Here is a 62,467-nt window from a genome sequence, read left to right as displayed (position 1 = left end):
GGGGACCAGGACAGAGCCATGGAGATCCTGCCAATCTCTTTGTCTGTCCTCTCCTTCTGGTGTCCCCTGCAGTGAGTGAGGGGTGGCTGGGTTGGGGTGCCCAAGCACTGGGGCCGTATCAGGCAACAGCAGCAGTGTGGGCTCCGTCTGGCTGCTGCTGTCAATGTTGCTGCCACTGAGGAAGAGGAAAACTGAGTCTGAGGCTGCCCCAGCCCCACGGTGTGTCCAGGGCTGGTGGGACTGGCCACATGTGGTATGGCTTGGACTGCCCCTGTCTGTCAGCCAGGCCAGGTGTCAGGACGGTCCATGGGCTGGAAAGGGTCATGTTGTGGGCCAGATCCAGCCCATAGGCTGCATTTCTCCCACCCCTGCTCCCGGTCTCATGCTGAGGAAGACTCTTTATTTCTTCTCTGTGAAGCCTATGCAAACCGTTCACACCCTGAACAGGAACTCAAGAGTGAAACTTAATGTTAATCCTTTTACATACAGCACGAAATAGCTGTGAGCTGTGCATTTACTCTAGCAGTTGTTGCTGCATTGTTAAGAGGATAGACCACCAATCTCTTGGTGGTTCCTTCCACAGGTCTGAATTTTGCAAACTATGAAGCTGCTACTTTTTTTTTTTCCTTTGGACGACACATGTAGGGTCACTATTTCCCCTCCACCACATTGAATCTTCCTTCTTGTATCCCTGGCAGGATTTCTGGTGGGGCTATGGAGAGCTGGTGGGATGTGGAGCCATAACTTTCCACAGGTTCCAACTCCCAAATGGCATGGATAGTTTTAGACCCTGACTCCATGCAGCGCCCAACGACTAGGGAGATGACGATCAAAGTGCTCATGGATCTTGCTACTCATTAGCCAGAGCAAGCAGGGGGCAAACACTAATATACATTGGTCACAAATGCTTTATTAAAAATGGAGACAGCTTTGGGCCAGGTCCCTCACAGACACGCAGCCTGTGAACCAGGGGACCTGCACTGAACATTAGTTTTTTTCAAATTTTATACACCTTGGCTCATGCTCATTAACATTTACTCCACCTTCGCCCCTCCTTTGGTTCCACCCATTTCTCCTTCTATCTCGAGCTCCACCTCTGCTTACTTCATTAGCATGGAATTACCTATGCGTTTCATTCATTTACTGTCTTTTTGCTATGAGCGCATGCCTAAGACTTTGACCTCCGCTTCCTCTGGTCATTAGCTGGTGCTTTTGGGTTTCTTGCTAACTCCTTCTTCATCTCCAAGGTCCTGCTTCTGCATTATCTCCTGATGATAGCTGGTGGGCTGCACCTTGTTCTTCTTACACAGTAGGCTCTATACTCAGCAACACTATGACCTTCTTAGAAAACTGCTCCCCTAAGTGTTTGCAATGTTATTTTAAATATATCATTCTGCCTTGTGGTCAGCAGCTTTGCTGAGACACAGAGAAAAGCCTTTATTCAGCTGCAAATCCAGGGCTCCCCAAAATCTTAATACAGTCACCCAACAAATTGTACAAAGGATTAGCAGCCTATCACTTCCCCACTCAGCTACCTTGTCCAGACCTAGCTACGCCCTTTACCTGTTTGTAAGGTTTATTGCACTTAGGATCTTTCCCCCCAGGACACTTCCCCTTTCTGAAAAGTGGGATACAATCTTAGTATACATTTAATGTGCAGTTCAACACAGCTCCCTACAAGAGGGACATTGCTACCTCCCTCTGACCAAACCCTCCCCTAGATCCACCCCCTGGAAGAGGGGAAAGCCAGCCCAGCCCTCCCTCGCTCTGCAGCCTCGGGAAGAAGCCTCCCCCATTCAGCTTCAGGCGCTCGGAAGTGCTGAGATGCTCCTGGGTTTAGCACAAGGCCTGTGGCACCTGCTCCCTTTGTGTATTTGTATCATTTTTGTGTCTACTCTTCAGGTATTTCACAGATTATTAAGAAGTTTTGCTTTACATTTTATAGTTCAACATAGTTGACCTCACAGTTAACAGACTTAGTAAAAAAACAATTACTCCACATAACACAGACAAGCTTGTGTGTGTCGGGGTGCAGCTTGTTCATGGGCTGCAGGCAGGAGACAAACCCTGTGCCCTGCTTTGCGGTGCAGTTTAGGCCATGGCAGTAACCCAGGGCCAAAGGGCTCCTTATGCAGAGCAACGTCTAAACCAAATGCAGCTGGTAACAGCTGACCCACAGCTTGTGTGACCTCCCTCCAGCTTCTCCAAAAGCCGCCTGCCAGCAGGTGCTCCATCCGCTTGTACGGCATGCTGGCCCACTGCACCCTGGAGAGGACACTGGCCTCACTCTTATGAGGACAGCTGGCATTCTTCCACAGCTGCCAGCAGGACCATAAAGTATGGGGCAAAGCAAGTTCCTTGCAAGAACCCAGCAAACTTTCTCTGCCTCCAGCAACCACTGACCTCCCTTGACATGGGTGGGGGAAGATGGAAGGTTTTAGACACTAGTATATATAACAATACATTTTGGTGTGTCCCGGATAGGTGTGAACAGTCCTAGTGGACAAAGCACTGGTTTGTGCTGTCAGAGTTTTGGAGTTTGAGCCCCGTCTAGGGTGAAATTGGTTCATGAGTGTAAAAAGGAAAAAAAATAGCCATAGTTTGTTGATTAAAATCTGAGGGTAGACTTGGAGCAAGATGTCTAACATGTCCAACATGTCTAACTGTATCAATGGGCCTGCCAAGAGAAAAGGTAATTACAAGCCTCCAAGTGCAAGGATTTCTCTTTCCAGCTGGGGAGAAGAGAGTTTGCTCACCAATGACATAGACGGCTGTGCTCTTCCTTGTCACAAAATTGTTGGGAGGAAGCTCACGATAGTGCAAGCTATTCTCTGCCTGCAGGTGTCTGGAGAAAAAGAGATCTCTGTTCAACAGAGCATCAAATGGCCTGATGAACAGTGCCCTTGAGAGACAGACACGTCTGATGACACCTAGGTAAATGCAGCGCTCCATGTGGGACTTAAACCCACAAGCTCTGGTTCAGGACTCTAACACCATCGCCATTGGGCCACCAGGGTGGAAAAGACTCAAGGAAGCAGGAAAGGTGTTTTCCCCTCTACATGCAACTGACTCTGCAAAGGCCGTTGACCCCTTCCTCCACACACCTTAGAGCAGGGACTGGCATCCATTTACAAGCCATAGGCCAGAACAACTTGGTTCCCATCCAATGTGAACCGTGTGGCTGCAGCCACATATCAGTGGCAGGGGACTTCTCCCTGCCCATGCCCAGGCCAGGCAACTGGCAGTAATGAATCATCTCTATGGAGTCAGCACCTCCTCAGAGTCATGGGGTTGGAAAGGACCATCATCTTCTACTCCTACATTCTACACAAGCACTGGGTGCACTGGATGCAACCCGCCCTTCTCCTGGCACTACCCCACCTCTGGAGACACCGCCAGTGAAACAGATCCCACAGGTTCCCCAGGCAGCTTGTTCCCTGGCCCTGCTGTTGTGACAGGGAAGGAGTCTTTCTGAGTTACCGTCTACATCTGCTGGGTGCAGCGGAAGCCAAGTGCTGATGGCAGCCTCTGCAGTGGGGGAGAGCACTTCTCCTTCCTCCTCTCTATGGCAAGCTTTCAATAATCAGTGACTGCCATCATGATTCCCCAGAACCTCCTTTCTCGAAGATGACCTTGGCTGGATCTCCCAGCCTTTCCTCAGATGGCTGTAGTCCACCCGCTTGATGCTCGACACTTATCTCTGACCCAGGTTTCACAGACAGGACACTCCCCACTGTGATGCTGGGACTGTGTGACTAGACTGGCAGAAGTCAGGGCAGGGTAATACTTTAGAGAGTAACTCCTGCAGGGAGGCATAGGCTTTTCTCCGTAGCAGCTGACCTCATCAGAAGCTATGACCATATTCCTGAAACCATCGTCTGAAGAAAGGCTGGGGAAGAAGAGCTATGAAGCATTTTGTGGTCTCTGCAAGTTGTTGACTGGAAATAGCAGCCTGCAGTGGCTTGCTTGAGTGAGGGCTCCTCAGTGACCAGATTGCAACCTTTGATGCTGAACCAAGCACATCATTTTATAAAACTATCAAATAATGCACTGACACTCCTGGAACCTTTTGTGATGACACACTCCTGTGAACGTGGAGCCAATGCTTGATCCTCCATCAAGTCACAGGAATGTCCCCACTGAATTTATGTCAGACACAATGGCAACAGCGGGAGCCTGCATGGACTCCTGCAAACACTGCCCCGGCTTTGAAGCATGGATTTGGGAATGCGTGTCTTGTGCAGGGGCCAGTGGGGACAGAACTGCCAATGACAGAGGAGACAGCGGGGACCTGCTGGGAGTGGGTGTGCAGCTGCCAGGTTGAACTGAATGTTTTTTTGGCTCCCTGAGGGTGGAAGACAGAAATGTGAACCTCAGGCCCTGGGTTCAAGTCTTCAATGTGGGCATTTTTGCTTAGTTGGTTCAAACACCTGCCTTGTAAACAGGCGATCCTAGGTTCAAATCCCAGAAATGCCTGCCTTTTTTTTCCACCTTTTACCACAATCCAGAGTTCTGGTTGGGCCGAAAGAAATCTTAGGCGGTTCAACAAGGAAAAGAGCAAAGTCCTGCACTTCAGACAGTCTTCTAATGGGTGAGTGAGACACCCTGAGTGACATTAGGGCATGGGCTGGGCAATGCCCATTGGGCAACATAGGGCAACAAGGCCTACACCACCCATTCAGGCAGTCTTCTAATGTCCAGCCTGAACCTACTGTCAAACAACTTATGGCCATTATTCCTTGTTAGCCCAGGAGATGCATGCGTGAACAGGGTCTCTCCTATTCCCTGCTGGTTCCCGCCCCCCCCAGTAAGTTTGTAGATGGCCACCAAGTTCTCTTGTGAAGAGTGAACAGGTTCAGGTCCCGTACCCTCTCCTCATAGGGTCTGCCCTGCTGCCCCCAGATTATGTGAGTGGCCTTGCTCTGGACCTTCTCAATGCTGGCCACATCTTTCCTAAAGTGCGGCACCCAGAACTGGATGCAGTACTCCAACTGTGGCCTGACCAGTGTAAGGACTGTGTACTCCAGGGGACACGGGGCCCAAGCAATGAACAGATATGGTTGGTGATGGCAATTACCCCAGGCTTGCGGGTGTGCTCCAGGAAGGGGATTGGCCAGTCGTAGGCATCCCAGGGGAGACACTCCAGTGGTCAGCTTGGTAGGTGGTCAGGCACAGTGAGGTGGGTGGCACAACAGAGAAGCAAACCCAGCTGTCCTGCCAAAGTCATGCCACAGTCACCATCTCCATATTGCTAACCAGAAGTCAACTTCCTTTCATTCCCCCACTGACTCTTATGCATCCTTTTTCTACTTGGCTAAAGAAATCCCCTGAGTATGGAGTATTTCCTCTCTGTGAAAGCAACTGCAGCCTCTCCTTCTTTGAACAGACTGGGCTGCCTGGGTCTCTCCCTGGAAGACGATCTCTGCAGTCCATGAATCATTTGGTGACTCTCTTCTGCCCCGTCCCATGTTCATCCTCCTTAACATTGTTAGCTGTTTTCCCATGTTCCAAGTCTCACTCTCTTCCAGAATGCTGAAGTGAGGACATTACCAAAAACTTAACTAGAAAGGTAACTTATAGGGCTGTGTGAAACGGCACCATTCTGTTTTGCCTTCAGTTTGGGGTTTCCATAGAACAGTGTTCCATTTCAAATTTCATTTAGATTTTAAAAAGCTGTTCCATTTTGCTTTGTTGAAACAGTGAGACTGTTTCAATGCTGTTTCGAGGTTTTGCTTGATTGGGCTTGGGGTGGGAAGTCAGCCCAGCTGGACTGACTTCCCCCACCTGCAGCACTGTGATTGAGCAGGGGTCAGAAAGTCAGCCCAGCTGAGCTGCCTCCCAACCCCCAGCACTATGATTGGGCGGGGGGGGGGGGGGGAGAGGAGTGTCGGTCCAGCTGGACTGGCTCCCCACCCCCGGCACAGTGATTGGGCAGAGAGTCAGCCCAGCTTGGCTGCCTTCCTACCAGTGGTGCTGAGATCAGGTTGGGGGCAGAGAGTCAGCCCAGCTGGGCTGCCTTCCCACCCCAGGCACTAAAATCAGGCGAGGGGGAAGAGAGTCAGCCCAGCTGGGTTGACTTCCCATGCTCAGTGCTGTGATCAGATAGAAAGTCAGCCCAGCTGGGCTGCCTTCCCACCAATGGTGCTTTGATCGGGGTAGGGGGGCAGAGAAGCAGCCGAACTGGGCTGACTTCCCAGCCCTGGCACTGTGATAGAGCAGGAAGGTGAGCAGAGAACCAGCTGCAGCACCAGGAGTGGGAAGTCAGCCCAGCTGGACTGACTCTTTGCTCCACCTCTCAATCGCAGCGCTGGGAGTGGGGAGTCTCCGTCCCATGCCTGATCACAGCACCCCTGCCCAATTGCAGCACCAGGGAGGAGAACTGAACCCGGGCTCAGTTCCCTTCCCCTGCAATGCTATTGGCTATCCACATTACGGCAGCTGGAGGTGGGTAGAGCCAGAGCCGTGCTCTTGGCTGCTGCTGGGAGTGCAACCCTGGTTCTCCCCTGTCTCTTACTACCTCACTGTTGGCTTTCAAAACTCAAAAACATTTTGAAAAATGTTTTGACTAGCCTTGTTTTGCTTCAAGGTTGTTATGAAGCCCTTCATTTCAATTCCATTTTACAGTTTCCAGCTTGAAATGAGTGAAAACTGTGTTGAATCGAAACAGCCGGGGAAATTTCTCACACCTCTAGTAGCTTACAGTAATTTAGAAGCATATTTAATGGCTATCAGGCTGGTTTTGTTTGCTCAGGGCATTCTTTTGATACTTCTCTCACTTGTACCCCTCCCCAAGCCTACACTCTCTACCCAGTAAATCTATGTATTGTAAGAAGCTTTGTGGTACATCTTTTAGATGGATTGGGCACGCCTTTTTATTTCCTTGGCTTGGCTGAGTAAGAGATGCTGCTTTATGTACTTCTGGTTAAAGGAAACACCCCAAGATCTCACTGGGGGTCAAGCTCCCTCAAGGCCTACACTAGGGGGAAGGGGGCATAGGGGCTGAGCAACAAGCAGACCCCGGATGGTGGTGGCAGTTATCCCAGGCTTATGGGTGAGTTCCAGGAAGCGGGTCAGCCAGTTGCAGGCGCCCCACGGGAGATGCTCAGAGCTTGGTGTTTGGTTGGGCAGAGTAAGACGGGTGGCTCATCACAGGAATGTCCCCTAGTGGTTCACCACAGAGGCATAAAGGGCCAGCTTCATGCTAATGGTTTCTCATGGGTTAGTTGTAGGCTGGTCTCTGCTCAGTTCCTGGGCACTCTGAATACCCGCAGAAGGCACTTTACCCCCCTCTTCCAGCCTGTCAAAGCAAGAAATGGTTTTGCTTGTGAGACTGATCTGAATCTGGCCTGTGCACCTGTCTGGGGAAGATAGATTTGCAGAGAGAGGGGATTTGGAGCCAGCAGAGAGACCCAGTGACTGGACAATGAAAGCTGGAGAATTAGAGTCACAGGATAACAAACAACAAGGGCTGGAAGGGATCTCAGAAAGTTCATAGATTACATAGACATTAGGGGCTGCAAGGGACCATGTGAGATCGAGCCCAGGCACCTGCCATAGGCAGGAAGTCTGCAGGGATTAAATGATCCCAGCAAGATAAACATCCAAACACCTTTTTCAACGAGTCCAGAGTAGGTGCCTGCACCAGCTCTGGGAGGAGTCTGTTCCAGATCTTGGACACTTGGACCGTGAAGTTTTTCCTTATGTTCAGTCTAAATCGGCCTTCTAGAAGTTTGTGGCCATTGGACCTTGTTATCTCTTGGAGAGCCCTGGTAAACAACTGTTCTCCCAGTCCATGGTCACATCTGGTCCAACCCCCTGCTCAAAGCAGGCCCATCCCCAACTAGATCATTTCAGCCAAGGCTTTGTCTAGCCGGGTCTTGAAAACCTCTAAGGATGGAGACTCCAGCACCTCTCTGGGTAACCTATTCCAGTGTTTTACTACCCTCCTAGTCAGAAAATTCTTCCTAATTTCTAACGTAAATGTCCCTTGTTGCAACTGGAAATTCAGAGCAGCAACAAGGACCAGTTTGTAAGGCCAGGTGAGAACCCTTAGCACAGCTTAACAGGGGCTGGAAAGGTGGTGCTCCCTTACTGGAAATGTCTGAATCCAGATTAGGAAAATACCCAAAGCATGAATGGAAGCAGAATCACAGCCATTGGACTCCAAACAAGGTGAAGCAGTAATTCTCATGGCCTGCATTATACAGAAGTTCCATCTATATGGTGATGGAGGTCATGTCTTTTGGACTGGATGCCTGGGGATGTCTTATACATGCCAGTTCCCCCAGATGGGGTGAGTGATGTGTAGGCACATGTCTGTGCTGCCTTCTGAGGGCCTATCTTGTTCCAGCACTCTGGACAGGAAGTACAACTGCAGACCATGCCAGGGGACACCGATTCTGTGACTCTCCCTGAAGATGTTTCTTGTTCAAGAGAACCTTCCTGAGTCCTCTCCAAAGACATCCCATGTCCTCCACACTCTCCTCCATTGATTATGACACTCTGAGCCTGATGCTTCAGCCAGTTTTGTATCCACCTTTATAGTCCATTCATCCAGCCTGTACTTCTTTAGTTTGCTGCAAGAACGTTGTGGGACACTGTACTAAGAGCCTTGCTAAAATAAAGGTACACCACATCCATTGGTCTCCCCACATCCGCAGAGCGTGTCATGTCATCATAGAAGGCAATCGGGTTGGTCAGGAATGACTTACCCCTGGTGAATCCACACTGACTGTTCTTAATCACCTTCTTCTCTGCCAAGTGCTTAGAAATGGATTCCTTGAGGATCTGCTCCATGATTTTTTCCAGAGACTGAGGTGAGGCCGACCCATCTGTAGTTCTCTGAATCCTGCTTTTTCCCTTTCTTAAATATGGGCACTAGGTTTGCCCTTTTGCAATCATCTGGGACCTCTTCTGATCCGCATGAGTTTTCAAAGATTGGTCAGCAGTTCTTCTATCTCATCAGCAAACTTTCTTAGCACCCTTGCGTGCATCCTGTCCAGCCCCATGGATTTGTATATGTCCAGCTTTCCTAAATAGTCCCTAAGGGTGCATGTACACACCACAATATTTGCTCTTTCAGGCACTGCAAGTGAATATCTGTTTGCATGAGCAGGATTTCCCAATGTTTTAGAAGTCTTCTTTGGGTGTTAAAGTAAAACTGATCAGACATAGTTTAGTTTGGCTTGCTGTGAATTAAAGCATTGCATCTATGGATTAATTTTGTGCATAGAGAAATGCACCCAAAGATGCATAATCACCCGTTTTTTCCACCAGGTGGTGCTGCTCTATTTCTGTAATTCTGGCCTTGTCCAGTAGAGGCCACTTTCAATTGCTGCTGCTATTTTTTTTGTTTGTTTGTTTTGCAGTGGGGGGGGGGGGGGGGCTCCTGCGCATCCCAACCCCTTGTCCTGCAATGCCGCCCCGCTGCCCTGCTCCTACAGCTGTGTGCAGACAGGGCACGTTGCAAGGATCCTAAGTTAGATGGCCTGGGGGCATCTCATCCAGCTGTCCTGCACCACTGGCAGGGCATGTCTCTGTAGTTCTTATACAGAAAGAAAAAAATGGAGAAGTAAACCAATACCTGCCCAATGCACAGTGTGCTGTACTACCCCATGGTAGTGGTCATGAACATACCACCAGCACCACCGGTCCTGTATGTGCTCCCTCTGTCCCCACAACCCTTAACTGTGCTCATCACCAGGGTCAAAACTGCAGAGCACAGCACAGTAGCAGCAGCAAATGGTAGGTTTGCAACTGAAGGAGTGTGGCACCTCTCTTAACACTTCTATATTTTGGGGTAACATGCATGTCAGAACAGGCCCTTCTTGGCTCTGTTTAGAAATTTATTTAAGTGGCGGTGGAGGGTGGGGGGGGTGTTAATTTTTTTGGCACTGTATAAAACCATTATCAGCAATATGATTAGAATCATCATTATTCTCCATTTTTTTTTTCAGGATAATTTAATCTAAGGATAATACTTATTTCAGTCACAAAGGCAGTGATATCAATAGTGATAGGGGCCTGGCAGTGAGACATGGTGAACATTGCCAGTAGAAACAACGCAACTGTGTACAAGGAAGTGGCATCAGGTGTCATTAACAGGCTTTGTACATGGTTGGTCTGCTTCTTTTCTGTGGCAGCTGTTTTTCTAGGGTCAGTGGTGGCAGTGGCAGCCACTGTAGCAATTGGAACTCAAAATAGGAGGGAAGGAATGAATGTTGGTGGGAAATAGAGAGCCTACACATTTTTAGTTGAAAAGCACCAAGAAGGGCCTTCTACCCTGACCTCTTGTACACTATTCACCGGCTAGCAAAGACAGCCTACATGCTGTGATGTGCCAAGCAAGGTGGGGCTAAGTGGCTGCTTGCTGCCCGGCTGAGGGATGAAATGGAACAGAGCCACGTGGCAGGAGAGCAGGGGTGCAGGGTGGTGGGAAGATGGGACTCATGCTGCTGCATGCGCTCCCGGGTGAGGAAGGGTTAGCAGGCGTGTGCCCCCCTGATCTGCGTGCTGCCACTGTAGGCCTTCCTGCTGTGTGTTCCCCTTCACATTCCTTCACAACAATAATGAAAACCACCCACATTATTTACTTGACAGTTGAAGTAAACTGCACTCCAGCCCACTGTCAGGACTCACTTACCAACGCGTTAACATGCTGGTTGTGGAGGATGTTGTGATGTTCTCTTGCAACTCCAGTGTCACAAAACAGCTCTCATCCTGCACTTGACCGCTGCACTGCATCTGACTTCTCGACTGCTGCGTTCACATTCCTGTGCCCCCCAGGGGCAACTCTCCCCCCTGGGCTGAGTCCTTCTGCCTCTGGGGTGCTGTCCTGTCTCTTCAGGGAATTGGCTCTGAGGCTGGACTCGGAGAGTGGTGGTCAATGGAAATGAATCATCGTGGCACTCCATGACTGGTGGCATCCCCTAAGGCTTTGTCCTTGGACCTGTTCCCCTTAACATGTTTATCAACAATGCGGATACTGGTGTCAGAAGTGGACTGGCCAAGTTTGCCAATGAGACCAAACTTTGGGGTAGAGCGTCCACACCTGAGGATAGGCTGGTGAGCCAGGCTGAATTGGATGGGCTCAAAAAGTGAGCAGATACATTTGTCAGTATTGAATGCCATCAGGGTTGTAAGGTACTCCACTATGGGAGCATCTGGCTTGCATCCATAGATGCTTGTCAAGTAAATCCCAGAATGTCATCCTCCTGCTGTACTCAGCTTTGGTGAGGCCACAGCTGAAGTACTGCATCTAATTCTGGGCTCCATAATTCAAGAAGGATGTGGAGAAACTTGAGAGAGTCCAGAGGAGAGCCACTCATATGATCAGAGGGCAGGAAAACAGGCCTTAGGAAGAGAGGCTGAGAGCCACGGGACTCTTCAGCTTCGAAATGCGCAGGCTCAGGGGTGACCTGGTGGCTGCCTATAAGTACATAAGGTGTGTACATCACGATCTGGGAGAACATCTGTTCATCAGAGCATCCCAAGGAAAAACAAGGACCAATGGTCATAAACTCCTCCAAGACCATTTTCGGGTGGACATAAGGAAAAACGTCTTTACTGTCCAAGCCCAAGGCCTGGAACAGACTCCCCAGAGGTGGTGCAAGCACCTACTCTGGACTCCTTTAAGAAGCATTTGGATGCTTATCTTGCTGGGAGCCTTTGACCCTAGCTGACTTCCTGTCCCTGGGGTGGGGGGCTGGACTTGATGATCTCCCAAGGTCCCTTCCAGCCCTAATGTCTATGAAATCTATGAATCCACATAAAACCTCTCTCATCGATACAGTGTACATGCACCCCAACCATTGCTCCCACAATTTATAGGCCTTGAGTGGTGCAGACCCCCCTGACCCCCGGTCCCCTTCTTTTGGTATAAACAAAACTCCAGACATTCTGGCACCAGACTGGAAAAGAGCATCAAAGCCCTGTCCAAAAAGAGCACAATAATAATGTGCAAAAAACAGCACCAAAAGACTTGTCAGGGGGCGGCCCCTTTGGGTGGCTTTGCAAAGTGCTTTGGTGATTCAGGGTGATGGGAGGTGTGATGCCTGTGGTACCCCTAATGCCAATGCCCAGGGATCCTGGCAAGCCAGACTTGTGAGGGGCAGGCACCCCTTTGGGTAGCTTTGCAAGAAAGACTGCACCCCAAACCCTGAGCACCCAATCCAAAACCCACCCAGCAAAAACAGCAATACTGTGCCAGAGAAGGAGTGGGAAGGTTTTATATTTGAAAGAGGGCAATCAGCAACTTCTTAGGCCGAGCTCCCTCTCTTTGCTCTTCTGGGATGCAAAGGCCCTTTCCTTTGTAAAAAGTTTATTCACCCCAGCCCCTCAACACCACTTTTGCACTTGGTCTAAGACTATGCTTGGGGTTTGATTTATGCATCCTGCACCACCCACCCCCACCATGAGCAGGGATTTTGGCAGCCCTTCACAAATAGGGAGTCCGACAAAGAAACCCAAGGTAACATAAGGCTTTATTGGAAGGGGCACCAAAAAACAGAATTTGTCCCTAGCAGTCTACAGCAGCATTTGTCTATAAAAGAACAGAGCCTAAGAAGGGAGCCTACACTGGCCAGTCAAAAGGAAATGTCCTTTCCTATCTAGGTTTTGGAGAGAAGGCCAGCCAGACAACTGGGATCAGGGTGTTGGAGGGACAGAGGATTGCGCTCACCTAGACCCATCACCTGCTGAAACATGGCATGATGTTAATCATGTGCCCTGCAGCACCAGTGGATCTGTAAGACAGCCCTTGGGTAGTCTTAGCTGTGACAGTAGTCATGTCTGTATGTGCATTTACTGCGCAATAAGCTACTGCACAATAACTTACTGTGCAATAAGTGGTCTTTAGGCTAGTGTCTACACATGAAGGCATTACAGCACAGTAACACTGTGTGTGGACTGACTTAGGACTAATTGGGCATTAACTTGTTACCTGTATCATGCATTGCAAATGAATTTGCTACCTGCACCTTCATCCTGTGTCTACACTGGCAGAAGAGGTCCTGATCCAAGATGGGTCATTGTCTGGTCTCGCTGTGGTTGTGAACTGGCAGGTCTGAATGCAGCTCAGCTCAGGAGACAACAAGGGAAACCCACGAGGCAAACCCTGAGGGAAGCTGAGGCAGAGCTGTGCTGCCTCCTCTCTTAGTTGATCCCCAGTCCTGCAGGTGTCTGGGCTTTGATTTCTAACCCCTGGAGGCCTGAGGTTTGGCCTGTCCAGGGCCATCAGGAAGGGGACAGGCCTCAGGAGCAGGTATCACCCCCTTCCAGACCCAGGGCTGGACACTGGTCCGATGTCAGCTGGGCTGGAATGGTCCAGCTGCTGTGAGGGGCCAGACTCTGCACGTGGACAAGCAGCCACCTGGCGCAGCCACAACCACATGTTCCAGACCCGCCAGTCAGACCTCACAAGATCATGGGGCTGCCTTGAAACCAGAGCGGATGTCGTAAAGAGATCTGGGAGACATTTTGTGCATGATACAGGAAGCCATGGGTCTCCTTTCCCCTGTCACCTCAGCCCCGAACTCTGCTGCCTGAGCTCCCAGTACACCCTATTGCTACTAGGATTCTTTATGCCAGAGTCCCCCACAGACTGACATGGCCCCTCATCCCATTTGGCATCAAGTGAACTTTTAATAGTAATTCCCAAGCTTTGTTACAGGTTTCCTCCCCATAATACAACCTAGCAAGTGGTTTCTTAGGCATTACAACAGTGACTTTCGGTGGCACTAGCCTCAGACCCCGGGTGCTGGGTGTGTGGGATGTTAGTTCCTGAAACCCCCGTTGTTCAAACAAGAATTACAAGGGTGCTCTTCTCTCCCCAGGGTGGCAACACAGCACACGTGTTCCTTTGTTTGTCCATCACTTTTGTAATTTTTCTCATCCCAAATTGTCCAATCCCCTGGCTCTGTGCCAAACATTCCTTATATGATGAACCAATCCCCTGGATTTGTGCCAGCCACATTCCTTATAGGGAAACTGTAGTGCCTTGCTTGCCTAGTGCCCAATCACAGCACTCACATCTCCCAGGGCCACAGAAGGCACTCTGCTCAATTTTGTTGCTTAGCTCTGGAAAGACCTGGACTAGGGCTAAAAGCCTTAGCATAACTCAGTTTTCCCACTACAAGCCCTGCCACCTGCCTCTTCATGAGGGCTGCACTGCTCCCACCACCCTTGTGCAGCCTGCTTACACCACCTGCCCCTTCATCGGGGCTTGTGAAGAGGCTGATGGCCCTATTACCTGAAAGGAATGTCACCATGCTGCGGAGGGAACTCCCGACATGCCCGAAGCCAGCTTTGTCAGCATGTCAGGTGAGCTGGATTGGCTCCCCAATGCCCCAGGAGCTATATCCAGCCGACCAACTCAGCCATGCAGTGGAGGGGAGGAGAGAGAGAGAGAATGCAAGTCCAGGCTGAGTGGACCCGCTGACCACTGAAAGTGAAGAGACTTTACCCCAGGAACGGGGGAGTAGACCAGTTGGTCTGAGAGCTCAGAGGAGCTCAGGAATTCCAGCAAGTGTTAATCACCACGCACGATTCATTAATCATTGCAGCAGCACATTAATTAGCCAGAGGAATGGCAAAAGCAGTGGGAAAAGGATTACAAACCCAGGTGGGTTGAGAGCAAAGGGGAAGCTGAGCACATGGGACATTTTTTGTTTCTCTTTTTTTGTAGTTCCTTTTTTTGTTTTGGATGCTGAGTCCCACAGGGGATGTATACTGTCTGTCAGAACCAGGTAAACACCACCCCTCCTGGAATTAAAATGATCCATCAAGTCATGGAAGGAGAGAACTAGAAGGAACCCAGTCTGACTAATTGGCCCACACTTTCTTCCCCCCAGCGCAGACAGGCAGGTGGATGTCATCAGGGCGCAGAGGACCATACCCTTATGCTGTGATTCCCCAACAAACTGGCACATTGGCTGGGAATACAGATGACAGCCAGGGAGAATCTGAGAATATGGATGTCTCAGTTGTGGCAGCAGTCATCCTCCAGACACATGCCTCGAATGGGGCACTGGGCACAGTATTGTCACAAGAAGTCAACAGAGTCACTTGCCCAGTGGCCTATGGCAGCCAAAAGTTAAAGCCCCAGGAACGGAGGTATGGTACTGTGGAACACAAGTGTTTAACCATTAAGTGGGGTGTTAACTATTTTTGCTACGTCGTGAGTTCACCTTGGTAACAGATCAGGGATCCAGGTTTTCCGTTTCCCATGGAAAAATGAAGAAAACTATGGATTCCCTGTTTTTATCAGAGAAAACGTGCATTTCCCCCTTTAGCAGACAAATCTGCAGATTCTCCACTTTTGCAAAGAGATCTTGTAGGCTGGCACAGTTCCAGCCTGCAAAAGCTGATTGCAGAAAGGGCAGGAAACCCCTCAGCTCTGCCTGGAAGGGGAGGGAGAGAGGAAAGGGCAGAACCTGAGCCTCTGAGTCAGCCAAGGCTGGGCTCAGACTCAGGCTCATCCTCACCTCTGGAGCCTGGAGATGTGGGGCTTGGGGGTTGTGGAGCAGGGCTGGGGAAGGTGGCTGGGGGCTGAGGGAGCGGGGGGCACTGCTGGTCCCAGGCAGCACACTGCAGCCAGGAGCTGGGCCAGGGGGTGAAGGTTCCCAGGAGCGGGGCCAGGGGGTGAGGGCAGAGGTGCTGCCCCTCTGTGGAACACAAATGCCAGCCAGTCTGACAGGTGGCTCGCACATGGAGGCTGCCACCACTGTGCCCCGAGCTGCCTTCCCACGGCCAGCCACATGACTTTGCAAGCAAGCAACGTGGAACGCGGTGTGGTGTTGCTCATCATGTGCCGGGTGCACACATGCCACCTGGCCAGCTGGCCAGGGAAGAGGGGTGCGCTTGCATGCATCCAGCTGCATGGCTCCGGCATCAGTGGCAAGGGATGGTGGCTGTGGGGGGCGGGTGGGGGGGGCTCACACGTGGCAGTCACCACCGCTGTTACTTGCCTGTGGAGCCACACCAGTGGTGGTGACCGCTGCATGCAAAACCTTCCTGCACTGCTGCTGCCACTGTGGAGCCATGTCCATGGAGCTATGTGGCTAGCCACAGGGCAGCACTGGCAGTGGGATGGCGGACCTGGCCACTGCATGCAAGCCCCTCCCCCCCCTCCCATCTGCAGGTATAGCTCTTTAAACAAGCAGCAGCGGTGGCAGGGGATGGAGGTGGTGGTGGCTGTGAGCCGCCCCATTGGTTAGCAGGGGTAGGGGGTTGTGCACACGGAGGCTGCCAACACCTCACACCACTGCTGTTGCTTATCTGCAGAGCCAGGACCATGGACTGCAACCCTTGGAGCATGGACTGCTTTCTGAGAATGATGGGCATGGCACAGGCTCCAAAGCTGATGCAAAGATCATCTCAGCCACTCCCACTAACCAGACTGGCATCTGCCTGAGCTCTTTCCTTTTAACCCTTCACCTGCATCAAACCTGGGAGGCCAGTCTCTCTGTCCTTTGGGTTTTGCAGTGCCCTAGAAAGGCTGAACAAAGGTGAACTGTTGCTGCAGTCCCCTGGCATGAGACTGCTTCCCAGGATGCAGACACTGGGGGGTGCTGAGCAGGTATACATTCCTAAACCCTTCCTGTATTGCTGGCAGAATTATGGACACTCCCGGACAGGGATGCACTGGTGCTGGGCCAGTTTGGAGGACTGGAGGAAGCACTCTCAGTACTTTGAGCACTGATGTTGTAGCAGAAAGCCCCTTTTCCTCTTGCCTGCAGTTGCTCTCCCCTACTTGGATATGTTTTTCCTCTTCTACCTTTTCTTCCTTCCTTCCTCTTTCTTTCACTTTAAGATAAGGAATTGTGTTTTGAAATTTGTATGTCTGCATTTTGTATCTCCCTGTGTATTTTGGTATTTTTATCTATTTGTGTGCCATGGCATTTGTAGCTTATATTTTATACTCCTCACCTTTCAACTTTCAACTAAATGTGTTTTAGTAAAGTATACATTGTAACAATGTTAACAAGGGTAGGAATCAAACTGTCCTTCACTGTATCAGGCTGGCCCCTGAAAGAGCGAGTGAATCAGTGACTGAATGTGTAACAAAGTAACACACAGCAATTGTCACCTGGAAGCTGCAGATCAAGCAACCGAAGAACTCAATAGAAGTACTCAATGTAACAACCGGGAAATGTCTAAACGTCACTGATCAAGGGCTAGAAGCCCTGGCCTGAGTTAATCAACGCCAGAAACCAACTTTTGGGCTGAATATCTCCAGATCGACCACTCCCAAAGCCCTATTCTAAATTCATCAACAGACTCCCAAAACTTCACATACATGCGGATGACCCCTGGGGCTGACAGATGACGTCCAGTAGCCACCGAGGGGGGGGAAGTCCCACGAGGGTCAATGACCCCTGGATTGGGCAAACCTGAAAACTGGGAAGTCACCAAAGTCTGCCAAGGACAGATAAAAGGCAGTGAAAAGTGACCCTCAGTGGCGCCCTCTTGATCTCCAACTCGACCAGACCTGTCCAGCCAGAAGGACCAGCTGGCGACCCCCTTCTGGAAGATAACACCACGCTGAAAGAAGCCTCAACGACAGACTCCAGCGCTTGTAGGATAGGTATACCTCACTCTGTAGCCTGCTACTGTGTGTGTGTGTGTATGTGTATGCATGTGTGCATGTGTGTGTGTGTGTGTGTGGGGACCAGCCACAAGGTTTATGATTACACTGTTTCAATCCGTCTAATAAACTAGAATTTTAAGGATCCTGAGTTGGACATTTGTAGCCAACAATGTGGCTTCTCCCCCATGTGGATAAGCTGGTGCTGGACCAGGGCAGAAGATAAGGGGAAGCTTTCCCACACTCTGAGCACTTATATGGTTTCTATCTTGTGTGGATACGCTGGTGCCGAGCCCGGCTGGAGGACTGAGTGAAGCTCTTCCCACACTCTGAGCACTGATGTGGCTTCTCTCCTGTGTGGATCAGCTGGTGCTGAGCCAGGTTTGAGAACTGGGTGAAGCTCTTCCCACACTCTGAGCACTGGTGCTGTTTCTCCCCTGTGTGGATACGCTGGTGCTGAGTCAGCCTGGAGGACTGAGTGAAGCTCTTCCCACAATCTGAGCACTGATGTAGCTTCTGCCCTGTGTGGATACGCTGGTGCTGAGCCAGACTGGAGGAGCGAGTGAAGCTCTTCCTACACTCAGAGCACTCATGTGGCTTCTCCCCATTGTGGATACGCTGGTGCTCAGCCAGTCTGGAGGAGCGATTGAAGCTCTTCCCACACTCTGAGCAGTGATGTGGCTTCTCCCCTGTGTGGATACGCTGGTGCTCAGCCCTAGTGGAGGATTGAGTGAAGCTCTTCCCACACTCTGAGCACCGATATGGCTTCTCCCCTGTGTGAATACGCTGGTGCTGAACTAGGCTGGAGGAGTTAGAAAATCCCTTCCCACACTCTGAGCACTGATATGGCTTCTCCCCTGTGTGGATACGCTGGTGCTGAGCCAGCCTAGAGGAGTAAGTGAAGCTTTTCCCACACTCTGGGCACTGATGTGGCTTCTGCCTTGTGTGGATCAGCTGGTGCTGAGCCAGGCTTGAGGAGTGAGTGAAGCTATTCCCACACTCTGAGCAATGATGTGGCTTCACCCCTGTGTGGATACGCTGGTGCCTGACCAGCTTGGAGGAGTGAGTGAAATTCTTCCCACACTCTGAACACTGATGTAGATTGTCCCCTGTGTGGATACGCTGGTGCTGGGCCAGGCTGGAGGAGTGAGTGAACCTCTTCCCACACTCTGAGCACTGATGTGGCTTCTCGCTTCTGTGGATCTGCTGGTGCCGAGTCAGTCTGGAGAAGAGAGTGAAGTTCTTCCCACACACTGAGCACTGATATGGCTTCTCCCCTGTGTGGATATGCTTGTGCTGAGCCAGGCTGGAGGACTGAGTAAAACTCTTTCCGCACTCTGAGCATTGATGTGGCTTCTCCCCTGTGTGGATAAGCTGGTGCCTAGCCAGGCTGGAGGAGAGAGTGAAGTGCTTCCCACACTCTGAGCATTGATGTGGCTTCTCTTTTGTGTGCATGCACCAGTGCCTCGCCAGCTTGGACAGCTGCCTGAATCTCTTCCCACACTTGGTGCAGTGGTGCTGCAAACACTCTTGCTGGGACAGATCTTGCAAGCAGATGAAGTTCTTCCTGCACTTGGTGCAGTGGTGTGTCTTCCTCCCTAGCTGGATGCACCAGTCCTGAAATGGAGAAAAAAGAGGTGAAGATCTTACCACTCTTGGCACAGCTGTATCTGACACTTCCCCCCCTACACATGTAGGTGTTTGACCAGGTCTGTGGGGCACACAAAGTTCTTCCCTGATTTGGTGAAGTGGTGGGGTAGCCCTCCAGAATGGGTCTGGCAGTGAGCAACAAGAGCAGAGAGGCAGATCAAGGTCCTCCCACACTTGGTACATACATGGGACTTCTCCCCAGTGTACCTTATCTTGTGAAGAGCCGGGAGTGATGGGCACTTAAAGGGTTTTTGACCTTCAGATAGGGGTGAGCTCTGCCCCTGTGTTTGTAAGTGAGCTCCTGCTTACCTCTGAGGCCCTCCCCACTGCCTTTGCTTGCATGCAGTGCATCTTTCCAGTGGCTCTTTACTTCTCTCAGCTTCATAGTTTCATAGTTTCACAGTAGCTAGGGTCAGGAGGTACCTGAACAGATCATCTCGCCTGACCCCCTGCCACAGGCAGGAATGAATGCTGGGTTCACAAGACCCCAGACAGGTGATCATCCAAACTCCTCTTGAATTTGCCCAAGGTAGGGGTGAGGCCCACTTCCCTGGGAAGCTGGTTCCAGATTTTGGCCACCCTAACTGTAAAATTTTGCCTTCTGATCTCTAACCTAAACCTATTCTCCATCAGCTTATGACCATTGTTCCTTGTCACCCCAGGAGGTGCTGGGGAGAAAAGGGCTCTGCCTATTTGCTGTTGATTTCCCCTAATGAGCTTGTAGACAGCCACCAGGTCCCCCCTCAGCCTCCTCTTGCTAAAGCTGAACAGGTTCAGCTTCAGCTTCACAAATTCTTCCCTGCACCCAAGGCTCTTTCTAGGTTTTGCCTCTTCTCCACCTTCATGCCCAACTGGAAATGTTACCTGGTTCATCGCTAGATTCTTCTTCTGCTTTTGGGACCTCCCCTGACTCTTGTGCCATGGATCCTTCTCAGGTCTCACAGAGTCCATCTCACCCAAACTCCCTGGGGAAGTCTGTGGTGGCTCCAGGTCTGCAGATCCTTCCACAGATGGCTGCTCCTCAGCTCTGCTCAGCAGCCTGGAACCTCCTGCATGGGGAGGAGAAACTCCAGATTAGTCCCTACCTTCCTGGCAAGGGGCAGACATTCCTATTCCTTCTGTTGGGATGGGCCTTAGAGCAGGCGTGGACCTTCACATTGTGTTCCCTCAAGAAAACAAGGTCTTCCTGCCAGAAGCTGAAGTGCTGGGGGTGAGGGAGGGACAGGTCCCAGTGTTGGGCTAAAGTCCCTGACTCGGTGCAGATCAAAATCCAAACTCTCAGAGTTTCTGCCCCAGCTGTTCAGGCCATCACCTCAAGCCCTGCTGGGACAAGCACACGTGGGACATGTGCATTAGGGCAGTGCCTGAATAGCCTCATGCTCTAATGGGCTGAGGACAAGGGGAAGATGTAGAGCTGTGGCTCTGCCTTCTGAGAGAAGCAAGACTGCTTCCTGCCTGCATCCAGGGAAAGCTCTTGTGCAGGGAATGCACCCATGGAGCTTTCCTCTGCTGATGTGTCCCAGATGGCATCCATGTCACAGGAGTCTTAAAAGGGTCTAAGGCCTTGGCATGAACCAGAACCAGGACACTATGCTGAGTCTCAGGCTTGGTGACACTCAAGGCCCCAGAGAGGAAACAGGAAGGGGGGAATTCTGGTGCAAACCATAGGGGATTCATTTACTCTCCACAACCTGAATTCTTGTGAATCCCACCCGTGCCATGGAGTCATCTAATGCAGCCAGAGACTGTGCTGAAACTCTTCCCAGGTTCCAGGTCAACCCAACTAGAAGCCAAGGACAGTCTCAGTTTCATTCTTGACCAACAGGAATGGCTACACAGAACCTCTGTATACCACGATGATTTCAATGGGGGACTACATTATCCCATCATACCCTAGGAGATGGTGTTACAGAGCTATGGCTACCTTGGGTTTGGGAATAAATGTTACATTGCTGAGCGACGATGGAAACTTAAGAACATGGCCCATGGAAACTACATGTGGGATGACAATCAAGACAGCAAACCTGCCTGTCCCCTAACACATGTCATTAGAAGAAGAAGCGGGGAACAGTTGATTGTTTCTACATTGTTTAATTTCAGAGAATGGGAACGGGAACAACACCTGCCTGGACACATTACAGCAGGGCTGGGCAAAACATGGCCCATGGGCTGCATCCAGCCTTCTGAGTGGCTTTGTCCAGCCCACGGAGGGTTCCTTAGTATGGCTCTGCAGTTAGGCTGCATTTCCAGGCACACGGGGAAGCAGCAACTTCTTGCAGCTGCTGACAACTGGGCCAAAGCAGCAGGTACCAGTGTGCGCAGCCCTGATCCCATGTGTTCTGCACGAGCTGCAGGCTCACTGTCTGGGCTAAGCAATGGCAGAGTGGGAGAGAAAATGCTGGTCAGCATGGGAGAAATGCGGGCCATCCTGCCACCAGTGCCTCCAGGTATAGCCATCCAGAGCCAGTGCAGGGCTCCCCTGAGTCTCCACCATGTCCCACCATCTCTAACCTGCCCAGCAGGTCAGCAGTGGCAGTGTAGAGCAGACCCAGGACAGCACCGTGCAGGCTCTGGGCAGATGCACCAGGAATCACCGGCAGTGGGAGTGGTTGCTTTTACTTCATACTAAGTAGCAGTTTCTGCCCCGTGCCGCTGCTGCTGAACCTGGACCCAGCGCTGGCTCTGGGCTTGCCCCTCCAGGTTGAGCAGCAGCAGCAGTGGCGGCAGCTGTACAAGGAAGAAACTGTTGCTCATTGTGGGGAAAACTTGGCTCCTCCCCCTTCCTGATGTTGGGCACTTTTTGGTGCAGCCGCCCAGAGCCCACACTGTGCATGGCTGCCCTGTGGTTCCATTGCTGCCAGCTCTGGGCTGACCTGCACAGCAGAGGTGACAGTGCAGAGCATCCGTAGGGCAGCCCAGATGCAGTGGTGACTGAGCCTCAGGGGAGCCCGGAATAGCACCCACAGCTGCACCAAAAACTCCCTGGCAGCAGCGAGGGGGATGGGCTGTTTTCCCCTGCCCCGCCTCCCCCCCCCCCCGCAGCAAAGAGAAAGTTTCTGCCCAGCTGCTGCTGCTCAGGCTGGAGGGGAGAGCCCAAAGCTGGCACAGGGCATGTGGGGTTGGGGCTGTGGCAGAATGCTATCTCTGTCTCCCCCCAAAACTCTGCTATATGACAGTTTGGTTACCATGGTTACTGCAGAGGGCAGACACTTCTGGTCCCATCTGCTAAAGGTAACCCTGAGTTGTAACTTAAGCTGGATTCATTTGTATAGGAGGCGGGAAACCTGCTCCCTCTGCCTACATGATTGGCCTCACATACCTGGGTGGGGGGTTTAAGCTTCCAATTCTTCTCAGCAATGCCAACCTGACTGGGAGGGGGCTAAAGATCCTGCCAGTCTACCTGGCAACAAGTGATGCATTAAAAATTGGTTGGCTGGCAGCCAACAGTTGCTGGCCTTTGTTGGATCATGTAACTGAGGTCATAAGAGCTATATAAGTGAAGGACCGCCCAGGAGAGGCAGTAGCCAAGATGAAAACTCAGAAAGAAGCTAGACCACCTGAAACGTGCTCTCTCTTGAAACTCATGATCAATGAACTGCCTGCCTCCAGAGGAAATCTCCACCTGCCTCTGGATGATATTCATGAGTAAGCTACCTGGGATCTAAGTAGATATATAGCTTACAGTAACTTGGACGCTTGATCAAAGGCTACCCAGCCACCCTGTTTGCTCTATGGGATTTCTCTGGCATTGCTCTATTCTGTACCTTATTCCAAGCCTCCTGCTTGTCACCAATAAAGTTCTCTTTTGTACCTAACGTGGGAGACTTATTGGGAGCGGGTCTAGATTATGCCTTGGGGTACCCTTGGTTCAGCTGATTAAGGGAGACCACTCTTTGAGCTTTGGACTGAGGGAAGCACCACAAATTCTTGCAGTGGGTCAAGTATCCCCTCAAGGACTACTAGGCCTGTGTTTCCCAGGGGGCACAGGGCCAGCAGCAGTCCAGACCCTGGGTGGTGGCAGCATTACACTCAGGCTAGCGGGTGTGCTCCAGGAAGGGGGTTGGCCAGACATGAGGCACCCCCACGGAGGCACTCGGAGCCTGGAAGGTGGTCAAGCACAGTGAGGTGGGTGGCTCAATGCAGGAAAACCCCCACTGGCCTGCCACAGGGGCTACAAGCACTGCTGCCTGATACTACCATGGGGCTGGGGGCAGCAGCGGCAGCAGCTGGAAGGGGCTGCCCTAGCCATGCTGAATGCCCAGGGGCAGCTGAACGCACCAAGGACAGGTGGAGCTGGTACAGGCAACGCCAGGGCTATGCCCTGTTGGCAATGGCTGGGGAGCCACTGCAGGCATGTGGGCTCTGAACTGTTGTGGGCTGGGGGCTAAGGGCTGACCGACTCAGTTGGGCTCATGCAGGGGCTCCCACCTCCCATACAAACCCCACACCTACCAGCACCCTCCCCTACAGCACCCCCCGCACTCACACTTGCAAGCCTTTGTGGGATGCCCCATTCACTGCTACATACACACACCACAAACACCCAGACACACCCCCGGTCACCCTCCCCCTCCACACACCCCATAAAACCCCACAAACCTCATACCGACTCATACATCCCCACAAACCACCCGTACCCACCCACACACATCCACAGATACCCCCACGCCCCATATACACACATCTACACACACACCCACAACCTCCCACAAACCCCATTCCCACCCACCTGTACTCCTTAGGGGTACACCAATAGAGATTTGGGGGGCCTATACTGATAGCCAATTTTTAAGGAGGCATATCAACTGATACCGATCCAATTTGCAATACAGCTGCATTCAGCTGGTAAGTCTGCTGTGGTGGAAGGGGCGTGGGGAAAGAATGGGTGTGTGGGGGCAGATCAATGCCCCCACAGTGTAGGAGGGAGTGGGACTGGAGCAGGCGGTGCCCACCCAGGGTGAGGCATGAGATGGAGCCATGGCTCATCCTGAGGGCACTACAGGGACGGCAGCTACTGCCACTGTGTGCACCCCAGGAGGGCAAGGAGTAGGCAGGGAGGCACGTGCCCCGAGATCCACAGTCAGCACTCTGCAATAGCACTGCAGGGCAGGCCTGCAGTTTCCAGGTCCCACTTGCAGGCTGGCCCTGAAGCTTTACCGAGAGCACAGTCGGGTGGACAGAACAGCCACAACTCACCTGGCAGCAGGTCCTCCCATCTTGAGATTTGTGGTTGGACCTCATCATCACAGACCCAGAGCTCCACCTGTCCTCGCTGGATGCTGCAGATTAAGTCAGGAGTGGGACCTTGATATCCTGTGTGGGCAGTGGTTAAAGAGCATTTATGACTGGGTACAGGATGTAGAATGCAACTGGGATTTAGGGAATAGATCCAATAAACTCAAGGTGTCTACTAGGGCCTTGATGGATAAGGGAGACATTTAAGGTGAAAGAGAAGGCACTGCAGGGAGAAGCCTTCAAGAGACAACGGGCCTTGTCACCCAGGTAGATGAGGAATGGTCATAGGAAACAAAGCACCAGCTACTCCCGATTTAGAAAGAGCATTAAACTGACAGAGTCACCAGGATCAGGTGTGGAGATGCATGATCCATTATGTACTGGGGAGCAAAAACAAAGATTTCCCTGTTTTCAAGGTACCAAAAGGAAGAGATATTGGACACACGTATGGATGGATAACACTCATCTTATCAGTGTAATTCAAGGAAAAGAAGTGAAGATGAGCTCAGTGAAGGGACTCATGGCAGTGAAAAGCATCCATGACAGGTGCTGACACCTTTTCTGGGAAAGAGAAATTCATCATGATGAGGGACAGGAAAGGATGATTTCATAAAAAAATGCAGCTGAGCAATCATCCCATCCATTGGGAAGATCATCCCAGGAGGGGGGAGGAGGGCACAGGCTGGCAAGTACTGCAGGGCTGAACACCAAATTCCTGGGAGTCGTGGGTATGGACAAAAGAAGGCAGAAAGAGACACATTTCACAGCATGTGAAAGGCCATAATTTAGAAATGGTCGAGATGGTCTTTGCCAAGCAAAACAAAACGTTGAAGCACTTCCCTTAGGAAATTTTCTGGGGCAAAGAATTTTCGGGGGTCGGACTCGATGATCTATTGAAGTCCCTTCCAACCTTGACATCTATGAATCTATGAATCTAAAGACAGGGGGGAAAAAGCATCAGAAAAGCAAACTCACCTAGTAAAATCCCAGTACCTCAACTCCATGCACAAGCCAGTACAAGCCCCTGCATTAGACATCCTCTGGAAATGAAAACTGGTTCTCACTAGGTCCTGCAGCTGGCCCACTTCTTGTCATCACAATGATGGGCATCCTATCAGCAGAAGGATTTTAGGAAGAGCACAAGAAAACTTCTGAGAGGGGCAGAGGGAGCTGGAGAGCACAGGCTTAAAAAAATACAGCAAAGCCAGAGTCTCCTGTCTACGGATGTTAGGAAGGGAGGTGGACAGGAACTTCCAGGAACCTCTCGGCAGACAAACCTGGGTTACATCTCGTGTACACGTCACTAGAGGAGCAGTTTAGGAAATGCATTATCTCCTTGTTGTAGCTGCAGAGGCTGGTAAAGCTAACTATGACTTGTTCCAGGTCGTAACTAAAGGAGAAAGGGGATTTAGATAGGGAAGTGAAGGGAGGAATTAACAGCCTGTAATAATGTACATTCACATGAGCCCAGGGTGTGTTTTCCCCACAGAAGACAAATTGTGTGAAAGGTCTTTGCATTAAGGCAAACTTCAATAGTTCAATATATTTTTAAGTAGGGGGAGGAAAGCTGGACAGGTACATTAAAGCACTAAGCTTTAAAACAGTAGAACTGCAATCTTTCTCTGGCTCTGCTATGCAGTCTTTATGCATGTCTGACTTGGAGCACGCTAGGATTGTTAAATGTGTCTGCAGAGGACTCGCTAGGTCAGATGGAGGAAATCAGAATCCTCCCCCAAGGAACAGCTCTTAGTGCATTCATGTACAATGATCTGGAGATGGTGTGAACGTTTTGAGAAGGCAAAGGGAGATTATGTTGCCAAGAAACTGCTGCATATGGAAGAACCAGGAGTCACAAGAACGGGGAAGGCACAGGTGAAGGCGGCTGGAGCAAATGAAGGAGGAGATCTCAGTCTGACACGTGAGAGAGGCCTGATCACTGACAGGGCAGTGGGGAGGAAGGGGATTTAAACCTACGGCCAAAAGTTCATGAGGATGAGACTGCTGAAACAGGGAGATGACTACAAAACAGCAGAGTTCACATATGTCTGGGAGGAGAAAGACCCAGAGCTTTACCCAGGGAAACGAGGGCTTGGTAATTCTTCAGCATCTGGTCCTGGTAAAGCACCTTGTCTTCATCGTCCAGCAGCTCCCACTCCTTCCGTGTGAAATACACAGCCACGTCCTCGAACACCTCCCGGAGCTGCAGGTACAAGCGTTGCACCATCAGTGTCTCCTGCGCCAGCTGCTCCCGGCCCCACAGCCCTGCCTGCAATCACTGGTACTACCACAAATTGCAATGTTAGCCATGACAGGTAAGGGGACAACTCCCCAGTCTTCAGCTGACATGTGACATGGATGCCGCTGTGGACACAGGAGTTCACGTGCCGCCCTCAGCCCAGCTCATCACGATCTATTTGCTCGGTCCTTTGGGGCAGCCTGGGCAGCACGTTCTGAGGCAGGGAGCCCCAGCTCCACGCACTGTAACCCGGCCTGCCCACGCCAGCACCCCTGCTATCTGCACTCGGGAGGGAGCTCCTGGTAATGTAGCTAGGGCTGCAGCCTTTGTGCTCTTCAGGTCTCTCTGCTCCCCAAATTCCTTACAGCACCCCAGGCTCCTCCTGCGCTCTGGTCCACCTGTACTCCCCACCACAAGTGAACCGGGTGCCCTGCTCACCTCCAAGCTCTCCTCCTGCTTTGGAGGCCTGCCCTGCCCCTTCTGCACTTGGCCTGGCTCAGGGGTCAGGGAGCTCCTCTCCTCCAGGCTCCCTGCGCACGTCCTCTGCAGCTCCAGGATCACCAGCCCCTCCTCAGCAGGCTGCTGCTCAGCTGTCTGCAGGGTCCCAGCACCTGCGTGTGGGAAGGGAGGGCACACGTGAGCCCTGGTGCTGTTGGCATGGGGAAAACCCTGCGAGTCTCCTGCACTGGCCTGGGACTGAGGAGACTGAGGCTTCAGTGTGTGGAAAAGGGGGAAGGAAGACTCAGAATCCCACAGCTCTTGCTAACACACCTCCACAGGCATGAGGCTGGAGATGAGCCCCTGTAACACTGGCCCAGCATGGGGAGGTGATCACAGCACCACGACAGAGCCTGCAGGGACATCGCTCCCTGGGAAAGCAGGTCCAGCGGTGTTGGGGCTGTATCAGATCCACATGCTAAGGGCAGGGGAGGGGAAACGCAAGGTCGGTCTGCTCCTGAGCTGTGAAACAATTGCAGGGGCACCAGGAGAACAAGAACCGCTGATCTGTGGAGCACTGACCCCACCACTATGCTGTGGAAAAGAGATTTCTGCACCGAGGGAGGGTGCTCACGCTGCTGGAGAGTGGAGACCCACCGCCCCCTCCCTGCCCCTGGGATCTAGTCTCGTCTGAGCCACCAGCCTGAGCAGCTTTTGTGTGCTGACAGCTCCCAGGTCTTCTCTGGTCCAGGGGAGTCTGCAGCAGCACACAGGCCTCGGCTATCTGCACGTGAACCAGCCAGAGCCACTGGGGAGTGTCATTTCCCCATCTGCACTAGTCCGTATTGGGCACAGAGAGCTCACATGGGGTATAAGAGAGGAGGTTACTGATTGTTACCCTAGCTGCATGACAAGCCCAAGCCAGATGCAGCCTCTCTGTGCTGGGGCGGTGCAAGGAGAAAGATCGGGGTCTCGGCCCGGGAGCTGCCCGGCCCAGGGATCAGGCCTGTCCCAGCCCAGCCCCGCGGGTACGAGTGTTGCAGCCCCGTCCCAGGCAGGCGCAGACGTTCGAGCCTCGCCCCCGGCGCAGCACAGGCACCCGGACCCCGCGGACGGCTCCGTGCTGCACCTCACCTGAGTGCTGCGGGGCCGGGGGCTCCTCTGTGGAGACACGAGCCCCCAGGATTTCCATCTCTCCTGGCTCCTCCCGCCTGTCCACACGCGGTGTTGGACTGGCTCCTCCCGCCGCTGCTGCTCTCCCGCCTGCGATGCGAACCGCCGCGGGGACGCATGCCCCCGGCTGCAGCCTTGATGACACGAGGGATGTATCCTGCCCCCTCAGCTCTTGCCTGGAGCCCCCGGCCCTGCTCCCTGCACGTCACCTCCGGCTGCAGCAGCGCTGCGACGACCCGCTCCCTCCCGCCCCTGGGAGCTGAACGCAAACGCGGCAGCCCCGCCTCCCCACCACGTCACGCGGCTGCAGCTCCCCGCACATTAACTCTTTGGTGCCCCCAGCCCCCTTTGCTTTCCCCCTGATCCCCCCCCCGCCCCCCCCGCCCCGTGCCGGCTCCCCCGGGGGACCCCCGCCCCCGCCGCCTTCTCCAGCCCCGGCCTCCGTGTCCCAACGACCCCCCGCCCCTGCCTCAGTTTCCCCGAGATCTCCCCGAGCCTGCCACCCCACCCCAGCCCCCCCGTGTCTCCGTGCCCCCGGCCCGTCGCCCCCACGCCTCGTGCTGCAGTGTCCCCCGAGCCCTCCGTGCCCTGCCTCAGTTTCCCAAAGAGCCTGTCAGCCCAGATTGCTTCCCATCATGTCCTGCTGCCGCCTGCCCTGACCCCCCGACCCCAGCTCCCCCTGACCCCCGGCTCATCCCGACCTCCAGCTCCCCTTGACTCAAGCTCCCCCCCGACCCCTGGCTTGTCCTGACCCTCAGCTCCCCCCAACCCTAGCTCCCCACCTCAGTCTCAGGGGCTGGTGGGGGCCAGTCAGGAGCTGGTGGATTTTATCCTGCTCTGCCCCGGCGAGGGGTGCAGGATGGTTCATCAGTCAGAGTGAGAGGCAACGGGCGGGCGACGGTGGTGTCGTGCCTGGGTTCATCCAACACAGACCAACCATGTGGGAAAAATGCCACCGTCTGTGTCTCTCTCCAGAAATCTGTCCTGGTCAGCTTGGGACACTGGGGTCGAATTCCTAAGGGAAGGGGGATTTTCCTCCCTGCCTACGTGACAAGAGCCTGGTGCCCAGGAGGTGGTCCCTCTGCTCACCTGAGTGGGGGGAGGGAAAAGCCCCTGCTCCTCTGCCCAGGTGACCAGTGATGCTTTTTAAATTGGTTGGCTAGTTGCCACCACTGCTGACTTCTATTGGACTGGGCTGCTGAGGTCAGAAAGGCTATATAAGAGCCTGGTCCAAGAAGAAGGGGGAGAAGCCATTTTTCCAGCATGGCACAAGCATCAGGACACAGGGAGAGAGTCTGATCCAACTGAAACGCTCTCTCTCTGGAAACCTCCGAGCCAGATTTCTACCATCTTCTGGATGATACTTGTGTTTCTGGAGAGCTAGTCAGGTCACAGGGGTGCATTTCCGTATCAAACAGCTACCTCAGCCAGACTGTTTTGCTCAGTGGTAATCCCTTGATAGTGCTCTACCTCTTACCCTATTCTACCTCATCCTGTTGGGAGCAATAAAGTTCTCCTTTGTGACTGATGTAGAAGACTTATTGAGGGGTGGGTTTAATTATGCCCAGGAGGCCCCTTGGGTCTGCGGACTAAGGGAGACTATCCTTTTTGGCCCCTGACTTGGGGAGGTGCCCCAAGTTCTTGTATTGGGTCGAGTATCCATAGGACTATCAGGCCCGTGTTTTCCCGAGGACACAGGAACCAGACAGTCCCTTCTCGGGGTGGTGGCAGCACACGCTACCCCCGGACTCTGCGGTGGGGCTTGAAAGGGGGTCTGCCAGGGCCTCGGCACCCCTGGAGAAACATGTGGAGTCCAGCAGGTGGACAGGTATAGTGCGGTGGGAGGCTCAACACAGGAGCTCCCCCTACTGGCCCACCACAGCCACACACTTGCTGCGCGGACACGGGTGGCGGGGTCCACGCGCAGGCCGGCAGGTACTGTCATCCCTCTGTGGGGTCACTATCACCCTAACCTGCCCTGGCCCCACACAGAGCTCCAGGGCCCGCCCTGCACCTGCCCACTGCCCCCACATCACACCGAGCTTGCCACGGACTGGGCCCCGGTTCCCATCCCCTTTCCCGCCTAGTCCTACAGACTGTGTCCCAACGCTCCTTCTCTGCCCCAGCCTGGAGGCAAGATGACGACGACCCCTCAGCTGGCCCTGGCCATGTCCTGACCTGTTTCCAGATGCTTTGCTCGGGGGCACAGACTCAAGTTCCCCTGTGCGGGGCCGCAATGCCATGATGTGAAGTGACCCCAGGCAGGGGTGGGTGGAGGGGACCTGCTCCTGACGACAGCCCCGGGGCAGTACACGTGCATCCTTCGCTGCACAGCAGGGTGGAATTGGCGCGCATGTCCTGACAACAGGGTCTGCCTGGGGCTTGTCGGCACTGGTGAAGGGATGAGTACTCAGGGGTCATGGTGGGGAGGAAGGGACAGGGCGGCACTTCTCCTTGGAGGAGGAGTCACGTTATTTCTATTTGAAAAGGCCATGTGCAGTGGTTGGTGCCTGGCTCTGGGGAAAGAGCCGTCCCTGGGGAGGGTACAGAGTCACCCCCTTCCTGTGACAGTCCCCAGAGCTGTGCTGAAGACGAACACAAAAAAGCACAGGGAGGCAAGCGAGGTGTGAAGGGGGCTAGACAATAGAAAAGGGCAGTGACAGCGGAGCGCGGGCCCTCCCCCACAAATGAATTTGTAGGCAGCCCGAAGATCCCCTGTCAGCACCACCCATTCTCTCGTGGAGGCTGAAGAGATACAAGTCCCTCAGTCTCCCCACTTAGGACCTTACCTGCTGCCCCCTAACTATAGTAGTAGCCTCCTCTGGACCCTCTCCATGCTGTCCACATCTATCCTGCAGTACGGTGCCCAGACCTGGACACAGTGCTCCAATGCTGCGTCGAGGGGGAGCATCACCTCCCAGGACCTGTTTGGATGGAAAGAGCTGCTTTGTGGGTCCACTCGATTTTGAACTGAAATGTAGGATTTAATGTCCAGCGTACTTTGAACTTCCCTCTCATTCTCTCCCCTTCTCTTCCTGCTCAATGCATTTCTCCGTGGACAGCTCACCTTTTTTTGGTGCAGGCTGAAATAAAATTAAGGTATTAAATGTATGCTGTCTATAAACAGCAGCTTATAGAATGGTGTCGACGAGGAGTGCTGCTAGCGCCTCTGCCCAGGGGGACAAGGCTACCCGGGGCAGGTCTGAGGCCTCCACCCAGACCGAGCCCATGGGGGAGCTGATGTCCCCCTACCTCCTGGCCTGAGGGGGATCCCCAGCAGGGCTGGGGGGGGCAGAGATTGGGGACCCCCTCACCTGTCCGGCAGGTGCCCATCTTAGGGCTCTGGAGGCGCAGGTGAGGGAGCTCCAGGAGGAGGTTAGCAGGCTGAGGGGGATCAGGGAGGCGGAGGATGAGATTGACAGTTATTTCCTTTCCCTGCAGGCCCAGGCACCCAAGGAAGAAGCAGCCCGGGGAGTGCCCTCCGCAGCAGAGTGGCAGACGGTCACAGCCAGGGCCGGAGCAGCTCGCAGTGAACTGGTACCAGCTTCCCCAGTCCGACTGGTGAACAGGTACGAGGCCCTGGCGACCCTGCAGGAGATGGAAGGGGAGGAGGAAACCCTTGGGCAAGAAGAAACACCACATTCTTCACACTCCGAACAGATCAAGAGATCCACGAGGACCCAGAGGAGGAGGCGACGAGCGCTCGTCATAGGCAACTCCATCCTGAGAGGTACGGAAGGACCCATCTGTCGCCAGGACCCCTCGGCACGAGAGGTATGCTGCCTGCCCGGAGCAAAGATTCGGGATGTGACGGAGGTAATCCAGGCCAGGATCAAGCCCACCGATTACTACCCCATGGTCCTAGTCCATGTGGGTACTAATGATGCGGCCAGGAGAATCCCCGATCACCTGATGGTGGACTACTGTGCTCTGGGCGGCGTGCTGAAGGAGTTCGGTGCACAGGTGGTATTCTCTTCCATCCTACCAGTGACCGGATGAGGAAGACGGCAGGAGAACTGCATCCGAGAGACAAACTGGCGGCTTTGGCAGTGGTGTCTCGAGGCAGGCTTCGGCTTCCTGGACAATGACCCGCACATCACAACGAGGGACATGCTCAGCTGGGATGGGCTTCACCTGTCCCCCAAAGGTAAGCGTGTGTTTTCTACTAGGTTGGCGGATCTCCTCCGGCGGGCTTTAAACTAGGCTCGTCGGGGGGAGGGGAGTACGAGGGCAGGGGAAGCTGTGGACCACCAAACCATGTGGCACCCACAAGGACAGCCCAGCCTGAAGAAGGAGAGCATTGGGAACCTGAAAGCCATGGGGAGGCCAGCACTACAGAACAGGTAAGAAACAAGAAGGTAAGAAACAATGGGCCCCTTCGGACTCAAAGTGGGGGGGCAGCAAAGGCACCAGTCGCAGGGCTCAAGTGCCTATATACTAATGCTAGGAGCATGGGGAACAAGCAGGATGAACTAGCGCTCCTGCTTGCACTAAACACCTATGACTTAGTGGGGCTAACAGAAACCTGGTGGGATTCATCCCACGACTGGGCAGTACATATTGAGGGCTATAGATTGTATAGAAAGGACAGGTCTGGGAAGAAAGGGTGGGGGGGGTTGCACTTTATGTCAGTGAGCAATATACATCAACCCTCATCAAGACGGAATCCGAGGCTGAGGAAGTAGAAGGATTGTGGGTTAGGCTACATGGGGGGCAAGGAGAAAAGGATTTGGTGGTAGGAGTCTGCTACAGACCCCCACACCAAGGGGAAGAAATAGATGCGGGGCTCCTAAGGCAACTCTCGGAGACCATAAAAGCTAAAGAGGCGGTAGTCATGGGGGACCTAAACTACCCGGACATCTGCTGGGAGATGCAGACAGCAAGGTCCCATCGCTCATGCAGGTTTCTAACCTGTGTACAGGACCTCCACCTGACACAGGAGGTGCATGGTCCCACTAGGGGGAATGCCATACTGGATCTGGTATTGGCAACAGGGGATGACATGATAGGGGACCTCCAGATTGGTAGCCATCTGGGAGACAGTCATCACCTAATAATAGAATTCAACATAAGACGGCGAGTGGGTAAGGTAACTAGCAGGGTGAAAGTGCTAGACTTTCGGAAAGCTGATCTCAATGCACTCAGGCGATTAGTCAAGGACGCACTGCAGAGTAGAAGTTTTGATGGGATGGGAGCCCAAGAAGGGTGGCTGTGCCTTAAGAAAACGAACCTTCGGGCACAAAGCAAGACGATCCCCGAGCGAGGCAAAAAAAGGAAAGGGGCCAGGAGGCTTCCATGGCTGACCAGAGAAATCCAGGGCAGCCTAAGGGCCAAAAGGGGAGCACATAAAAAGTGGAAACAGGGAGAGATCACTAAAGATGAATATACCTCCTCTGCTCATGCTTGTAGGGAGGCAGTTAGGTGGGCCAAAGCTACCATGGAGCTCAGGTTGGCAACCCAAGTAAAAGACAACAAGAAATTGATTTTTAGATTTATTGGGAGTAAAAGGAAGGCCCAGGGAGGAATAGGACCGCTGCTAAATGGGCAGAAACAATTGGTGACAGATAGGGGGGACAAGGCTGAACTCCTCAATGAGTTCTTTGCCTCAGTGTTCCTAAGCGAGGGGCACGACAAGTCTCTCACTGGGGTTGTAGAGAGGGAGCAGCAAGGCGCCAGACTTCCATGCGTAGATCCTGAGGTGGTGCAGAGTCACTTGGAAGAACTGGATGCCTTTAAGTTGGCAGGCCCGGATGAGCTCCATCCGAGGGTGCTGAAGGCACTGGCCGACATCATTGCAGAGCCACTGGCGGGAATATTCAAACGCTCATGGCGCACGGCCCAAGTCCCGGAGGACTGGAAAAGGGCTAACGTGGTCCCCATTTTCAAAAAGGGGAGGAAGGAGGACCCGGGCAACTATAGGCCGGTCAGTCTCACCTCCATCCTTGGCACAGTCTTTGAAAAAATTATCAAGGCTCACATTTGCGAGAGCCCGGCAGGGCAAATTATGCTGAGGGGAAACCAGCACGGGTTTGTGGGAGGCAGATCGTTCCTGACCAATCTAGTCTCTTTCTATGACCAGGTTACGAAACGCCTGGACACAGGAGGAGGGGTGGATGTCGTATACTTAGACTTCAGGAAGGCCTTCGATACGGTATCCCACCTCATACTGGTGAACAAGTTAAGAGGCTGTGACTTGGATGACTACACAGTCTGGTGGGTGGCGAATTGGCTAGAGGGTCGCACCCAGAGAATCGTGGTGCATGGGTCGGTCTCGACCTGGAAGGGTGTGGGCAGTGGGGTCCCGCAGGGCTCGGTCCTTGGACCGATACTCTTTAATGTCTTCATCAGTGACTTGGGCGAGGGAGTCAAATGTACTCTGTCCAAGTTTGCAGATGACACAAAGCTATGGGAAGATGTGGACACGCCGGAGGGCAGGGAACAGCTGCAAGCAGACCTGGACAGGTTGGACAAGTGGGCAGAAAACAACAGGATGCAGTTCAACAAGGAGAAATGCAAAGTGCTGCAGCTAGGGAGGAAAAATGTCCAGCACACCTACAGCCTAGGGAATGACCTGCTGGGTGGCACAGAGGTGGAAAGGGATCTTGGAGTCCTAGTGAACTCCAAGATGAACATGAGTCGGCACTGTGACGAAGTCATCAGAAAAGCCAATGGCACTTTATCGTGCATCAGCAGATGCATGACGAATAGGTCCAAGGAGGTGATACTTCCCCTCTATCGGGCGCTGGTCAGACCGCAGTTGGAGTACTGCATGCAATTCTGGGCGCCACACTTCAAGAGGGATGCGGATAACCTGGAGAGGGTCCAGAGAAGGGCCCCTCGTATGGTCAAGGGCTGCAGGCCAAGCCCTACGAGGAGAGACTAGAGAAACTGGACCTTTTCAGCCTCCGCAAGAGAAGGTTGAGGGGCGACCTTGTGGCTGCCTATAAGTTCATCACGGGGGCACAGAAGGGAATTGGTGAGGTTGTATTCACCAAGGCGCCCCCGGGGGTTACAAGAAATAATGGTCACAAGCTAGCAGAGATCAGATTTAGATTGGACATTAGGAAGAACTTCTTCACAGTTCGAGTGGCCAAGGTCTGGAACGGGCTCCCAAGGGAGGTGGTGCTCTCCCCTACCCTGGGGGTCTTCAAGAGGAGGTTAGACAAGTATCTAGCTGGGGTCATCTAGACCCAGCACTCTTTCCTGCCTATGCAGGGGGTCGGACTCGATGATCTATTGAGGTCCCTTCCGACCCTAACATCTATGAATCTATGAATCTATGTATGGGGTTTCTCTTCCTTGCACTATTCATTTTCCCTGCTGGGCAAGGCATGGGGCAAAGGCTGCACCTTTGCCCATCTTTGTATCTGTAGCATGGTCTCTGTGCTGTGGAAATAATCTAGAGGAGGAAGTCTGAGCCGGGGTGATCAGGCACTCTGGGGTGCGTGAGCTGTTTGTTCATGCTGCTGCACAATATTAGCCCTGCTAGGTGTGTGAATATTTGCATGTGAATCATAAGATAAATGCAGAAGTTTCAAAAAGGAATCAGTAATGTCAAAAATATGGTGACTTATACTGCTATCTTTGTTTTGGAAATCTGTTTTATTGATTGATTGATTGATTGATTGATTTACTAGCCAAGTGCCCGTCAAGAATGATGGAAGGGCAACAGAAACAGACCACCACCTCCCACCGCCCTGTGCTGTCACCGCTCAGTGTCTGGCCGCGCACAACCACCTTTCTCAAACACACACAGACACACACACACACACAGCCCCCACCACATAAACCTCCAAACACACAGCCCCCCCCCCACACACACACACAGACGCGCACACACACACAGCCTCCCCACACACACAGCTCCAAACACACAACCAGTCCCCACCCCACCCCACACACACACACACACACACACACACACACTTTCCCCTTACAGGCTCCCCCTCCCGCACTCTTGAGCACACAGAGGCAGCCTCCCCACCCCCGCTCCTGCAGATGCTGGTTGCACCGTGTCTCGGGGGTGGGGGGGGGTAGTGGGAGCAGTAGCTCATCTGCGGGAGGGGCTAACATGAATTTTTAGGGGCTGTAGCCCCCAAGGCCCTCCCAGTGCCACCAGCCTGGCCCCAACCACTCCCCCCCAGCAGGTGCGGCACAGCTCTCCCAGCCTGGCCCCAGCCTTGCTCCTCGTTCCCAGTGCCATGTGAGGGGGGCACTTCCAGCTCCCGGGGAAGCAAACATGAAAGCTGCAGTTTTAAACTTGGCACCAAACATGGGTGGGAAATTAAAACTGTGGATTTCCCTTTCCTGCTGGGGAGGATCCCGGGTCCTGAACTGCAAAGGGCTTCTGGGGTCCTTCCCTGCCCCAGCATTAATCTGCCTATGGTAGTGGGGGGAGCACCACCACAGGGACCCCTGCTCCCTGCCAGCAGGGTGCAGCAGCTCCCTCGCCTCCACCGCACAGTGGTGCAAAGTTGTGCCTGCACCCACACTTTCAGTGGTGCATGCACAACTGGCCCAGAGCATTACAGACAGACACACACAAACAAGTCTTTTATTATATAAGATTTTTTTTCCATTTTTGGGATAAGGGAAAGTTGAGTCAAGTACTTTTCTTAAGGACTACCAGAGGCCCCTAAGGTAGGCAAAGTAGCCATTCAAACCATAGCTGCACTGGCTGGGAATTGAACCCAGGTCCCCTGCATGGCAAGCAGGAATTCTGCCATTGAACCACCAGTGCTTGATGAGACAAGCTACTTGTGGAAGCCTTGGAAAAGAAAAGGTAATGGTGACCCTTCCCTCCATCCCAGCTCACTCCAAGGAGAAACAAGTCTAAGGTCGTGGGTGCTCTTCAATCTCGGTCCAAAACTGATCAATAAGCACTGCCCAGAACTGCAAGAAACAGCCTGCCCTGGAAAAGAGAGGGGAAAATGTAACCATGGGGAAGTGACTGGGCTACCTTTGGTGTGGTTGTGTTTTGTCTTTGTTTCCACAAGGACCCCAAATCCCTGTTTGAGCTCCTGCTTTCCATGTGGCCCTATACTTTCCTGGGCTGGGTGCTGAGGGGATCCTGCAGTGATTGAAAGCATCTGGGAATGTGGGCGCCCAGGAGAGGCAGGATGGACATAGCAGATGCCCGCATGGGTGGTGTCTGTGCCACAGGCTGGGCATTTGGCTGTTCCTTTTCCTTTTTCTGTGCTGATTCTTGCAGAAATCTTTCCCTGACCCAAGGGCAAGAGGAGGGAGATCTATTTATTCTTCATTTAAATTTTTCCGTGTTCCAAGCCCAATCAGCCAAATCAGTTCCAAATCCGTGAGTCAGTCCAGAACCATAAAGAGGCCCTACTACTGGTAAACATCCTCCACCCCCATCGGGGGCTTCACATGTTTCCAAAACCTTTGGCTGGCATCTTACTTACAGGGCCAAGCCCGGAGGCTTCGGGTTTGGTTGTCACCAAGTTTTGAATACCCATATCCATAAGGCCCCAGAAGCAAGCTAGAGAGGAGTCTCCCAGTTCCATAAGGTGGCCATAAGGCCCAGGTAAACTATGCCTTACCTATGCAGGTACTATCCCATGCCAGCAAAGCAGTCTTCCCTGGGCATGACTAGGTGATCATGGTATTTTCCCTAGGTAAGCACAGGCTACGCTTGGCCTGAGCCAATGAGAGGCCAAGAAGAAATTTGTCTCCTCTCAGTGTCTCCCTACAGTCAGTTCCTATTATCCAGCATAAGACTCATCATTTACCCATAAGCAAACCTAGTGTATTCCCTTGAACCATTGTTATTTCCCTACAAAAACCCCTCCCAAACTCCAGTCTCTGTTCTGGGCCTTGCATCCAAAATGCTGCCCCAGCCCTGAGACTCCACGTGTCATAGTTTCATAGTTTCATAGTGCTTAGGGTCGGAAGGGACCTAAACAGATCATCAGGTCCAACCCCCCGCCCCAGGCAGGAACGGGTGCCGGGGTCATGTTACCCCAGCCAGATATCTGTCCGACCTCCTCTTGAAGACCCCCAAGGTAGGGGAGAGCTCCACCTCCCTTGGGAGCCCATTCCAGAGCCTGGCAGCCCTAACCGTAAAGTGATGTCTCCTGATGTCCAGCGTGAACCTTCTCTCAATCACTTTGTGGCTGTTATTCCTAGTTATCCCAGGTGGTGTCTGGGAGAAGAGAGCCTCACCTATTTTCCACTGGTTCCCCCTAGTGAGTTTATAGATGGCCACCAGATCCCCTCTCAGTGTTCTCTTGTGGAGGCTGAACAGGTTCAGGCCCTTTAGCTTCTCCTCATAGGGCGTGACCCTCTGACCCCTGACCATGTGGGTTGCCCTCCTCTGGACCCTCTCCATGCTGTCCACATCCCTCCTGAAGTGCGGCGCCCAGAACTGGATGCAGTACTCCAACTGCGGCTTGACTGACGAGTACCCTTGAAATTTTTATAAGTTTTTTTATACTTTGGAGCAGCTGTATGTTTTGAAAAAGTATTTTATCTAACCAAGGGCATAGAGTAGGTTGTTTAGGCTGGGGGAGATTGCTTGTTGCCTACTTACTTAATTGCTGGCCCTGCTAGAATCAGCAAGGTCCCGGGTGGAGTTGGAAAGGGGGGGCGTTACTTGCTGGGCTTGCTGCACATTTCATCACATCAGCAAGTTTAACCTGTCACGTAGCTATATAAGGTTGATGCCCACTTGGGTGGGGGTGCTTGCTTTGTGAACTATTGTGAAGCACCACTTTCTGCGCAGAAATAAAGATTAAGTTGGATCCTCCACCCCTGTGTGTTTATTGGCAGAAGCGCACCAGGCACGAACTCACTGTCCTTTGGGGACAACATGACCAGTGTCGCATAGAGGGGGAGGATCAGCTCCTTGGACCTGCTTGTTATGCATCTGTAGACACATCACAAGGCGTGGTTAGCCTTATGGACCACTTCCTCGCATTGGTGGCTCATGTCCATCGCAGAGTCAACAATGACTCGTAGATCCCTTTCTGCCAAAGTGTTGTTGAGAAGAGTGTTCCCAGCCTATAGGTGCGTTGCTGGTTCCTTCTCCCTAGATGCAGCACCTTGCATTTGTCTACATTGAACTCCATCCTATTCTCATCCGCCCACCTCTGCAACCTGCCTAGATCTAGTTGGATCCTGTCCCTCCCTTCCAGTGTCCCCACCTTGCCCCACAACATGGTGTTGTCAGCAAATTTAGATAGTGTGCTTTCCACACCCACATCCAGATTGCAAATAAAGAAGTTGAAGAGTACAGGCCCCAGGACCAAGCCTTGGGGGACCCCACTGCCCACATCCCTCCAGGTTGAAAACGGCCTGTCCACCACCACTCTCTGGGTGCGACCATCAAGCCAATTTGCCACCCTTCTAACTGTGTAGGTGTCAATGCCAGTCACCTAGTTTTTTGTAAGGGAATGTGATGGGAAACCATGTCAAAGGCCTTCTTAAAGTCCAGGAAGATGGCATCCACCCCGACACCCTCATCCAGGGACTTTGTGACCTGATCATAAGAAAGCAGGTTAGTCAGGCAGGAGCTGCCCTCTATGTACCCACATTGATTGCCCCTAAGCATTACCTCCCATGCTGGGCCCCCACAGATGTGCTCCTTGATAATTTTCTCAAAGGTCTTCCCCAAGACCGAGGTCAGACTAACTGGCTGTGTGAAATTTTGCCACCAGTTTTGTTTCGACGCTGTTTCGACCTATTTTGAAGTCAAAAACAGCAAAATTGAAATGGAACAGATACAGTTGAAACAGCCTTGAAACAAAATGAGGTAAGTCAAAACGTTTTGCCGTTTCAACACTGTTTTGCCGTTTAGCCCATAGGCTATAATGGGGAAGGTTGAAACAGCCTATACCTTTGTCATTTATTGGCCTGATTTAGATGAGACTTGCAGGAGTGGTAACCAGTTCTGAGGGCATGAAGCCTGCCAAGTTTCAAGGAGATAGGTGCAGGGGTGTGGGGGAAACTGCATCCCAAATTCTTGAAAGTAAAACTCATGTTGTGTACGCATAAAGCCACAGCGGGTTGAAAACTGCAGGGGTAGTGGCCCCTGGTGAGGCTACAAAGCCTGCCAAATTTCAAGGAGATAAGTGCAGGGGTGTGGAGGGAACTCTACCTCAAGCTGTGGACAAGCAAAACTCATGCCATGGGTTACCCCGCACGTGTTCAGGTGCAGCGGGGTGACAGCTGCAGGGATGGTAGCCCCTGCTGCGGCCACGATGCCTGCCAGCTGTCAAGGAGATCAGTGCAGGGTGACTCTGGGTTCTGGGGCCCTGTACCTTTGGCTGCTGACAGGCAAAACTCATGACATGGGTAGCTGACACAGAGTGTGTGTTAAGATGCACCCTCACTCAACTGACACCAAGGCAGAGAGCAGGGCATTTCAAACAATGCTGCCTTCTTTGCAGTTTTTCCATCCCTCCCCGAGAGCACTTTGGTTGGAAGGGACCTCAGGAAAGGATGACAGTCACTGGCCAGCTACACAGTCAATAATGAGAGCAATTCGTCCCCCCCATCCCGCCCCTCCCCTCTTCCCCCTCCATCTCCTTGCTTTAGTTTCTGTTTCCCTGCAGGCAAGCCCAGTTGAGCTTTGAAACTCAAAGGGGATCTGGTGGCAGCTTATAAACATGCCAAGGGGGACCAGCAGGCAATGGGAGAGTCCCTGTTCCCCCGAGCACTATGGGGGGTAACTAGGAACAATGGCCATAAGTTGATGAAGAGTAGATTCAGGCTAGACATCAGGAGGCACTACGTCACAGTCAGGGCAGCCAGGATCTGGAACCAACTTCTAAGGGAAGTGGTGCTCACTCCTACCTGAGGGGTGGGTCTTCAAAAGGAGGCTCGACAGCCATCTAGCTGGAGTCATTTGACCCCAGTACTCTTTCCTGCCCATGGCAGGGGGTCAGACTAGATGATCTGCTCAGGTCCCTTCCCACCCTATTATCTATGAATCATCTGGGATGCCACATAGCTTGAGGGGCGGGTCTGGCACGCAGCATCGACCTGCACTATTTGTCATATTGCTGGAATGGCAATTATAAGAAATAGAAAAGTTACCCCAAAATATTAAAGTGCTAAGAAGAGGTGCCACACTCCCTCAGTTGCAAACTTACCATTTTCTGCTGCTGACACTGTGCTCTGCTCCACAGTTCTGACCGAGGTGCTGGGTGCAGGGAGGGGGGGGGTGGTGTGGTGGGGGTAGCACATACAGAACTGGTGTTGGTGGTGGTATGTTCACAACCGGTACCAAGGGGTAGTACACGACGGTGTGCATTGGGCAGGTATTGGCTTGCTCCATTTTTTTCGTTCTGTATAAGCACTACAGGAATGTGCCCTGCCTGTGGTGCAGGACAGCGGGATGAAATGCGCTGCCCACTGCCCAGACAGGACCCCCGTAACATGCCCTGCCTGCACACAGCTGTGTGAGCAGAGGAATGGGGCGGAGGTGCAGGACAGGGGGATAGGATGAGCAGGAGCCAAAAAAACCCCAAAACAAAAAGTGCCACCTGGTCGGAAAAGAGGGTGAGTACACATCTCTGAGTGCATTTGTGCTTGCACGCAACAAATCCATAGATATGACACTTTAACTTGCAGCGAACCATACTAAAATACATCCGAGCAGTTTTACTTAACATGCTGAAAAGACTTTTAATGTGTCAGGAAATCCTGCTGTGTGCAAACAGACACACAGTTTTAGTGCCATGAAAGGGCAAATATCATGGTGTGTACATATACCCTTAGGGACTATTTAGAAAAGCTGGACATCTACAAGTCCATGGGGCTGGACAGGATGCACCCGAGGGTGCTGAGGGGTTTGGTTATGCGATGGCAGAACCACTGACCATCATCACTGAAAATTCAAGGGGATCAGGAGAGGTCCCAGATGACTGGAAAAGGGCAAACCTCTAGTGCCCGTATTTGAGAAAGGGAAAAAGCAGGATTCAGAGAACTACAGATGGGTTGGCCTCACCTCTGTCCCTGGAAAAAAATCATGGAGAAGATCCTCAAGGAATCCATTTCTAAGCACTTGGAGGAGAAGAAGGTGATCAGGAAGAGTCAGCATGGATTCACCAAGTGAAAGCCATGCCTGACCAACGTGATTGCCTTGTAGGAGGAGATGACTGTCTCTGTGGATGTGAGGAGGCCAATGGATGTGGTGTAGCTTGATTTTAGCAAGGCTTTTGATATGGTCCCCCACAACATTCTTGCAGGAAAACTGAGGAAGTACAGGCTGGATGGATGGACTATACGGTGGACAGAACTAGCTGAAGCACCGGGCTCAGAGGGTAGTAATCAATGGATTGATGTCTTGTTGGCAGCCAGCATCAAGTGGAGTGTCCCAGGGTCAGTCTTTGGGCCAGTTTTGTTTCAGATCTTTATCCATGGCCAAGAGTGATCCCTCAGCAAGTTTGCAGATGACGCCAATCTGGGGAAGTAGCAGATATGCTGAAGGGTAGGGCTGGGATTCAGAGTGACCTAGAGAACTTGGAGGATTGGGCAGCTTCCAGACTTGCCTGCTCCTCAAACAATTGGGGAGCTTTTCTGCAGAGCTCCTGCTGAGCCAGTCAGCCCCCAGCCAGTAACAGTGCATGGGACTGCTGCAGGACTTGGCACTTGTTCTTGTTGAACCTCATGAGATTTCTTTTGGCCCAATCACGACTCTGCATAGAAAAGTGAAAAAGCAGGTATTGCTGGGACTGAAACCCAGGATGCACTGCTTACAAGAGAAGTGCTTTAATCAACTAAGCCACAGTACCCACATAAAGGAATTAACCCCTCCACCACACTCCTGTGAAGGGCACTTCCTTGCTTTGTGAATTGTGGCAGAAGTGTTTCGCAAAGTCTAAAGAAGTTGGTGGTGGGTGTAGGCAGGTGGGAGTTGAGGCATTGCTCGGGGGGGGTCTAGGAGTCACTGTGACTGGAGCGCGCTGGGAAGCGCAGCAGTTGGCGCCAAGAAGCCACCTGCACACATGCCAATGCCCCTGCAGGCAACAAAATGGGAAAGTTCCTGGCTTGCGGGTTTTGCCCCTGCACTCAGGTCAGGCCTATTTGGGATCAGGAAGGGAATTAAGCCCATGGTCAGATGGGTATGAAGCACTGGTGGTCGCCTTTCTCTGTAGCGGGAGACATGGCTGTGCTCCTTTGGTCTCTGCAGTGTCTTTCAAGAGCCTGTGCAGCAGCAGAGACACGACCGCGCTCCTTCCCTGAGTGACTGGTGCCGGGGCGGGCACTGTTGGTATCTGTGGGTAACGTGCCTGGGATTGCACTCCTGGGGTGATTGTGTAGTTTTAGGAATAGGTGGGACAGAAATGTGCATGGGAAGGGGGTTTGGATTACGTGTGACCTCTGGAGATGACTTCAAGTCCATCATCTCTCCTTCTTGGATATGGTCCCCAGCAGTTGCATGACTGGATCCTCTTCTTGTTCCCCACAGCCCAGCTCCTGCGTGTGTGTTTGCAGGTAGACATTTTGGTACTTTTTGCTCCAAGACGATGCTTAGATTTTAATCACCAAAGGTTGACTGTTTTTTTCCTTTTTTGCCTCATGAATCAATTCCACCCTCGATAGGGCTCAAGCTCCAGAACCTAAGTATTACAAACCCATGTTTTGTGGGCTGGGCCACTGGGACTGTTCACGTCTCTTAAGGACACGCAGAAATGTATTGTGAGATCAGCCAGTTTCGAAACCCTTCCACCTCCCACCCCCTGTCAAGGGAGGCAGAGAAAGTTTGCTGGTTCCTTGCAGGGATCTTGCTTTTCCCCGTAGCTTATGGTCCTGCCGGGAGCGGTGGAGGAGGCCCGGTCTGCTCACACGAGCGAGGCCAGTGTCCTCTCCAGGGTGCAGCGGGTCAGCATGCCGTGCAGGCGGATGGCGCAGCTCCTGGCAGGCGGCTTTTGGAGAAGGTGGAGGGAGCTAACACACGCTGCGGGTCAGCTGTTGCCAGCTGCGCTTGGTTTATGCATTGCTCTGTGAAAGGAGCCCTTTGGCCCCGGGTCAGTGCCGTGGCCTAGGCTGCCCGGCGAAGCAGGGCACAGGGTTTGCCTCCTGCCTACGGCACGTGAACAAGCTGCCCCCCCACACACCGGGAGCGAGCCGGCAGCTGAGGGGGGAGGCTTCTTCCTGGGGCTGCAGGGCGAGCTCCCCTCTTCCAGGGGGTGGCTCTAGGGGAGGGTTTGGTCCCCGCGGAGGAGCAGGGAGCGGTGCTGAACGGCACAGCAAACGCCTGTAAGACTGCCTCGCACCTCTGCGGCGAGGGGCAGTGTGCGGGGCTGAGCTCCCAGCGCAGCGCAGCGCAGCGCAGCACCCCTCGCGCAGGGCAGCGGGCGCGGCCAGGTGTGCTGTCCGCCAGCATCTCCCCCGGGTTAACGCGCGGGGGGGCGGTCTGTGACGTCACGTGTGACGCGACGAGCAGGCAGGACCTGAGGGAGGGGGGGGTCGTGCTCAGCTCCCAGGAGCCCCCGCGGCGGGGGAGGGGTGCGGGGTGCTGCGGGGCTGGACACGGCCCTCGTGTCGTCCACCCGCGACCAGGCGCGCGGCGGCAGGAGAGCAGGCGCTGCAGGAGGAGCCGGCCGGGCTCCCCGCGGAGCCCCCCCAGCTCGCAGCGGGGCACGACCTGCCCGGCCCAGAGACCTGGGGCCCCGTTTGCGGGGCCTGGGCTACGGGGAAGCCGCGGGGCCGCGGGAGGTTTGCAGCCGCCTGCCTGCCTGCCTGCCTGCGGGAGCTGCGTGTGCTCTGGCTGGAGCCCCAGCGCCGCAGCAAGGAGCAGGTGCTGGAGCTGGTGGTGCTGGAGCAGTGCCTGCCATCCTGCCCCGGGGATGAGATGCGGAGCCGGGCGCGGGGTCGTGGTGTGAAGATCTGCGCTGAGGCCGTGGCCGTGGCCGAGGGGTTTCAGCCGGGTCAGGGGGAGGATGAGACGCTGCAGGTGAGACTGTTGCACCTCCATGTGCTGGCACAGCGTCCCCTCCCAGCCCCATCGCTCACACATCCCGGCTCAGCACTGACATGTTTTCTTCGTCCCCAGGTCGCAGTGAGGGTGAAGGTCGAGGAGGGGCCCTCCGACGAGATGCAGCCCCTGGGGGCACTGCAGGGCCCTGGTGATCCCTGCCCGGAGCAGCCCAAGGCCCATCCTGCAGACAGGCCTTTGGAGGAGTCAGGACAGAGGGAAACCCCGGGGCCTCAGGGCAAGCCACCTCACGTCCCCATAGAGGAGCACCCACAGGAGTCAGGTGAGATCCACGATGGAGATACGGATGCCTGAATGACTGTCCTGCAGCCTGGGGGAGATGCACAGGTGTCTGCCTCTGACAGTGACAGGGCTGCAATGTTCATAACTGCGTGGCTGGGCCAGGACAGACGTGATCGCTGGGGGTGGACTGCTTCCGGGCTGAGGCCCTGATCTTTCTCCCTGCATGAGTGCAGCACCCAGCACACAGAGGCCGCACAATGCAAGGGCAATATCATGCTGCCAGGATAACAGCTATTATGTACTTCACGTCCGAGCTGTCAGTGCTCACTGCCCCTTCCTCGTGCCCCCATGAGCTCTCTGTCCAATACGGGGCTGGTGCACATTACGGAGAAATGAGACCTGGATGGTTTGGGTGCACCTAACCCAGGCCTGTGTCCTGCTGCAGACTCCCTGAACCAGAGCAGATGAAAGCTGCTCAGGCTGGTGGCCCAAACGAGGCTCGATCCCAGGGGCAGGGACGGAGCGGTGGTTCTCCACTCTCCAGCAGCGTGAGCACCGTCCCTCGGTGCAGAAATTGCCCTTCCACAGCATGGTGGTGGGGTCAGTGCTGCACGGATCAGCGGTTCTTGTTCTCCTGGTGCCCCTGCAATCATTTCACAGCCCAGGAGCAGACCAAACTTGCATTTCCCCTCCCCTGCCCTTAGCATGTGGATCTGATACGGCCCCAGCACTGCTTGAGGTGCTTTCCCAGGGTGCAGTGTCCCTGCAGGCACCCTCGTGGTGCCATGATCACCTCCCCACGCTGGGACAGAGTTCCTGGGGCTCATCTCCAGCCTCATGCCATTGGAGGTCTGTTTGCAAGAGCTGCAGGATTCTGAGTCTTCCTTCTCTCCCCTCTTCCACACACTGAGGCCTCTGCTCCTCAATCCCAGGCCAGTGCAGGAGACTGGCAGGGCTTTCCTTGTGCCAGCAGCACCAGGGCTCACGTGTGCCCTCCCTTCCCCACATGCAGGTGCTGGGACCCTGCAGAGAGCTGAGCAGCAGCCTGCTGAGGAGGGGCCGGTGATCCTGGAGCTGCAGAGGACGTGCACAGGGAGCCTGGAGGAGAGGAGCTCCCTGATCCCTGAGCCAGGCCAAGTGCAGAAGGGGCAGGGCAGGCCTCCAAAGCAGGAGGAGAGCTCAGAGGTGAGCAGGGCACCCAGTTCACTTGTGGTGGGGAGTACAGGTGGGGCAGAGCGCAGGAGGAGCCTGGGGTGCTGTAAGGAATTTGGGGAGCAGAGAGACCTGAAGAGCATGAAGGCTGCATCCCTAGCTACATTACCAGGAGCTCCCTCCCAAGTGCAGATACCAGGGGTGCTGACACGGGCAGGCCGGGTTACAGTGCGTGGAGCTGGGGCTCCCTGCCTCTAAACGTGCTGCCCAGGCTGCCTCAAAGGACCAAGCAAATAGCACAGGTTGACCTGAGCTAAAGCCGGCACCTGAACTCCTGTATCTGCGTCTGCATCCACGTCACATGTCAGCTGAAGACTGGGGAGTTGTGTCCCCTTACCGGTCATGGCTAAGATTGCAATTTGTGGTAGTACCCAGTGATTGCAGGCTGGGCTGTGGGGGTGGGGAGCAGCTGGCGCAGGAGACACTGATGGTGCAACGCTTGTGCCTGCAGCTCCAGGAGGTGTTTGAGGACGTGGCTGTGTATTTCACACGGAAGGAGTGGGAGCTGCTGGACGATGAAGACAAGGTGCTTTACCAGGACCAGATGCTGAAGAATTACCAAGCCCTCGTTTCCCTGGGTAAAGCTCTGGGTCTTGCTTCCCCCGGGAGATATGTGAACTGTGCAGTTTTGTAGTCATCTCCCTGTTCCAACAGTCTCATCCTCAGGAACTGTTGGCTGTAGGTTTAAATCCCCTTCCTCCCCACTGCCCTGTCAGTGATAAGGCCTCCCTCACATTTCAGACTGAGATCTCCTCCTTCATTTCCTCCAGCCGCCTTCACTTGTGCCTTCCCCGTTCTTGTGACTCCTGGTTCTTCCACATGCAGCAGTTTCTTGGCAACATGATCTCCCTTTGCCTTCTGAGCATGTTCACACCATCTCCAGGTCATTGTGCACGAATGCACTAAGAGCTGTTCCTTGTAGGAAGATTCTGATTTCCTCCCTGTCTGGCCTAGCGAGTCCTCTCCAGACACATTTAACAATCCTAGCATGCTCCGTTCTGTGAAATCTAAATTCCCTTTCTCCCCTAGTTAGGACCTGGCACAAGTCAATAGATAGTCTTACCAGCCTCTGCTGCTACAACAGGAGATGATGTGTTTCCTCAGCTGCTCCTCTGGCAACACGTGTGCACATTGTGTGACCCCAGTTTGTCTTCAAAGGGGTCCCTGCAAGCTGCTGTCCACATCCCTTCCTAACATCTTCATCTCCATAGACCAGAAACTCTGTCTTTGCTGGGTTTTTTCACAGCCTGTCCTCTCAAGCTTCCTCTGCCACTCTCAGGAGCTTTCTTGTGCTATTCCTAAAATTCCTCTGCTGATCAGATGCCTGTCATAGCTGCAGGACCTAGTGAGAACCAATTTTCACTTCCAGAAGATGTCTAATGCAGGGGCTTGTACTTGCTTTTGTGCAGAGTTGAGGTACTGAGCTTTTACTACGTCAATTTGCTTTTCTGATGCTTTCTTTCCCTTGCCTTTGCCCCAAAAGATTTCCTGTGGGAAGTGCTTCAGTGTTTTCTCTAGCTCAGCAAAGACCATCTAGACCATTTGTATATTATGGTCTTTCCCATGCTGTGAAATGTCTCTTTCAGCCTTCTTTTGTCCATATCCACGACTCCCAGGAACTTGGCATTCAACCCTGCAATTCTTGCCAGCCTGTGCACTCCTAACCCTTCCTGGGATGATCTTCCCACTGGATGGATGATTGCTATGCTGCAGCTACACTTATTATGAAATCATCCGTTCCTTTCCCTCGTCATAATGAATTTTTCTCTCTCCCAGACAAAAGCCTCAGTGTCTGGATCTCTCATGGGTGCTATTCACTGCCATATGTCCCTTCACTAAGCTCATCTTCACTAAGCTCATTGTCCTTTTCATGGAATTTCACTGATAAGATAAATGTTATTCAACCATACGTGTATCCAATACCTCTTCTTTTTGGTACCTTGAAAAAAAGTGAAAACTTTGTTTTTTCTCTCCAGAACATCCTGATTTCATAGATTTTTAGGGTCAGAAGGTGTTGGCTACAAATGTCTAACTCGGGATCCTTAAAATTCTAGTTTATTAGGCGGATTGAAACACTGTAATCATAAACCTTGGGGCTGGTCCCCACACACACACACACACATGCACACACAGTAGCAGGCTACTAAGTCAGGTGTACCTATCCTACAAGCACTGGAGTCTGTTGTTGAGGCTGCTTTCAACGTGGTGTTATCCAGAAGGGGGTCGCCGGCTGGTCCTTCTGGCTGGACATAGATTCATAGATGTTAGGGTCGGAAGGGGCCTCAATAGATCATCTATTCCGACCCCCTGCATAAGCAGGAAAGAGTGCTGGGTCTAGATGACCCCAGCTAGATACTCGTCTAACCTCCTCTTGAAGACCCCCAGGGTAGGGGAGAGCACCACCTCCCTTGGGAGCCCGTTCCAGACCTTGGCCACTCGAACTGTGAAGAAGTTCTTCCTAATGTCCAGTCTAAATCTGCTCTCTGCTAGCTTGTGGCCATTGTTTCTTGTAACCCCCAGGGGCGCCTTGGTGAATACAACCTCACCAATTCCCTTCTGTGCCCCCGTGATGAACTTATAGGCAGCCACAAGGTCACCTCTCAACCTTCTCTTGTGGAGGCTGAAAAGGTCCAGTTTCTCTAGTCTCTCCTCGTAGGGCTTGGTCTGCAGGCCCTTAACCATACAAGTGGCCCTTCTCTGGACCCTCTCCAGGTTATCCGCATCCCTCTTGAAGTGCGGTGCCCAGAATTGCACGCAGTACTCCAACTGCGGTCTGACCAGCGCCCGATAGAGGGGAAGTATCACCTCCCTGGACCTATTCGTCATGCATCTGCTGATGCACGATAAAGTGCCATTGGCTTTTCTGATGGCTTTCGTCACGCTGCCGACTCATGTTCATCTTGGAGTCCACTAGGACTCCAGGATCCCTTTCCACCTCTGTGCCACCCAACAGGTCATTCCCTAGGCTGTAGGTGTGCTGGACATTTTTCCTCCCTAGGTGCAGCACTTTGCATTTCTCCTCGTTGAACTGCATCCTGTTGTTTTCTGCCCACTTGTCCAACCTATCCAGGTCTGCTTGCAGCTGTTCCCTGCCCTCCAGCGTGTCCACTTCTCCCCATAGCTTTGTGTCATCTGCAAACTTGGACAGAGTACATTTGACTCCCTCGTCCAAGTCACTGATGAAGACATTAAAGATTATCGGTCCAAGGACCGAGCCCTGTGGGACCCCACTGCCCACACCCTTCCAGGTCGAGACTGACCCATCAAACACGACTCTCCGGGTGCGACCCTCTAGCCAATTCGCCACCCACCGGACTGTGTAGTCATCCACGTCACAGCCTCTTAACTTGTTCACCAGTATGGGGTGGGATACCGTATCGAAGGCCTTCCTGAAGTCTAAGTATACGACATCCACCCCTCCTCCTGTGTCCAGGCGTTTCGTAACCTGGTCATAGAAAGAGACTAGATTGGTCAGGCACGATCTGCCTGCCATGAACCTGTGCTGGTTTCCCCTCAGCATAATTTGTCCTGCCGGGCTCTCACAAATGTGAGCCTTGATAATTTTTTCAAAGACTTTGCCAAGGATGGAGGTGAGACTAATTGGCCTATAGTTGCCCGGGTCCTCCTTCCTCCCCTTTTTGAAAATGGGGACCACGCTAGCCCTTTTCCAGTCCTCTGGAACTTGGCCCGTGCACCACGAGCATTCAAATATTCCTGCCAGTAGCTCTGCAATGATGTCAGCCAGTGCCTTCAGCACCCTCGGATGGAGCTCATCCGGGCCTGCCGACTTAAAGGCACCCGGTTCTTCCAATTGACTCTGCACCACCTCAGGATCTACGCATGGCAGTCTGGCACCTTGCTGCTGTCTCTCTACAACCCCAGTGAGAGACTCGTCGTGTCCCTCACTTAGGAACCCTGAGGCAAAGAACTCATTGAGGAGTTCAACCTTGTCCCCTCTATCTGTCACCAATTGCTTCTGCCCATTTAGCAGGGGTCCTATTCCTCCCTGGGCCTTCCTTTTACTCCCAATATATCTAAAAAACAATTTCTTGTTGTCTTTTACTTGGGATGCCATCCTCAGCTCCATGGTAGCTTTGGCCTGTCTAACTGCCTCCCTACAAGCACGAGCAGAGGAGGTATATTTGTCTTTGGTGATCTCTCCCTGTTTAAACTTTTTATGTGCTCCCCTTTTGGCCCTTAGGCTCCCCTGGATTTCTGTGGTCAGCCAGGGAAGCCTCCTGGCCCCTTTCCCTCTTTTGCCTCGCTTGGGGATCATCTCGCTTTGTGCCCAAAGGATCGTTTCCTTAAGGCACAGCCACCCTTCTTGGGCTCCCATCCCATCAAAACTCCTACTCTGCAGTGCGTCCTTGACTAATCGCCTGAGTTCATTTAAATCAGCTTTCCTAAAGTCTAGCACTTTCACCCTACTAGTTACCTTACCCACTCGACGTCTTATGTTGAATTCTATTATTAGGTGATGACTGTCCCCCAAATGGCTGCCGATCTGGAGGTCCCCTACCATGTCATCCCCTGTTGCCAATACCAGATCCAGTATGGCATTCCCCCTAGTGGGACCATGCACCTCCTGTGTCAGGTGGAGGTCCTGTACACAGGTTAGAAACCTGCGTGAGCGGTGGGACTTTGCTGTCTGCGTCTCCCAGCGGATGTCCGGGTAGTTTAGGTCCCCCATGACTACCGCCTCCTTAGCTTTTATGGTCTCCGAGAGTTGCCTCAGGAGCCCCGCATCTATTTCTTCCCCTTGATGTGGGGGTCTGTAGCAGACCCCTACCACCAAATCCCTTTCTCCTTGCCCCCCATATAGCCTAACCCACAATCCTTCTACTTCCTCAACCTTGGATTCTGTCTTGATGAGGGTTGATGTATATTGCTCACTGACATAAAGTGCAACTCCCCTCCCCCCCCTTTCTTCCCCGACCTGCCCTTTCTGTACAATCTATAGCCCTCAATATGTACCGCCCAGTCATGGGATGAATCCCACCAGGTTTCCGTTAGGCCCACTAAGTCATAGGTGTTTTGTGCAAGCAGGAGCGCCAGTTCATCCTGCTTGTTTCCCATGCTCCTAGCATTAGTATATAGGCACTTGAGCCCTGCTACTGGTGCCGTTGCTGCCCCCCCCCCCCCCCGCTCCGAGTCCCAAGGGGCCCTTTGATTCTTACCTTCTTGTTTCTTACCTGTGCTGTAGTGCTGGTCTCCCCATGGCTTTCAGGTTTCCAATGCTCTCTTTCTTCAGGCTGGGCTGTCCTTGTGGGTGCCACATGGTTTGGTGGTCCACAGCTTCCCCCGACCTCGTACTCCCCTCCCTCCGACGAGCCTAGTTTAAAGCCCGCTGCAGGAGATCCACCAACCTAGAAGAAAACACATGCTTACCTTTGGGGCACAGGTGAAGCCCATCCCAGCTGAGCATGTCCCTCGTCGTGATGTGCGGATCATTGTCCAGGAAGCCGAAGCCTTCCTCGAGACACCACTGCCAAAGCCGCCAGGTTGTCTCTCGGATGCAGTTCTCCTGCCGTCTTCCTCGTCCGCTCACTGGTAGGATGGAAGAGAATACCACCTGTGCACCGAACTCCTTCAGCACGCCGCCCAGAGCACTGTAGTCCACCATCAGGTGATCGGGGGTTCTCCTGGCCGCATCATTAGTACCCACATGGACTAGGACCATGGGGTAGTAATCGGTGTGCTTGATTCTGGCCTGGATTACCTCCGTCACATCCCGAATCTTTGCTCCAGGGAGGCAGCGTATCTCTCGTGCTGAGGGGTCCTGGCGACAGATGGGTCCTTCCGTACCTCTCAGGATGGAGTCGCCTATGACTAGCACTCTTCGCCTTCTCCTCTGGGTCCTCGTGGATCTCTTGACCTGTTCGGTGTGTGAAGAACGTGGTGTTTCTTCTTGCCCAAGGGTTTCCTCCTCCCCTTCCATCTCCTGCAGGGTCGCCAGGGCCTCATACCTGTTCACCAGTCGGACTGGAGAAGCTGGTACCGGTTCTCTGCGTGCTGCTCTGGTCCTGGCTGTGACTGTCTGCCACTCTGCTGCGGAGGGCATTCCCCGGGCTGCTTCTTCCTTCAGTGCCTGGGCCTGCAGGGAAAGGAAATAATTGTCAATTTCATCCTCCGTCTCCCTGATCCCCCTCAGCCTGCTAACCTCCTCCTGGAGCTCCCTCACCTGTGCCTCCAGAGCCCTAAGACAGGCTCCTGCCGGACAGGTGTGGTGGCCCCCAATCTCTGCCCCCCCTGGCCCTGCTGGGGATCCCTCACAGGCCAGGAGGTAGGGGGACATCAGCTCCCCCATGGGCTCGGTGTGGGTGGAGGCCTCAGACCTGCCCTGGTTAGCCTTGTCCCCCTGGGCAGAGGCCCTAGCAACACTCCTCGTAGACACCATTCTGAGCTGCTGTTTGTAGATCTGTGTGGTGGTGTCTACGCCCTACCCTACAGCAGTCTCTCTCCTGGCCCTTCTTGCCCGCCCGCCTGCGCGAACGCCTGCGCAAATGCTGGCACGCTCTTACAGAGCGCGCCTGTTTGCGTGCTCTGTTCGCGCCGCGCAGCTCGGGAGCGCGGATCCCTACCGGCTCAGCTATATGGGACCCGGGGGACTTCCCCTCCGGATCCGGCTCAGCTGCGCCGGGTCCCTCCCCCCAACTTACCTTCGGGGGATCAGCTGCTGCTGCCCCTGCTGCCGATTCCTCTGCTGCTGCTGCTGCTGCCGCCGCCGCCTCCGGTCAGTCAGTTGGTAAAGGGGGCACACGTGCGTGCGGGACACACGTGTGCCTGACTCCTCTCCTTCCCGCTGCTGGTTCCCGAGTGCTGGGAACTACATCACGCCATGGCTTTAAAGCCCGCGGTTTGAATTACCCGCCCCGCTCCAATGGCCAATCAAGCGCCCCAGTCTACCCGGAAGTGCCTGCTGGCAGTTCTGCCCCCTACGCTCCCCCGCTGGGGGGATCCGCTGCCGCGGGAGCCTGCTCCCCAAGGGTTAGCCCCGGGGGTGCTCCCTGGCCTGGGGGGGACAGTCCCTTCCCTAGTCCTCCCTGTTTGTGTGCTCTGTTCGCGCCGCATGTCTGGTCAAGTTGGAGATCAAGAGGGCGCCACTGAGGGTCACTTTTCACTACCTTTTATCTGTCCCTGGCAGACTTTGGTGACTCCCCAGTTTTCAGATCTGCCCAATCCAGGGGTCATTGACCCTTGTGGGACTTCCCCCCCCTTGGTGGCTACTGGATGGCATCTGTCAGCCCCAGGGATCGTCTACCTGTACTTGCAGGTTTGGGAGTCCGTTGATGAATTTAGAATAGGGATCTGGGAGTGGTCGATCTGGAGATATTCAGCCCAAAAGTTGGTCTCTGGCGTTGATAACTCAGGCCAGGGCTTCTAGCCCTTGATCAGTGACATTTAGAGATTTCCCGGTTGTTACATTGTCTGCCATTGAGTTCTTCCATTGCTTGATCTGCAGCTTCCAGGTGATAATTGCTGTGTGTTACTTTGTTACACATTCAATCACTGATTCACTCACTCTTTCAGGGGCCAGCCTGATACAGGGAAGGGCAGTTTGATTCCTGCCCTTGTTAACATTGTTACCATGTATAACTTACTAAAACACATTTAGCTGAAAGTTGAAAGGTGAGGAGTATAAAATATAAGCTACAAATGCCATGTCACACAAGTAGATAAAAATACCAAAATGCACACATACAAATTTCAAAACACAATTCCTTATCTTAAAGTGAAAGAGAGAGGAAGGAAGAAAAGGTAGAAAAAGAGAAACATATCCAAAGAGGGGAGAGCAACTGCAGGCAAGAGGAAAAGGGGACTTTCTACTACAAAGGGATCTCAGGAGATCATTGCATCTGACCCCCGGCCCTGGGCAGGAAAGCATGCCAGGGTCAGACAACCCCAGCCAGGTGCGTGTCCAGTCTCATCTTAAAGATCCCCAGTAGGGGAGATCCCCAGCTCCCTTGGAGCCCATTCCAGATTCTGGCAACCCTTACTGTAAAAAGTTCTTGCTGACATCTAACCTAAATCTGGTCTCCATCAGTTTGTGGTCATTTTTTCTAGTTACTCCAAGGGGTGTCCTGCTAAACAGAGTATCCCCTATTCCTGCTGACCCCCTCCAACGAATTTGTAGATGGCTGCTAGATCACCTCTCAGCCTTTTCTTGCAGAAGGTGAAGAGATCCTGGTCTCAATCTGTCCATGTAGGGCTTTGCCTGCAGGCCCCTAACCATCATACGCGTAGACCTCCTCAGGACCCTCTCAAGGTTGTCCATATCCCTCTTAAAGTGCAGGACCCGAAATGGGACACTGTACTCCAACTGCGGTCTTACCAGTGCCCCATAGAGGGGATGTGTCACCTCCCTACACCTGTTGGTTATGCACCTGCCAGTGCATGATGCAGTGCGTATAGCTTTACTGATCACTTACAGTCTGTAAGTGTGTTGGAGATTCCTTCTCCCTAGGTGCAGTATCTTGCGTTTGTCTTTGTGAACCTGCATCCTATTCTGTGCTGCCCACATGTCCACCCTGTCCTTAACCCCCTGAATCTGTTTCCTGCCCACCAGTGTGTTTACTTAGGCCCATAATTTAGTGTCGTCCTTGAATTTGGAGAAAGTGCTCTCCACGCCCTCATCCAAGTCACTGATGAAGATATTGAACAGCGCTGGTCCAAGGACTGAACCTTGGGGGACTGCACTGCCTATACCTTTCCTGGTTGATACCAACTCGTCCACCACCACTGTCTGGGTGAGTCCCATAAGTCAATTTACTACCCACCTGACCATGTAATCATCTACATCACAGCCTCTTAGTTTACTTAGGAGAATGGGATGAGACACTTTATTGAAGGCCTTTTTAAAATCCAAATAAATGGCATGTACCTCAACTGCTGCATCTAAGCATTTTCCGACGTAGTTGTAAAAAGAAACAAGGTCACTCAGGCAGGAGCTCCCTGCTATGAATCTGTGCTGGTTACCCTTCAGCATTATTTTTTCCTGCTGGACTCGCACAAATGTGATCCTTAATAATTTTTTTCAAAGGTTTTTCCAAGGCTAGAGGTGAGAGTAACCAGCCTATAGTTACCCAGATCCTTCTTCCTCCCCTTCTTGAAAATAGGGACCACATTGGCCCTTTTCCAGTTCTCTGGGACCTGTCCTGAGCACCACAAGTGCTCAAACAGTCATGCCAGTGGTTCTGCTGTGACACAGGCCAATTCCTTCAGCACTCTTGGAGGAAGATCTTCGGGGCCTGCTGACTTGAACACATCCAACCCCTCCCAAGTGTCCCTTCACTAGGTCGGCGCTAACTGTTCATGAGCTGGTGTCCCTCTTGTGCCTCTTTTAGTCCAGCTGAGAGATGTCATTATTTGTGTTCAGAAATACAGATCCATGGATCATGCATTTCCTCACCTGTCCCTGGTGACACTGTCAGTTTAATGCCCTTTCTAAATCAGGAGTGGGTGGTGCTTTGTTTCCTATGACCACTCCTCATCCACCTGGGTGACAAGGACTATTATCTCTTGAAGGCTTCTGCCTGTAGTGCCTTTTCTTTCATCTTAAATGCTCATCCTCCCTTGTCCATCAAGGCCCTAGTAGACACCTTGAGTTCATTGGATCCATTCCCCTAATCCCAGCTGGATTCTATATCCTGTACCCAGTCACAAATGCTCTTTAACCACTGTCCACACAGGATATCGAGGTCCCACACCTGACTTAATCTGCAACATCCAGCGAGGACAGGTGGAGCTCTGGGTCTGTGATGATGAGGACACTGGGGAACTCTCAAGATCAAAGGACCAGCTGCCAGGTGAGTTGTGGCTGTCTGTCCACTCCACCCCCCATGTTGACTCTGCTGTCAGTAACGCTCCATGGCCAGAGTGCCAGTGGGACCTGGAAACTGCATATCTTTCCTGTGCTGCCATTGCTGATCACGAATCAGAGGGGCACATGCCCTGCCCCCCCTCACCATCCTGGGGTGCACACAGTGGTGGGAGACCCCCAGATCTCTTATTAATGAACCCCTACAGAGTATGGGTGTGTGGGTATGTGGTTTATGGAGGGCTGTGGGTACGTGTGTGGATGTGTGCATATGGTATGTGGGGGAGGTTGTTGGGGTATATATTAGTGTGTCGGGTTTGTGTGGATGTGTGGGTGGGCATGGGGTTTGTGGGGGATGTGGCGGGGGGGTGTGGTGTGTGCATGTAGCAGTAAATGGGGCCTCCTCCAGAGGCTTGTAGTTTTGAGTGTTAGGGGGTATAGGGATTGAGAGGGTCCAGAGGAGTGCCACCCACATGATCTGGGGACAGCAGGGCAGAAACTACAATGAGAGGCTGCGGGACCTGAACCTGTTCAGCCTTCACAAGAGAAGGCTGAGGGGGGACCTGGTGACCTTCTATAAACTCGCTAGGGGGGACCAGAAGGGTTTGGAGGAGACCTTGTTTCCCCTAGCGCACCCCGGGATAACAAGGAATAACGGCCACAAGTTGTTGGAGAGCAGGTTTAGATTAGATATCCGTAGGAACTACTTCACAGTCAGGGCAGCTAGGATCTGGAACCGACTTCCAAGGGAAGTGGCGCTGGCTCCTACCCTGTGGGTCTTTAAGAAGCGGGTTGATGCCTACCTGGCTGGGGTCATTTGAGCCCAGTTTTCTTCCTGCCCAGGCAGCGGGTTGGACCTGAAGATCTGCAAGGTCCCTTCCCACCCGACTTCTGTGATTCTATGATCTGTTTCTCACAGTTTCTCAAGAACAACAGTGGATGGTGTCAGAGAGATTGCTCTCTTGAAACACAGTTTGCTGCTTTAAAGTTTTCTTATACCCTTATAAGAAAGCTGTATGCATTCCTTTAATTGTGTAAATCAAGAGGGTCCCACGCCATAATTGACAGGAAAATCCTGTTAAATGAAAAGTTTCAATTTAAATGAATTAGCTTTTTCAGTGACAGAGGTTTATCTGGTTTGGAACATCTCAAGAAACTGATTAACAACCAGGAAATACATAAAGTTTTAAGGAGTAACTGGACACCTAGGAGCCAGCTTGAAATTTTTATGAATATAGAAGATATACTGCAAGGGCTTCTCAGATGGCCTAGCTGTGCTTGCACTGTGAAGTCAGCATGCATGTTTTGTATTTTACCTGTTGTGACTAAGCCTCAGCTTAGCATGACCTTCAGATCTTACTGTAGTCTTTTAACAGAGTTAAGGGGATTGCTTACTTGGAGTGTTCATAAACTTTGTGGGGAGGACTTCCACCAGTCATCCCAGGAAAAGTATGCCAGCATTTGTGGTTAGGGCTTCAATGGGCTGGATGCTGTGATGAACCCTTAACCATTGTTCAAATGTCAACCATACCCCCTTTGATTCAATCTCTTGCCTCAGCATTCCCTAACCTGGCAACCGAGTTTTGTCAATGAAGTTTGAATAAGCCTCCCATAGTAGGACTGGGGAACGTACGGCCCGAGATGCCTGTTAAATTTTTCTTCTGCTTAGTTATGGTGAGATGAGGGGTGTGTGTGTGGAGGGGGGAGGATAGAAAAGTTCCTTTGTAAGTCCATCAAGCTGGGTGCCACGGCTCCCTCAGGAACACATTGCTGACAGGTAACAGCCCTTCCTGTTTCCTCTCTGTGGCCTTGAGTGTCACCAAGCCTGAGACTTGGCACAGAGTCTTGGTTCATGTTCATGCCAAGGCCTTAGCCCCTTTGAAGACTCCTGTGACATGGGTGCCATCTGGGACCAGTGAGCAGAGGAAAGCTCCATGGGTGCATTCCCTGCACAAGAGCTTTCCCTGGAAGCAGGAAGGAAGCACAGCCCTGGTCATCTCACAAAACAGCGCCAGAGCTCTACGTCCTTCCCTCATGCTCAGCCCCTTAGAGCATGGAGCTATTCAGGCACTGCCCTAACGCACATGTGCAACATGTGCTTCCCCCAGCAGGGCCTGAACTAATGGTATGGACAGTTGGGCCAGATACTCTGAGAGTATCATCAAGTAGGTAATAGCCCAGGACAGGGACCTGCCCCGCCCTCACCCCAGCAATTGGAGTTTTGTCAGGAAGACCTTGTTTTCTTGAGGAAACAGAATGCAAAAGTCCAGGCCTACTCTGAGGCCCATCCCAGTAGATGAAATAGTAGCGTCTGCCCTCTACCAGCAAGGTAGGGACTAATCTGGAGTTTCTTTTCTCCATGCAGGAGGTGCCAGGATGCTGAACAGAGCTGAGGAGCAGCCTCCTGTGGAAGGGTCTGCAGACCTGGAGCCAGCACAGACGTCCTCGAGGAGTTTGGTTGAGATGGACTCCCTGAGACCTGAGAAGGAGCCATGGCACGAGAGTCAGGGGAGACCCCAAAAGCAGAAGGAGAAGGTAGCTTTGAGCCAGGTATCTCCAGTTGGGCATGAGGGTGGAGAAGGGGTAGAACTTAGAAACAGGCCTGAGTGCAGGCAAGAATTTGTGGATCTCAGAGACCTTAAGAGCCACTGGAAAGATGCGCTGCACCCAAGGAAAGGCGGTGAGGAGGGTCTCAGGGGCAAGCCAGAGCTCACTGCCAAAGACACGGGCAGAGCTCACCCCTACCTGTAGATCTGGAAAACCCCACCGCTTCAACAAATGGGGGAAGAGCTTTGTGCGCCTCATAAACCTGGTCAAGAACCTGCATGTGCAGAGGGGGAAGTGTAAGACACAGCTGTGTCATAACTGGGAAGACCTGCACTCATTTTATCTCACTGTTTCAGGACATGTGCATCCACCTAGGGAGGAAGACACACCACTGCACTGAGTGCAGGAAGAACTTCATGTGCTTGCAAGACCTGTCCCAGCACAAGTGTGTGCAGCACCACTGCACCAAGTGTGGGAAGAGATTCAGGCAGCTCTCCAACCTGGCAAGGCACAGGTGCATGCACACAAGAGAGAAGCCACATCAGTGCTCAGAGTGTGGGAAGAGCTTCTCTCAGTCCGCCTACCTGGCTCAGCACCAGCGTATCCACAGAGGGGAGAAGCCTCATCAGTGCTCGGAGTGTGGAAAGAGCTTCACTTACTCCTCCCAGCTAGCTCAGCACCAGCGTATCCACACAGGGGAGAAGCCACATCAGTGCTCAGAGTGTGGGAAGAGTTTCTCTCAGTCCGCCTACCTGGCTCAGCACCAGCGTATCCACACAGGGGAGAAGCCTCATCAGTGCTCGGAGTGTGGAAAGAGCTTCACTTACTCCTCCCAGCTAGCTCAGCACCAGCGTATCCACACAGGGGAGAAGCCATATCAGTGCTCGGAGTGTGGAAAGAGCTTCACTTACTCCTCCCAGCTAGCTCAGCACCAGCGTATCCACACAGGGGAGAAGCCACATCAGTGCTCAGAGTGTGGGAAGAGTTTCTCTCAGTCCGCCTACCTGGCTCAGCACCAGCGTATCCACACAGGGGAGAAGCCTCATCAGTGCTCGGTGTGTGGAAAGAGCTTCACTTACTCCTCCCAGCTAGCTCAGCACCAGCGTATCCACACAGGGGAGAAGCCACATCAGTGCTCAGAGTGTGGGAAGAGTTTCTCTCAGTCCACCTACTTGGCTCAGCACCAGCGTATCCACACAAGGGAGAAGCCACATCAGTGCTCAGAGTGTGGGAAGAGCTTCAGTCAGACCTCCAGCCTGGCTCTGCATCAGCTTATCCACACAGTGGAGAAGCCATATCGGTGCTTAGAGTGTGGGAAGACCTTTGCTAACTCCATTAAGCTGGTTCAGCACCAGCGTATCCACAGGGGGGAGAAGCCATTCCAGTGCTCAGAGTGTGGAAAGAGCTTCACTCACTCCTCCACCCTGGCTCAGCACAAGCATATCCACATGGAGCAGAAGCCACATCAGTGCTCAGAATGTGGGAAGAGCTTCACTTTCTCCTGCAGGCTGGCTCAGCACCAGCGTATCCACACAGTGGAGAAGCCATATCGGTGCTCAGAGTGTGGGAAGACCTTTGCTAACTCCATTAAGCTGGTTCAGCACCAGCGTATCCACATGAAAGAGAAACCACATCAGTGCTCAGAGTGTGGGAAGAGCTTCAGTAACTCCTATAACCTGGCTCATCACCACCGTATCCACACGGGGGAGAAGCCATTCCAGTGTTCAGAGTGTGGGAAGAGCTTCACTCACTCCTCCAACCTGGCTAAGCACCAGCGTATCCACACAGGGGAGAAGCCACATCAGTGCTCAGAGTGTGGGAAGAGCTTCACTCAGTCCTCCACCCTGGCTCAGCACCAGCGTATCCACACAGGGGAGAAGCCACATAAGTGCTCAGAGTGTGGGAAGAGCTTCGCTCAGTCCTCTACCCTGGCTCAGCACCAGCTTATTCATACAGGGGAGAAGCCACATCAGTGCTCAGAGTGTGGGAAGAGCTTCGCTAACTCCTTTAGGTTGTCTCAACACCAGCGTATCCACACAGGGGAGAAGCCACATCAGTGCTCAGAGTGTGGGAAGAGCTTCGCTCAGTCCTCTACTCTAGCTCAGCACCAGCGTATCCACACAGGGGAGAAGCCACATCAGTGCTCAGAGTGTGGGAAGAGCTTCGCTAACTCCTTTAAGTTGTCTCAACACCAGCGTATCCACACTGGGGAGAAGCCATATCAGTGCTCAGAATGTGAGAAGAGGTTCAGTCACTCCTCCAACCTGGCTCAGCACCAGCGTATCCACACAGGGGAGAAGCCACATCAGTGTACAGAGTGTGGGAAGAGGTTCACTCAGTCCTCCAGCCTGGTTCAGCACCAGCGTATCCACACAGGGGAGAAGCCACATCAGTGCTCAGAGTGTGGGAAGAGCTTTACTAATTTCTCCAAGCTTGCTCAGCACCAGCGTATCCACACAGGGGAGAAGCCACATCAGTGCTCAGAGTGTGGGAGGAGCTTCACTCTGTCCTCCACCCTGTCTCAGCACCAGCGTATCCACACAGGGGAGAAGCCACATCAGTGTTCAGAGTGTGGGAAGAGCTTCACTCAGTCCTCCAACCTGGCTCAGCACCAGCGTATCCACACAGGGGAGAAGCCACATCAGTGCTCAGAGTGTGGGAAGAGCTTCACTCGGTCCTCCATCCTGGTTCAGCACCAGTGTATCCACACAGGAGAGAAGCCACATCATTGCTCAGAGTGTGGGAAGAGCTTTGCTAATTCCTCCAAGCTTGCTCAGCACCAGCGTACCCACACAGGGGAGAAGCCACATCATTGCTTAGAGTGTGGGAAGAGCTTCACTCACTCCTCCACGTTGGCTCAGCACCGGCGTATCCACATGGGGGAGAAGCCACATTAGTGCTCCCAGTGTGGAAAGAGCTTCACTTACTCATCCAGATTGGCTCAGCACCAGCGTATCCAGATGGCGGAGAAGCCATATCAGTGCTCAGAGTGTGGGAAGAGCTTTTCTCAGTCCTCACACCTAGCTCGGCACCAGCTTATTCACATGAGGGAGAAGTCATAATAGTGCTCAGAGTGGGAAGGGCTACATCTAATCTTCCCACCTGCCTGGCACCAGCATATCCACACAGAGGAGAAACCACTTCTGTGGTCTGAGAGTGGGAAGTGCTTCCTCCACTCCTCCAAACTGGCCTAGACCAGTGCATCCCTATGCAGAAGCATCCATAGTTCTGCCCGCAATACAGGAAGGGTTTGGAGATGTATACTGGCTCATCACCCACCAGTGTCTGCATCCAGGGAGGCAGTCTCATGCTGGGGGACTGCAGCTGCAGTTCACCCTTCGTTCAGCCTTTGTAGGGCACTGCAAAACCCAAAGAGGACAGAGGCTGGCCTCC

The 62,467-nt window shown here is 53.0% G+C and overlaps 2 protein-coding genes and 1 non-coding gene across 3 annotated transcripts in view; 1 reads left to right on the top strand and 2 right to left on the bottom strand.

Moving 5' to 3' along the window:
* Positions 1-12,463: 12,463 nt before the first annotated feature.
* LOC109285903 (zinc finger protein 883) lies at positions 12,464-28,562 on the bottom strand. The gene is made up of 6 exons (XM_059721233.1): positions 28,278-28,562; positions 27,144-27,316; positions 26,543-26,669; positions 24,431-24,547; positions 20,099-20,283; positions 12,464-19,201 (listed from the first exon to the last, which is right to left on the bottom strand). Exons 1-6 carry the CDS (start codon positions 28,333-28,335, stop codon positions 17,849-17,851), a joined length of 2,013 nt encoding a protein of 670 aa, XP_059577216.1. The 5' UTR covers positions 28,336-28,562; the 3' UTR covers positions 12,464-17,848.
* An 8,423-nt stretch (positions 28,563-36,985) lies between these two features.
* Positions 36,986-37,056, bottom strand: TRNAG-GCC (transfer RNA glycine (anticodon GCC)). Its single transcript has one exon. It is a non-coding gene; the product is annotated as a tRNA-Gly (tRNA).
* A 7,721-nt stretch (positions 37,057-44,777) lies between these two features.
* LOC132248238 (zinc finger protein 420-like) overlaps positions 44,778-62,467 on the top strand; it is a 19,760-nt gene continuing 2,070 nt past the window's right edge. Inside the window, exons 1-7 of the mRNA XM_059721172.1 lie at positions 44,778-45,234; positions 45,334-45,538; positions 46,511-46,683; positions 47,162-47,288; positions 56,400-56,516; positions 58,893-59,062; positions 59,431-62,467. The exon at positions 59,431-62,467 is cut by the window's right edge and continues 2,070 nt beyond it. Of these exons, the coding sequence (XP_059577155.1) occupies positions 45,133-45,234; positions 45,334-45,538; positions 46,511-46,683; positions 47,162-47,288; positions 56,400-56,516; positions 58,893-59,062; positions 59,431-61,971 (3,435 nt within the window). The 5' untranslated portion in view covers positions 44,778-45,132 and the 3' untranslated portion in view covers positions 61,972-62,467. The remainder of the gene's footprint in view (positions 45,235-45,333; positions 45,539-46,510; positions 46,684-47,161; positions 47,289-56,399; positions 56,517-58,892; positions 59,063-59,430) is intronic.

The sequence above is a fragment of the Alligator mississippiensis genome, chromosome 2 (assembly GCF_030867095.1).
Source record: "Alligator mississippiensis isolate rAllMis1 chromosome 2, rAllMis1, whole genome shotgun sequence".
Taxonomy (NCBI): domain Eukaryota; kingdom Metazoa; phylum Chordata; order Crocodylia; family Alligatoridae; genus Alligator; species Alligator mississippiensis.
The sequence above is the reverse complement of the archived record's forward strand: the minus strand, read 5'-3'. Positions and strand labels throughout refer to the sequence as shown.

Excerpts from the sequence above, each read along its gene's own strand:
- LOC109285903 (XM_059721233.1), bottom strand. The coding sequence starts at position 28,335 with ATGGAAATCCTGGGGGCTCGTGTCTCCACAGAGGAGCCCCCGGCCCCG. Across the intron at positions 27,317-28,277 it reads CCCGGCCCCGCAGCACTCAG|GTGCTGGGACCCTGCAGACA; the intron begins GTGAGGTGCAGC and ends TCCCACACGCAG. Across the intron at positions 26,670-27,143 it reads AGCAGGAGGAGAGCTTGGAG|CTCCGGGAGGTGTTCGAGGA; the intron begins GTGAGCAGGGCA and ends TTGTACCTGCAG.